The sequence below is a fragment of the Pelecanus crispus genome, chromosome 6 (genome assembly GCF_030463565.1).
Source record: "Pelecanus crispus isolate bPelCri1 chromosome 6, bPelCri1.pri, whole genome shotgun sequence".
NCBI classification, from domain to species: domain Eukaryota; kingdom Metazoa; phylum Chordata; class Aves; order Pelecaniformes; family Pelecanidae; genus Pelecanus; species Pelecanus crispus.
Genome location: NC_134648.1, coordinates 71,402,496 through 71,470,717, shown reverse-complemented (window position 1 = coordinate 71,470,717; position 68,222 = coordinate 71,402,496). Strand labels below are relative to the sequence as shown.

The 68,222-nt window shown below is 57.4% G+C and overlaps 3 protein-coding genes across 3 annotated transcripts; 2 read left to right on the top strand and 1 right to left on the bottom strand.

The window, feature by feature from the left end:
* Positions 1-7,940: 7,940 nt before the first annotated feature.
* On the top strand, positions 7,941-9,893 carry GNG2 (G protein subunit gamma 2). Its single transcript, XM_009492085.2, has 2 exons — positions 7,941-8,032; positions 9,743-9,893. Exons 1-2 carry the CDS (start codon positions 7,946-7,948, stop codon positions 9,869-9,871), a joined length of 216 nt encoding a protein of 71 aa, XP_009490360.1. The 5' UTR covers positions 7,941-7,945; the 3' UTR covers positions 9,872-9,893.
* Positions 9,894-25,193: 15,300 nt separating this feature from the next.
* Positions 25,194-37,603, top strand: RTRAF (RNA transcription, translation and transport factor). Its single transcript, XM_075712024.1, has 8 exons — positions 25,194-25,254; positions 27,118-27,242; positions 28,740-28,839; positions 30,063-30,149; positions 31,151-31,239; positions 32,758-32,826; positions 36,360-36,408; positions 37,123-37,603. The coding sequence occupies exons 1-8, from the start codon at positions 25,194-25,196 to the stop codon at positions 37,275-37,277; spliced, it is 735 nt and encodes a 244-aa protein (XP_075568139.1). The 3' UTR covers positions 37,278-37,603.
* Positions 37,604-37,709: 106 nt separating this feature from the next.
* NID2 (nidogen 2) lies at positions 37,710-54,152 on the bottom strand. The gene is made up of 22 exons (XM_075713069.1): positions 53,961-54,152; positions 52,898-53,206; positions 49,331-49,563; positions 48,217-48,647; positions 47,448-47,597; positions 47,125-47,370; positions 46,643-46,843; positions 46,253-46,471; positions 45,332-45,475; positions 44,821-44,949; positions 44,583-44,726; positions 44,372-44,491; positions 44,040-44,276; positions 43,204-43,440; positions 42,817-43,038; positions 42,510-42,679; positions 41,557-41,686; positions 41,187-41,358; positions 39,811-39,968; positions 39,415-39,538; positions 38,529-38,641; positions 37,710-37,726 (listed from the first exon to the last, which is right to left on the bottom strand). Exons 1-22 carry the CDS (start codon positions 54,150-54,152, stop codon positions 37,710-37,712), a joined length of 4,098 nt encoding a protein of 1,365 aa, XP_075569184.1.
* Positions 54,153-68,222: the final 14,070 nt, after the last annotated feature.

Genomic DNA, 68,222 nt, shown 5'->3' with positions numbered 1-68,222 from the left:
GCCTTTGAACAGCGACGGACCCAACCCGGTGCAAAACGTGCTTCCAGATACCCCTTCTGTAATGACAGCTGCCTGTTTAAGGTAATTGGACTCAATAATCACCCTTAAAACGCCATTTTTTTAAACATTCAGGAGAATTCTGGTCTCCACCCATGTGCAACTCGAGATAAAACCCAAGCAAAAGGGGGAGGAAAAAGCTAGGGGGGAGGCTGGGCTCGGATTTTGTGGGGTTTGGGTGGGCGATGGAGCTGGTGCAAGGCATGTGGGGGCCAGGGACCCTTCTGCCCAAGCGCCTGCTCTGCAGCCATGCGGCACGGCTCTGTGCAAAGCAGGCGGCAGCTTGTGCTGACGAGGAGCTGGCAAACGAAGGCTAATTACTCTTGCAAGCAGGGCTGGCAGCTACGGGATGCCAGAGCCCCATAGAAGCCCGGTTTGGGAAGGAGGAGTAGGATGGCAGCTTAGCAGGAGGGCTTGATTGCTCTGGCGTCAAGAAATGCTCTTTTCACAGCGGCTTTTTTGGGTTGTACACGGCATTTTGCCTCCTTCCTCGGTCGAGGTGGTGCCGTGGTGAAGCATCTTGTGCCTGGCCATGCCAAGAGGCAGTGCCGGCAGCTCACTGAGCCAGAGCTGGGTGAGGAGCACCAGGCGTTAGCAAATTTGCAGATGACACCAAGCTGAGGGGTGCGGTTGACACGCCTGAGGGATGGGACGCCATCCAGAGGGACTTGGCCAAGCTGGAGAGGTGTGTGAACCTCATGAGGTTCAACAAGGCCAAGTGCAAGGTCCTGCACCTGGGACGGGGCAACCCCCGGCATCAACACAGGCTGGGGGTGAAGGGGTGGAGAGCAGCCCTGCGGAGAAGGACTTGGGGGTCCTGGGGGGTGGAAAGCTGGACATGAGCCGGCAATGTGCGCTGGCAGCCCAGAAAGCCAACCCCATCCCGGGCTGCATCCCCACAGCGTGGGCAGCGGGGCGAGGGAGGGGATTCTGCCCCTCTGCTCCGCTCCGGTGAGACCCCACCTGCAGCCCCGCACCCAGCTCTGGGGCCCTCGGCACAAGGACATGGAGCTGCTGGAGCGGGGCCAGAGGAGGCCCCAAAAATGATCCGAGGGCTGGAGCCCCTCTGCTGCGGGGCCAGGCTGGGGGAGCTGGGGGTGCTCAGCCTGGAGAGGAGGGGGCTGCGGGGAGACCTGAGTGTGGCCTGGCAGTGCTGAGAGGGGCCCATAGGAAGGGTGGGGGCAAGCTTTTTAGCAAGGCCTGTTGTGACAGGACAAGGGGTGATGGATTTAAACTAAAGAAGAATAGATTTAGACTGGATACAAGGAAGGAATTTTCCACACCGAGGGTGGTGAGGCACTGGCACAGGTTGCCCAGAGAGGCGGTCGATGCCCCATCCCTGGAAACATTCCCGGCCAGGTTGGACGGGGCTCTGAGCACCCTGGGCTGGTTGGAGATGTCCCTGCTCACTGCAGGGGTTGGGCTGGGTGGGCTCTAAAGGTCCCTTCCCACCCAAACCACTCTGTGATTCGATTAAATTAGTTTACCGCTGACTTAAACGGGTGTCTAGCGGCTCGGGGCTGGAGCGAAAGCAGGCGCTGGGCTGCGCGCAGGCGTGAGGGATGGGGGTCAGCCCCTCCATGCCAGCTTGCTCGGGGACGGGGGGACGGGAGCAGCGCCAACGCTCTCCCCTGGATCAGAACAATATTTAAGGGAGGTGCAGGATCCGTAAATGTGCTGGGAGGACGAAATGCATCCAGAAAGCAAGGTAGATGTGATTAGCTCACTGGGATGGAGGAGGGCTGGTCGGCCCTTGGCCCAAAGCAATGGTGGCTTTTGACGCAGAGCAAATTAAAGCCGAACCTCATGCGGCTGGGCAGCAGCTCGCCGTGTGCAGGCTGAAACAGCGATGGTGGGCAGCTCACGGGCTGGCTTTTCATAGAATCATAGAATGGTTTAGGTTGGAAAAGACCTTTAAGATCATCCAGTCCAACCATTAACCTAACACTGCCAACTCCACCACTAAAACAATTAAGGGGAGAGGAGCAATTTCACGTTTCCTGGCTTGGTGGCTGCATTATTTTTTAATGAAAGTAAATCATTAAGGTTGGAAAGGACCTCTAAGATCATCAGCCCAACCATCAACCCAACACCCCCATGCCCACTAAACCATGTCCCAAAGTGCCACCTCTGCCCGTTTTTTGAACCCCTCCAGAGATGGGGACCCCACCACCTCTCTGGGCAGCCTGTTCCAATGCTTGACCACTCTTTCCGTGAAGAAATGTCTCCTAATATCCAATCTAAACCTCCCCTGACGCAGCTTGAGGCCATTTGCTTTCATCCTATCGCTTGTTACTTGGGAGAAGAGACCGACCCCCACCTCACTACACCCTCCTGTCAGGTAGTTGTAGAGATGTAGAGTTGTTGCTCCGCATCGTGGGTAAAAGCTGAAGATTTTGGCAAAGCCAGAGCGAGCAGACCAAGAGCAGACACAGCTGTAAATGCTGGATCCATGCCCCAACATCAAGGGCGTCCCTGTTTGCCCAACTAAATCCCAATTTTTGGTGCCTGTTTTGGCTGGGTATCGCTGGTGAAAGAAGAAAATGTCATTCAAATATGTCACTGGTTCTTCATTAAACAGACACAACAACAAATTAGGTGGTTTTTTTGAGCATAGGTACCAAAAATTAGTGGCAAAATTTCTGAGTCCAGACATTTATTGCAAGCACTTTTGCGTCCTTTTAAATTAATTCAACCTCTTGCCACATGCAGTAAATAACCCATGACCCCTCGGCACAACAGACAAGTATCAAAACAACCTGGCAAGATCCTGAATTGTAATTACGCTGCAGAACCCAAAAGAGACAGTATCCATGTACTGTACACGCTAAACATCATTAGCGTGAAAATAAAATAGCATCCTTACTCATTAACCTGTGGGCTCCAAGGCAGGAATCCTATTATCCAGGCACATGTGCCATTAAGCGGGTGAAATAAGATGCCCTCCATATTCCCTTGTGAGCACCATTAAACCCCTTCCTTTGCAGGCAAAAATTTATCATGACAGCATCAGGCACGAGAAGAGCCCTGTGACAATGGGAGGGGATCAGGAAATACTGGGAAGCACAGTGATTTTTAGCTTTAAGGTGGGGATTTATTATTATTCCACCAAGGCAGGAAACATGAAATTGCTACTCTGCCCTTAACTGGTTTAGTGGTGGAGTTGGTAGTGTTAGGTTAATGGTTGGACTGGATGATCTTAAAGGTCTTTTCCAACATAAACCATTCTATGATTCTATGATTTTGATGGCTAGGGTCAGGAGCCGAGCTCTGCCAGGCGGAGGGGACCTATAGGTAAATTTGGAGTAATGCAGCGTGTCCCTCCTGCATGAGGGATCCTTTTGTGCTCGCTCAGCCCCATCGGTCCCCGTACAAACCTGTTGTCCAAGGGCTGCTGTCACCCTGCGGTGCTGGGGATACCTGGATTCCCTTAATGGGGTCAGGCGGGCTTGCTGCATCTGCCGGCTCTCCAACCCCGGCTCTGAAAGCTCCCATCTCAGTGCCTGCCCATGGAGGGATGGCTCCGCTAGGGAATAAGCTGCCTGGAAAGATAATTTCATAGAATCATTGCATCATAGAATCGTTTAGGTTGGAAAAGACCTTGAAGATCATCCAGTCCAACCATTAACCTAACACTGCCAACTCCACCACTAAAACAATTAAGGGGAGAGGAATAATTAATTTCATGTTTCCTGGCTTGGTGGCTGGATTATTTTTTCATGAAAGTAAAAACTAGGAATCACTAAGGTTGGAAAGAACCTCTAAGATCATCAGCCCAACCATCAACCCAACACCCCCATGCCCACTAAACCATGTCCCAAAGTGCCACATCTGCCCATTTTTTGAACACTTTTGAACACATTTCCTTCTAACAGCCATCCTCAAATGTTTGGGCATTTTTTTCTTCAGTCTGAGGATTTATATACTTTCCATGGTGGTTTTATATTCTCTGAAGTCTGATGCTCTTGGCATCTACCCACTAACAAGTATTTTCTACTTCAGCATGGGGTCCAGTGGCAGGGAACCCCACACCTCGTTGGGTCTTGGGGAAGAGAAATAAATCACAAGTCAGCGTTTGAAATATTGCTCTCAAAAGCGGCCCCTGTCAACTGTCCCAACACGGGCTGACGGACAAGTCATAGAATCACAGAATCCCAGAATGCTTTGGGTGGGAAGGGACCTTTAGAGGCCACCCAGCCCAACCCCCTGCAGTGAGCAGGGACATCTCCAACCAGCCCAGGGTGCTCAGAGCCCCGTCCAACCTGGCCGGGAATGTTTCCAGGGATGGGGCATCGACCGCCTCTCTGGGCAACCTGTGCCAGTGCCTCACCACCCTCACTGTAAAAAATTTCTCCCTTACATCCAGTCTGAAATACACATATTGCTGTGGTTGGGACAGTGGCACCTGCCAGGGTGTAGTTTGGTTGGTTGCAATTAGTAGTAAAGAGACACTGGGCGTTAAAGGAGAGGAGGATGGTCTAGCAGCTTGGCTTGGCTTAAATCAAATCCAAATGAAATGGCATGGAGGCTTTGGGTTTACTCCTGATGGCTCCACGACCCCCCAGGGGTACGGTGGGGATAAAAACCGCTGCTTTGAACAGCTTTGCTGCTGCCCGAGCGGTGCCTGGGTTGTTTTTCGGTGGGGGATATTCATGAGCTCAATTCGAAGTGCCACCTGCTATTTTCTTTTTTTGTTATTCGCCTTGAAGGAAGCACGCCCAGTTGCTCGCAGCGTGGAAAGGCTGTAAAACCATCGCTGGCCCCAAACCGGTTCAAGGTCCTACACTGGGTTTCTGCAGAGGGGCCAAGGGTGGCCGGGGCACGTGTCTGGCTCCTGGCAAAGCCAGGGTCCTGCGAGCTGGCCGAACTGCCCCCGGGTCCCCGGTGTCATCCCGGCAGCCCGGTGGGCGGCGGGGTGCTCACACAGATGTCCCCTCCTCTGTCCCACCAGGCTCTCGGGCTTCTCAGGCTTTATTTTTGGGGATGTCTTCTACCTTAGTTCCTCTAGGGCTAGATGTAATAAGAGTATGGGAGGGTTTCCTTGCATGAAGGCAGGTGCAGGGTTAGATACATATATTTTCTTCAAAGAGGCTTCTCAGGCTTTATTTTTGGGGATGTCTTCTACCTTAGTTCCTCTAGGGCTAGATGTAATAAGAGTATGGGAGGGTTTCCTTGCATGAAGGCAGGTGCAGGGTTAGATACATATATTTTCTTCAAAGAGGCTTCTCAGGCTTTATTTTTGGGGATGTCTTCTACCTTAGTTCCTCTAGGGCTAGATGTAATAAGAGTATGGGAGGGTTTCCTTGCATGAAGGCAGTAGCAGCGTTGGCTACATATATTTTCTTAAAAGATTGGGGCTGCAGCAGCCGTACAGAAGCTCTCAGCAGTCCTCCCCGCTCCCGTGCCTCCTTCCACGACATTAAACTTCAGTCCCTGCCAGCCTGCAGCAGCAGACCCTGGTCCTCTGTATGAAATGGCACAAAATCACTGAGAATAACATTTGCTGCATTAGAAAAGTCTCTGCAGGATGCAAACCACGCAACGGTGCCTTGGGTGACGTACGACTTGGTGAACCTACGCGGCCGCCGGCTTCCCCACCAGCCCAGCGCCGGCTGCCGTGCCAGAAACGGGCTGGCCCCGCCACCGCCGTCCACTTCGTGGCTTTGCAGGGAGAACCAAAAGCAAAAGCAGGAGGGGGAGAGGCACACCCTGGTAGCCTGCTGCTCAAACGCCTCTCCAGCAAAGAAACCGGGGCGGGGAGGGAACTGAGAAAAACCAGCGCGGAAACAGCGCGAGTGCTTGAGCTAAAACTTCAAGCCACGGTGCAGAGCTTTGCCCGACGAAGGCAGACCCCGGGCAGGAGCTCGGGCTGTGGGGGATGCTCGGTGGGGAGCGGGGCTGCGGTGAAATGTTGGGGGGAGGATTTTGGCAGCCTTCCCTCGGCGGATGCTCTCCCCGCCCCGCCACGTGCTCTGCGCACCAGACGGTTGAATCGCACGCGGCGCTCGGCATCCCCTCTCGCCATGCATCCCACGGCGTGCTCGGATGTGCCGCGGGGCTCGCCGCAAGCCGGGGCAAGGAGCAGCATAAAAGCCCCGGCCGCCGACAGCCCTCGGATAGTTACCCGCTGACTCGAAACCTCTTCCTGTGCCGAAAACCTCGCCGCATGCAAACAAATAATGTCGCTGGGGGCCGTGTGCGGAGGGCACGGGAGGGAGGGGGGATACGGAAGGAAACCCACAGCCTTTCTGCCTCCCCGGCGGGGTACGGGACTTGGCATCTGTGAGGGCTCTGGCTTTCCTGGGGTCATAAATAATGTTCTCGGTGCATTGCCTGGCATCACACCAACCTAACCTGGCTCCTTTTTGTTTTTTTTTTTTTTAATATTCTCTTTATTTAAAGGTAGACGACGGCCAAGAGGAGCAGATCTTCCCCTAGAGGCACAAATCACCGGAGAGACCTGCTTCTGGTAAAAAATAACTCCTTCTCGTGCTCCCCGACGGGCAGGGGGGTGGTTGGGGAGGGGTCTCATCCCAAAACCCCGGCTGGCCCCAGCACAGCTCACTCTCCAGCCACCTCTGAGCACAAGCACCTTGCTCAGTGCCAGGTTGGGTTTTTTTCTGTGGGTCCTAGGATGAGCTTCTTTCCAAACACCCTTCTATCCCCCGACACGGGCTTGAGCTGAAGGTGCCCACAGCTTTTCGGTGTCCTCCCTAAAATGCCACGAGCCCCTCATTTTAGGGCTGTGCCACCCTTGTCCCATCACCCGAGGGGCTGGCGGGGGGCTCGCTGTGCCCTGCTATTGCAGAACATCCCCCCCCCCCCCCCCAAAAAAAAAAAAAAAAAACAATCCTTTTTCAAGCTCGCAGGCAGCCCTGGCTGGGCAGGGGCCAGCACAGCACGGCTGTGCCTCCGCTGTAAAATGCTCGCGGCTTGTGAAAGCATTGGCTGCCAGAGGAGCTGAACGCGGGGTTTGCCGCTGCCAGAGCTCGCGGCTGGTATACGGTAACAGAAAAACATCCGTGATCGAGACGGCGTGGACTTAATGAGCGTCCCCTGCCTGCCTGGGGTAGAAATCTCGAGAAACAGGAAACTCCAGCATCCTGTTTAGCATCTCGATGTTCACGTTGGCAGCAGGGACAAAGTGACGCCGGACGGACACGCGCTGGGCACCGGCCGTGGGGCTGGATGATGTGCCTGGCACGGCAGCGCGGGGCCACTTCGGAGGGAGCCCGTTCTCTGATTTTCTTTCGCCTTGCTGCCACCGCAGCCTTTCATCTAACAGCCAAAGCCCGAAGTACAGCTCAGCTGGCGTCCTGCTGCTGCAGGCTGTGCTCTAGAAGGTCCCAGTGTCCCCTAAGCATGGCTCAAGGGGCATCCCCTGCTCTGGGGACGGTGGGGAGGGCACAGAAGGGTAGCGCTGGCAGCCTGTGCCTACCCGCGTACCCACAAAGGCTGGCGGCTCGCTGCCCTTGTATGAACACAAGATTAAACGCTGGCTGAAACGCCCATAGAATCATTTAGGTTGGAAAAGACCTTTAAGATCACCCAGTCCAACCATTAACCTACATTACCAAGTCCACACTAAGCCAATCAAGGGTAGACTAGACTAAACCATGTCCCAAAGTGTCACATCTACCCGTTCTTTGAACGCTTCCAGGGATGGGGACTCCCCCACCTCTCTGGGCAGCCTGGTCAATGCCCAGGTCTGCATCTCCCATCCTCACGCCCTCATTCACCCAGCTCGGCTCCAACAGCTCCACGCACGCAACCCCAGCCCATCGTTTTGGGGATTTCAGGGTTGGGAGCAGCTCTCTGCCCCAGCCCAAGAGTTCACCCATGTGTGTTTGTGCCCGCAGCCCAGCCGGAGAGCGCGCCTGGCCTGCCCATGGCTAGCAACAACACTGCTAGCATAGCGCAAGCCCGCAAGCTGGTGGAGCAGCTGAAGATGGAGGCCAACATCGACAGGATAAAGGTAGCGTGGTTTGGGGGGGGGATTGGCTGTCGGCTCAGAGGGATGCTGCGAGGCGGTGCCTGCCGCTGAGCGGCTGCCAAAAGCACGTTGTGGGAGCCGGGACTCGGTGGCGGGTGGGGTTCATGGAGGATGCTCGGCTACGTGGTCCTGATGGCCGTGGCTGAAGGCAGCGGGAGATGCTCACCCGGAGAAGGCGGCTGGAAGCAGTGCCCGGAGTCCTGCTGGGGGGTGGGAAGGAGCGACTCTTCCCGAGGCGTCTCGCCCTTCTCAGGAACAGGTTGAACCCATGCTTTTTGTCACAGTTGCTGTTAAAACCGTCCTTTGGGCAGTGCTCGGTGCTCAGCCTTGAGGTTAGTGGGGAAACTCTGGAATCAACTTTGTTCTGAAGCCTCTTTCCTACGGAAAGCCCAGTCCTTTCTGGGAGGCTTTTGCTCTGACTGCTTCTGCTCCACCCCGGTGGAATTGCTGCTTCTGGGCACGTGAAAGCAAGCTCATCAGCTTCCAGCTTGAGATCCCGGGGGGTTTGTCTTCACCGAGGTGGTTTTGGATGACAGCCAGTCCCGGGAACAGAGGTGCTCCGGGGCCGGTTGCTGCCTGCAGCCACGTCTGGGTGCTTGCAAGCTAAACCTCACCTCTTGGGGCCAGGGTGAGCTCCGGCGGCTTGGGAGCTGCCGCCGTGTCCAGAATAAATAGCCAAGTCGATGGCTGTGGGCAGCAAACGTTGCTGTAGCAGCTGTGGATGTCCCTGCTGAGACATGGAGGGGAGAGACAGCGGGGATGCAGTGCCCGCTGAAGTCGGTCCTTGCTATGGTCAAGTCGGGTGAAGGACGTGAATGGGTTAAAGGTGTGAAGGATGTGAATGGGTTAAGGATGTGACGGATGGGCAACGCAGCTGGTGCAGGGTCTGGAGCACAGGGCTGGTGGGGAGCGGCTGAGGGAGCTGGGGGTGTTCAGCCTGGAGAAGAGGAGGCTGAGGGGAGACCTCATCGCTCTGCAGCTCCTGACAGGAGGGGGCAGGGAGGGGGGGTCGGGCTCTTCTCCCAAGTGACAAGCGATAGAACGAGAGGAAATGGCCTCAAGCTGTATCAGGGGAGGTTTAGATTGGATATTAGGAGAAATTTCTTTCACGGAAAGAGTGGTCAAGCATTGGAACAGGCTGCCCAGAGAGGTGGGGGAGTCCCCATCCCTGGAGGGGTTCAAAAAACGGGCAGAGGTGGCACTTTGGGACATGGTTTAGTGGGCATGGTGGTGTTGGGTTGATGGTTGGACTGATGACCTTAGAGGGCCTTTCTGACCTTAGTGATTCCTAGTTTTACTTTCATTAAAAAATGATCCAGCCAGCAAGCCAGGAAAGATGACTCTTAATTGGTTTAGTGGTGGAGTTGGCAGTGTTAGGTTAATGGTTGGACTGGATGATCTTAAAGGTCTTTTCCAACCTAAACAATGCTATGATTCTATGATGCAAATGGGTTAAGGTTGTGAAGGATGCTTGTGGGACCGCGTGTGCCAGGCGAGCTTAGAGCCCAGAGATGAAAAACTCAGCCCCACCAGGGACTTGCTGTCGATTCCACCGCTCAGGTCTTTGGCCGGGGTACGGTGTTGCGTGCCCCGGGTTGGGGATGCTGCGAGCCCAGCCCCACCGGCGAGGTCTCTCGGGGTGGGATGTCCCCAGGGCAGCCTGTCCCTAACGTGGGGCTCCTTCTTTTCCAGGTGTCAAAAGCGGCAGCAGACCTGATGGCGTACTGCGAAGCCCACGCCAAGGAAGACCCTCTATTGACCCCCGTCCCGGCCTCAGAAAACCCCTTTAGAGAGAAGAAGTTCTTCTGCGTGATCCTGTAAACCCTCGAGGAGCCTGACCGGCACTCAGGCCACCCTGAACACTGATGTAGAGTTTTTAGGAACGGGGACGACCTGCTAGTCCGCAGAATTTAAACAAAAATAAGTAAAATACACGGCCTGGAAGCTACAGAGATGTGCATGTTTAAAGAACCTGGCCACCTTTGGGGGAATAAGATGATCAGCATTGCGAGGCAAAAGATCTGAAGTCTGTAGAGTTGCCTAGAAAGAGAAAAAAAAAAAAAATGTAAAGAATAAATTTGTGTCACTTTTCTGCTCACAAAATTGTTTGATTGTTCCGTATTTAAAGCACCAGAGCTGTGCTGAGCAAGGTAACTGCTAAGGATGTGTATAACCTTCTTGGAATGATATTGTTGATTTCTTTCTGAAATATTATTTTTTATTTAAGTTGTCAGATATATAGCGACAGGTTAGATGGCTATGATGTTGCTCAATGTTTGGTCTTGTGCTTTTTAATTTCTGGCGGTAGCATAGCACAGGGGTCGAGCGGCCCCCGCGGCGGGTTAGCGAGGACGCCGGCAGCTCCTGCCCGCGCCCCACGTGCCAGCAGCTCCGTGTTTCTAGCGAACCCCACTTTCTCACATTTTGTATATGGTTAGCTTCGGCTCTGCAAGTAAAAGTGAATCATGTGTCGTGGTTGGTGCTTCATACTCCTGTGACGACGTTCGGTGGTAGTGCATGAGAGTTTATCTCTGTTCATCCGCTCCAGACTTTTCTTTTCTAGCGTTTGACACCACGTGCTGGTGGGAGAAGCTGTAGGGAGGAAACCGAGGCGGTTCCGAAAGCAAAGACAACTCCTGCGATGCCTTAGACGTGCCTGAAATACCTCCTGCGTTAGGGTAGGTGCCAGCCCCCGGGCGCGGGGGCTCGGGGTGACCCCTGCCCTGGGCGTCATGGGGTAGCTAGAAATCCGAAAATCAAAGTCGCCCACTTCTTTCCGGGTCTTTCCTGTTCTCCTACACCTCTGTGCCTCTGCCCTCCTCGCTTGGTCTGTGTCCTGCTCTTTTCGGCTTCCTGGCAGCATCTCCTCCCCTCGGGGCTGGGCTGGGATGCTGTCCCACGGTGGGATGCTGTCCCACGGTGGGATGCTGTCCCACGCTGGGATGCTGTCCCGCGGTGGGATGCTGTCCCGTGGCGGGATGCTGTCCCACGCTGGGATGCTGTCCCGTGGCGGGATGCTGTCCCACGCTGGGATGCTGTCCCACGCTGGGATGCTGTCCCACGCTGGGATGCTGTCCCACGCTGGGATGCTGTCCCATGGCGGGATGCTGTCCCACGCTGGGATGCTGTCCCGTGGCGGGATGCTCTCCCATGGTGGGATGCTGTCCCACGCTGGGATGCTGTCCCACAGTGGGATGCTGTCCCATGGCGGGATGCTGTCCCACGCTGGGATGCTCTCCCATGGTGGGATGCTGTCCCGTGGCGGGATGCTGTCCCATGCTGGGATGCTGTCCCGTGGTGGGATGCTCTCCCATGGTGGGATGCTGTCCCGCGGTGGGATGCTGTCCCGCGGTGGGATGCTGTCCCGCGGTGGGATGCTGTCCCGTGGCGGGATGCTGTCCCGTGGTGGGATGCTGTCCTGTGGCGGGATGCTTCTGCCCCTTCCCACACTCGCTGGCTCTCTTGTTCCGCCCCGCCGCGATGGGCAGGGGAGCAGCCTGGGGAGCCGCGGGGCCACCCCTTCACGGAGGTGCCTGATACCTTGTTTACACGCAGCCTGAGCTCCGTTGTCAGGCTGGGAAATTATTCCCAGGTCCGGTTCATCCGCCATCAGCGTTTCGGGGGACACCCGCCACCTTTTTTTTGGCTCCGCCTCGGGTTAATATTTTGCGGACGTGGCTTGCCTCTCCTTTCCGCTGCTAAACACCTCCTGGCTTTCCCTGCTCATCCACAGTCTTGGGAAACTTTGGGAATCATAACTTGGGGATCTGCGTACAAAATTAGGTGGGTGTCACACAGGCGGGGTCGGGGGTCTGCCGTGACCCTGCTAAACCGTATTTCTGAATCAGGTATCAGCTTAAAAATCCCTGTGGATTCAAGAGGGCAATAGTCTTTAGGTACCTTTCGGCAAACCTTTCTAGCCTGTTAACAAGTGCATTTTGGTTTTTCTACCTTTTCATACTCTTTTTCTAGTCTTCTACAGAGAAGACCCGTTGTTCTTACACTGGACTCAAAACTTTTGGCATCTGGGAACGTTTATACGACACGAGTAGCCTAGATGGTCCCAGCCCTCCCGCGGTGGCTTTTGGCCCCCCCCAACCTCTCTGTTCCGATCTTTTTACTGCAGCTCACGTAGCTTTAGGATGAAGGATGGATGAAGTTTGCTCTGCAGCTGGTTTCACTCTTGGTGTTACAAGGCAGACGTGTAAATACCCCAGCCCCGGTTTGTCTTTTCTTTTTAACGCTGATTTACCGTCACAGAGAGTGAAGCGCAGCCGGTCTGACCCCGGGGCTCACACCCCAACCCTTCTCAAACGCCGTCGTGAAATGGTTTGTAATAATTTTTTTAACAACTTGCGTATTTTACAACTCGAATTCTTAATAGAGAAACGAAGAAATAAAGCTGCACGGGGAGCGGGGTGGAGTTTTGACTTAGCCTAAACTACTCATCGAAGGTGTTTTACGTTGCTGATCTTTATTTTATGTTGGTAGTGGTGTTGACATTGGTGCGCTGCCAGGTATTTCACCCCAGTACTTATATTTACACAGATACGCCTTTGTTAGCCAAGTCGAGATCGCCTGCCAAGATCGGTTCCCCCTGCTCCTCTCGCAACAAAAATACCAGTCGTCTCTCCATCCCGATGCTGTATTTCCAGCGTGGTATCAAATGATATTCAACTCTACCCCCAGGCTTTTAAAGAAAAATATCTGGAGTACTGGAAAAGGACTTTTTTTTTTTTTTTTTTCCGCCAAGGTTGCTGGTGGCGGGGGCGAGCCCGTCCCTCGGGTGCCAGCCTGCCGCTGCCAGCGTTTTGGGGAGGGGGCGGTCGTAAGCGAAAGCCAGCGCGGGGAGGTCGGCGTTGTGATGTAGCGCATCCCCAGCCCACGTGGTCTGTGTACTCGTTGGAAATAAAATTTTGGATTTGTTTCAAGCCTTTGGAGACGATGCTCTGTGCTTGCCAGCCCCTGGGGAGGCGGGGGTTCCCACCCTGGTTGCGGCTGGGTCCCGTTTCCAGCGGGATCAGGGGGTCTTCCCGCCGGGATGTGGGGTTTAGCAGGAGCTTTTATGCCCATCGGCGAGGGAAAGCGAAGCCTCTTGGGGCTTCAGCCCCCACCGAGCTTTCTGTTCCCGCAGGATGAGCCAGCACCAGGGGGAATCAGGCTTGTTCAGGGTGGGACATTGCTCCTTGCTCAAAAATCACCATCGCTCAGGAATTGAGAGACACCTGAAAGCTCTAGTTTTGATGGCCATCCCTTCTCCCACGCTTTCCTCCTTCTCCCAGCCCCGGCAGTGAGCACGCTCTCCCCGGTGCCATCTCCAGCCCGCCCAGCACAGGATCTGGCCCGCTGCACTCCCGTCCATAGCCCAGAGCGGAATGGCCCCATTTGGGGCTGTTTTGGGGAGCCTCTGAGGGTCTGAGCCCCGTCCTTGCTGCGGTGGGAGGCTGGGGAAGGGGTGACGGAGAGCAGGACAGCAAGGCTCTCTATGCCCAGCTTGCATTTGGGCTGCAGCAAAGCGTCCCCCCGTGTCCCCCCTCACACCCACCTCTCCCCCCCGGTGCTTAGAAAGATGCCCTGCTCCTACCAAATTCACCGTGCCCTAAATTTTGTCTCTGGTTTTGCAGGGCCCATGCAGGCGAGTGATTTCCTGGATAAGTGGACGGCTGCGTTTTGCGGCTGCTTAGCCTCAGGCCATCTCTGGGGCCAGGAGCACGGCGGCAGCGTGGGTTTTGCAATGAAACCCATCAATGCAAATGCAAATTTGCGTTTGCAAACCCATCGGCCCCCGAGCCTGAGCCCGGCGCAGACGCCGCGTAGGTATTTCAGCCTTCTGCGCATTAAGAGCATCTCAGCGAGCGGCAAACGTTGCCCGCTCCTGGGGAGACTTCAGCACCGGTGGGCTCAGCCCCCAGCTCCCCATCCCTTGCCGCAACCACCGGGCCAGCTTAAAAGAAAAAAAGCATTGGCGTCACGGCGAAGGAGCGAGCCAACTATTGCTGCCGCGATGCCTCGCCTGCTCGGCATGCCAAGCCAGGCGACGCTCAGCTGCTGCCGTACCTCGCTGGCTCGCCTCCATTTCCAAGCCTTGCTCTGTTTCATCCGCACTTCCCCGGGCTTCAGCTCCCGAGCGGCAGCGGCACCGCCGAGCCGGCAGCATCTGCCGAACCGGAGGAGGTGTGGGGAAAAGGGCGGGCGAGATGTTCCCCGCACGCCACACTGCTGCCCGCCCCGCGCGCCCTGACACCCAGCCCCGTGCGGCTGGCTAACGAGAATAAACCTGTTTGCACTAATTGCATTCATTAGATGCAAGCCCATTAGCTTTCCAGCATGCAGTGGGAAGAGGAGAAGCACAGCTCCTGTTTCGCAGCTCCTGGGGATGGCTTTGCCCTGGGAGGGTTGCAGCGTGATGCTGCAGGAGGGGTCGGACCCAGGAGGGAAGGGGGAGATCCCCAAATCCAGGGTGAAATGGGATGGGTTAGGGGAAGATCCCCAGGATGGGTTAGGGGAAGATCCCCAAACCCAGGGTGAAACGGGATGGGTTAGGGGAAGATCCCCAAATCCAGGGTGAAACGGGACGGGTTAGGGGAAGATCCCCAAACCCAGGGTGAAACGGGATGGGTTAGGGGAAGATCCCCAAACGCAGGGTGAAACGGGATGGGTTAGGGGAAGAACCCCAGGATGGGTTAGGGGAAGATCTCCAAACGCAGGGTGAAACGGGATGGGTTAGGGGAAGATCCCCAAATCCAGGGTGAAACGGGATGGGTTAGGGGAAGATCCCCAAATCCAGGGTGAAACGGGATGGGTTAGGGGAAGATCCCCAGGATGGGTTAGGGGAAGATCTCCAAACCCAGGGTGAAACAGGATGGGTTAGGGGAAGATCCCCAAACCCAGGGTGAAACGGGATGGGTTAGGGGAAGATCCCCAGGATGGGTTAGGGGAAGATCCCCAAACGCAGGATGAAACGGGATGGGTTAGGGGAAGATCTCCAAACGCAGGGTGAAACGGGATGGGTTAGGGGGAGATCCCCAAATCCAGGGTGAAACGGGATGGGTTAGGGGAAGATCCCCAAATCCAGGGTGAAACGGGATGGGTTAGGGGAAGATCCCCAGGATGGCTTAGGGGAAGATCCCCAAACGCAGGGTGAAACGGGATGGGTTAGGGGAAGATCCCCAAATCCAGGGTGAAACGGGATGGGTTAGGGGAAGATCCCCAAATCCAGGGTGAAACGGGATGGGTTAGGGGAAGATCCCCAAACCCAGGGTGAAACGGGATGGGTTAGGGGAAGATCCCCAAACGCAGGGTGAAACGGGATGGGTTAGGGGAAGATCCCCAAACGCAGGGTGAAACGGGATGGGTTAGGGGAAGATCCCCAAATCCAGGGTGAAACGGGATGGGTTAGGGGAAGATCCCCAAACCCAGGGTGAAACGGGATGGGTTAGGGGAAGATCCCCAGGATGGCTTAGGGGAAGATCTCCAAACGCAGGGTGAAACGGGATGGGTTAGGGGAAGATCCCCAGGATGGGTTAGGGGAAGATCTCCAAATGCAGGGTGAAACGGGATGGGTTAGGGGAAGATCCCCAGGATGGGTTAGGGGAAGATCTCCAAACGCAGGGTGAAACGGGATGGGTTAGGGGGAGATCTCCAAACCCAGGGTGAAACGGGATGGGTTAGGGGGAGATCCCCAAATCCAGGGTGAAACGGGATGGGTTAGGGGAAGATCCCCAAATCCAGGGTGAAACGGGATGGGTTAGGGGAAGATCCCCAAACCCAGGGTGAAACGGGATGGGTTAGGGGAAGATCCCCAAATCCAGGGTGAAACGGGATGGGTTAGGGGAAGATCCCCAAACCCAGGGTGAAACGGGATGGGTTAGGGGAAGAACCCCAGGATGGGTTAGGGGAAGATCCCCAAACGCAGGGTGAAACGGGATGGGTTAGGGGAAGATCTCCAAACGCAGGGTGAAACGGGATGGGTTAGGGGGAGATCCCCAAATCCAGGGTGAAACGGGATGGGTTAGGGGAAGATCCCCAAACCCAGGGTGAAACGGGATGGGTTAGGGGGAGATCCCCAAATCCAGGGTGAAACGGGATGGGTTAGGGGAAGATCCCCAAATCCAGGGTGAAACGGGATGGGTTAGGGGGAGATCCCCAGGATGGGTTAGGGGAAGATCTCCAAACGCAGGGTGAAACGGGATGGGTTAGGGGAAGATCTCCAAACGCAGGGTGAAACGGGATGGGTTAGGGGAAGATCCCCAGGATGGGTTAGGGGAAGATCTCCAAATGCAGGGTGAAACGGGATGGGTTAGGGGAAGATCCCCAGGATGGCTTAGGGGAAGATCTCCAAACGCAGGGTGAAACGGGATGGGTTAGGGGAAGATCTCCAAACCCAGGGTGAAACGGGATGGGTTAGGGGAAGATCCCCAAATCCAGGGTGAAACGGGATGGGTTAGGGGAAGATCCCCAAATCCAGGGTGAAACGGGATGGGTTAGGGGAAGATCCCCAAACCCAGGGTGAAACGGGATGGGTTAGGGGAAGATCCCCAAACCCAGGGTGAAACGGGACGGGTTAGGGGAAGATCCCCACGATGGGTTAGGGGAAGATCTCCAAACGCAGGATGAAATGGGATGGGTTAGGGGAAGATCTCCAAACGCAGGGTGAAACGGGATGGGTTAGGGGGAGATCCCCAAATCCAGGGTGAAACGGGATGGGTTAGGGGAAGATCCCCAAACCCAGGGTGAAACGGGATGGGTTAGGGGGAGATCCCCAAATCCAGGGTGAAACGGGATGGGTTAGGGGAAGATCCCCAAATCCAGGGTGAAACGGGATGGGTTAGGGGGAGATCCCCAGGATGGGTTAGGGGAAGATCTCCAAACGCAGGGTGAAACGGGATGGGTTAGGGGAAGATCTCCAAACGCAGGGTGAAACGGGATGGGTTAGGGGAAGATCCCCAAACCCAGGGTGAAACGGGATGGGTTAGGGGAAGATCCCCAAACGCAGGGTGAAACGGGATGGGTTAGGGGAAGATCTCCAAACGCAGGGTGAAACGGGATGGGTTAGGGGGAGATCCCCAAATCCAGGGTGAAACGGGATGGGTTAGGGGAAGATCCCCAAACCCAGGGTGAAACGGGATGGGTTAGGGGGAGATCCCCAAATCCAGGGTGAAACGGGATGGGTTAGGGGAAGATCCCCAAATCCAGGGTGAAACGGGATGGGTTAGGGGGAGATCCCCAGGATGGGTTAGGGGAAGATCTCCAAACGCAGGGTGAAACGGGATGGGTTAGGGGAAGATCTCCAAACGCAGGGTGAAACGGGATGGGTTAGGGGAAGATCCCCAAACCCAGGGTGAAACGGGATGGGTTAGGGGAAGATCCCCAAACGCAGGGTGAAACGGGATGGGTTAGGGGAAGATCCCCAAACCCAGGGTGAAACGGGATGGGTTAGGGGAAGATCCCCAAACCCAGGGTGAAACGGGATGGGTTAGGGGAAGATCCCCAAATCCAGGGTGAAACGGGATGGGTTAGGGGAAGATCCCCAGGATGGCTTAGGGGAAGATCTCCAAATGCAGGGTGAAACGGGATGGGTTAGGGGAAGATCTCCAAACGCAGGGTGAAACGGGATGGCTTAGGGGAAGATCTCCAAACGCAGGGTGAAACGGGATGGGTTAGGGGAAGATCTCCAAACCCAGGGTGAAACGGGATGGGTTAGGGGAAGATCCCCAAATCCAGTGTGAAATGGGATGGGTTAGGAAGGGCAAGGGCTGTCCTGAGGGTGATGAAGGCAGGAGAGGCGGAGGAAGAATGGAGAGCCCCATCCTGCTGCAGCTAGTACGGGACTGTGCCGGCCACCAGCTGCATCTTCACCCCCCCCCCAAAACCCGCGCAGAGGTTTCAGCATCTCCATCGCCGGTCACCCTTGCTGGGACGGACAACGCGTGACACTCGCGCGGCTGAGGGCTGATGGTCACGCACCCCGGGGACGGTCCCAAACCAAAAAAAGGTCTCGGCGCCTTTACCGCTCGCTCGCACGTCGCCGCTCGCGCACGTGTCGGCGACACACTGAAGCGCTCGTGGGTTCCGGCTGCGAAAGCCGAAGGAGGCAGAGCTGGCTCCCTGCCTGCTGCAGACCTCGGTTAAATCACTCCGGGAATGAGCCGGAGGAGATCCGGTGAATGGGAGAGGAACGATCCTAAAGGGGAAGGGAGGCAGAAGCCCCCCCCCCCAGGTTTTTCCCTTGGGTTTCGGGGCGGCCGCGGCGGGGTTTGGCTCGGCCCCGTGCCGCCCTGCCATGGCAGCGTGGCCGTCAGTGGCTGCGCCGGCTGCCAGCTGGAGCGCCGGGAAGGGCTGGCGCGGAGAGAAATGTCAGGATGAATATTGCATCGGCTCGGCGCGCTGTCAGCACCGCGTCTGCACAGAGCCGCACAAGCCGGGGAGGGGAGGGGGGAACGGGGGTGGTCTTGCTCCCCACCTGGGCTCATTGCCTCTCCAGGAAAAAAAAAAAAATCACCCAAAAAAACCCCCTTATCCAGGCACCCTTCACCTGCCGCTGGCACTGTGCAGAGCCCTTTTGCAAGATGCCACCAGAGCAGAAACTTTTCCTGCCCATAAACTACATAAACCCCATGGGGATGACCAAAATATATCCGGGAATGCCACCAGAGCAGAAATTTTTCCTGCCCATAAACTACATAAACCCTGTGGGGATGACCAAAATATATCCGGGAATGCCACCAGAGCAGAAACTTTTCCTGCCCATAAACCCCATGGGGATGACCAAAATATATCTGGGAGCAAGAACCTGATGAGGAACGGCGGCGGCAGCAGCATTTGCATGGAAAATGGTTTAATTGGAAGCTGCACGTGGCATGGAGAGGAGAGGGGCTCAGGCTCCATGTCCCCTCCCCAAAAACCCCTTTGCTGCTTTGCAGGAGGATGGAGAGCTGCTGAGCCAGCTCCGGGCCGGGGTGGATCTGTGCAAAGTCGGGATGATTCTCGTGTGGTTCGAAGGCTGTAGAAACTCTAAACTCTGGAAAGCAAACGTCACGCGTGCGCCGAGAAGGAAAATCGGCTGCCCCTTCTCTGGCGGGTTGGGTTTTTTCCCCCCTCCGGAAAGGTCGGTTCTGCTCGCGCCTCATTTCATGAGGGACTTCTTGGCCTCTGCACTGCCACGCTGCAGCGGTGTTAAAAATAGAGGGAATAGGGGTGGAATGACACACCCCAGCCCCCCGAAGCCGACAGCAAAGCCCCCCCTTGCTCGCCAGGCTGTGACCCCTCATCCCTGCGGCCCTCGCTGCAGTCCCAGGGCAGGGCCCATGTCCTGGTTTGGGCTGGGATAGGGTTAATTTTCTTCCCAGTAGCAGGCACAGTGCTGTTTTGGATTTAGGATGAGAAGAATGCTGATAACACGCTGATGTTTAGTTGTTGCTCAGTGCTGCTTATGCCAGTCAAGGGCTTTTCAGCTTCCCATGCTCTGCCAGGGGCACAAAAAGCTGGGAGGGGGCACAGCCAGAACAGTTGATCCCAACTGCCCCAAGGGCCATTCCATACCATACGGCGCCATGGGCAGTATAGAAACTGGGGGGGTTGGCCGGGGAGCAGCGATCGCTGCTCGGGAACTGGCTGGGCATCGGTCGGCCGGTGGTGAGCAATTGCATTGGGCATCACTTGCTCTGTATATTATTATTATTATAGTGTCATTATTATCATTACTATTTTACTTTATTTCAATTATTAACCTGTTCTTATCTCAGCCCAGGAGTGTTTCTCACTCTCACTCCCCCGATTCTCCCCCCCATCCCAGCGGGGCAGGGGGCTGAGCGAGCGGCTGCCTGGTGCTGAGCCGCGGGCTGGGGCTAACCCACGACAGCCCAGCGCGGCGGCTGGGGACAAGCGCCCTCAGAAAGGTCCCCAGGAGCACCAGGCCCCACGGCGCTGCTTGTGGGGGGCACGGTGGGCCCCAGGGCCAGCCCCCCGCCCCCAGGAGCTGGGGGTGCCCGCCCCGTCCCAGCGCCTGGGGCACCCGGCTGGGCCCCCCCAGGCCCCTCTGCCCCGCCGGTGCTGGCTGTGGGGCAGATATGGGGTGCAGAGGGCATTGGGGGGCCTGCGCCCCCGCCAGATGTGCAGCGCTGGGCAGTGCTGTGGGGCTGCCACGGTACTCCCCAGTACAGCCCAGTGTTCCCAGCACTGCCCAATACAGCTCCATGCTGCCCAGTGCTCCCCAGTACAGCGCAGTGCTCCCCAGTGCTGCCCAGTGCCCCCCAGTACAGAGCAGTGCTCCACAGTACAGGTCAATGCTCCCTAGCGCTGCCCAGTACAGCCCAGTGCTCCCCAGTGCTGCCCAGTGCTCTCCACTGCAGCCCAGTGCTCGCCAGTACAGCTCAATGCTCCCCAGTACAGCCCAGTGCAGCCCAGTGCTGCCCAGTACAGCTCAGTGCTGCCCAGTGCTCCCCAGCACTCCCCAGTGCAGCCCTGTACAGCCCACTGCTCCCCAGTACAGCCCAGTGCAGCCCGGTGCTCCCCAGTACAGCTCAGTGCTGCCCAGTGCACCCCAGCGCTGCCCAGTGCTCCCCAGTACAGCACAGTGCAGCCCTGTACAGCCCACTGCTCCCCAGTACAGCCCAGTGCAGCCCGGTGCTCCCCAGTACAGCTCAGTGCTGCCAGTGCTCCCCAGTACAGCACAGTGCAGCCCTGTACAGCCCACTGCTCCCCAGTACAGCCCAGTGCAGCCCGGTGCTCCCCAGTGCTCCCCAGTACAGCTCAGTGCTGCCCAGTGCACCCCAGCGCTGCCCAGTGCTCCCCAGTACAGCACAGTGCAGCCCTGTACAGCCCACTGCTCCCCAGTACAGCCCAGTGCAGCCCACTGCTCCCCAGTACAGCCCAGTGCTCCCCAGTGCTCCCCAGCACTCCCCAGCACTCCCCAGTGCAGCCCTGTACAGCCCACTGCTCCCCAGTACAGCCCAGCGCTGCCCAGTGCTCCCAAGTACAGCCCAGTGCTCCCCAGTACAGCTCAGTGCTGCCCAGTGCTCCCCAGTACAGCTCAGTGCTGCCCAGTGCACCCCAGCGCTGCCCAGTGCTCCCCAGTACAGCACAGTGCAGCCCTGTACAGCCCACTGCTCCCCAGTACAGCCCAGTGCAGCCCAGTGCTGCCCAGTACAGCACAGTGCTCCCCAGTACAGCTCAGTGCTGCCCAGTGCTCGCCAGTGCTGCCCAGTACAGCCCTGTACAGCCCACTGCTCCCCAGTGCAGCCCTGTACAGCCCAGTGCTCCCCAGTACAGCACAGTGCAGCCCTGTACAGCCCACTGCTCCCCAGTGCAGCCCTGTACAGCCCAGTGCTCCCCAGTACAGCTCAGTGCTGCCCAGTGCTCCCCAGTACAGCCCACTGCTCCCCAGTACAGCCCAGTGCTCCCCAGTACAGCTCAGTGCTCCCCAGTGCACCCCAGCGCTGCCCAGTGCTCCCCAGTACAGCACAGTGCAGCCCTGTACAGCCCACTGCTCCCCAGTACAGCCCGGTGCTCCCCAGTACAGCCCACTGCTCCCCAGTGCTCCCCAGCACTCCCCAGTGCAGCCCTGTACAGCCCACTGCTCCCCAGTACAGCCCAGCGCTGCCCAGTGCTCCCCAGTACAGCCCACTGCTCCCCAGTGCACCCCAGCGCTGCCCAGTGCTCCCCAGTACAGCCCAGTGCTCCCCAGTACAGCACAGTGCAGCCCAGTGCTCCCCAGTACAGCTCAGCGCTGCCCAGTGCTCCCCAGTACAGCCCACTGCTCCCCAGTACAGCCCAGTGCTCCCCATGGCTCCCCAGTACAGCTCAGTGCTGCCCAGTGCACCCCAGCGCTGCCCAGTGCTCCCCAGTACAGCACAGTGCAGCCCTGTACAGCCCACTGCTCCCCAGTGCAGCCCACTGCTCCCCAGTACAGCCCAGTGCTCCCCAGTGCTCCCCAGCACTCCCCAGTGCAGCCCTATACAGCCCACTGCTCCCCAGTACAGCCCAGCGCTGCCCAGTGCTCCCCAGTACAGCCCACTGCTCCCCAGTACAGCACAGTGCAGCCCAGTGCTCCCCAGTACAGCTCAGCGCTTGCCAGTGCTCCCCAGTACAGCCCAGTGCTCCCCAGTACAGCCCAGTACAGCTCAGTGCTGCCCAGTGCACCCCAGCGCTGCCCAGTGCTCCCCAGTACAGCACAGTGCAGCCCTGTACAGCCCACTGCTCCCCAGTACAGCCCGGTGCTCCCCAGTACAGCCCAGTGCTCCCCAGCACTCCCCAGTGCAGCCCTGTACAGCCCAGTGCTCCCCAGTGCACCCCAGCGCTGCCCAGTGCTCCCCAGTACAGCCCAGTGCTCCCCAGTACAGCACAGTGCAGCCCAGTGCTCCCCAGTACAGCTCAGCGCTGCCCAGTGCTCCCCAGTACAGCTCAGTGCTGACCAGTGCACCCCAGCGCTGCCCAGTGCTCCCCAGTACAGCCCAGTGCTCCCCAGTACAGCACAGTGCTCCCCAGTACAGCTCAGCGCTTGCCAGTGCTCCCCAGTACAGCCCAGTGCTCCCCAGTACAGCCCAGTGCTCCCCAGTGCTGCCCAGTACAGCTCAGTGCTCCCCAGTGCACCCCAGCGCTGCCCAGTGCTCCCCAGTACAGCACAGTGCAGCCCTGTACAGCCCACTGCTCCCCAGTACAGCCCGGTGCTCCCCAGTACAGCCCAGTGCTCCCCAGTGCTCCCCAGCACTCCCCAGTGCAGCCCTGTACAGCCCACTGCTCCCCAGTACAGCCCAGCGCTGCCCAGTGCTCCCCAGTACAGCCCACTGCTCCCCAGTGCACCCCAGCGCTGCCCAGTGCTCCCCAGTACAGCCCAGTGCTCCCCAGTACAGCACAGTGCAGCCCAGTGCTCCCCAGTACAGCTCAGCGCTGCCCAGTGCTCCCCAGTACAGCCCACTGCTCCCCAGTACAGCCCAGTGCTCCCCATGGCTCCCCAGTACAGCTCAGTGCTGCCCAGTGCACCCCAGCGCTGCCCAGTGCTCCCCAGTACAGCACAGTGCAGCCCTGTACAGCCCACTGCTCCCCAGTGCAGCCCACTGCTCCCCAGTACAGCCCAGTGCTCCCCAGTGCTCCCCAGCACTCCCCAGTGCAGCCCTATACAGCCCACTGCTCCCCAGTACAGCCCAGCGCTGCCCAGTGCTCCCCAGTACAGCCCACTGCTCCCCAGTACAGCCCAGTGCAGCCCAGTGCTCCCCAGTACAGCTCAGCGCTTGCCAGTGCTCCCCAGTACAGCCCAGTGCTCCCCAGTACAGCCCACTGCTCCCCAGTACAGCCCAGTACAGCTCAGTGCTGCCCAGTGCACCCCAGCGCTGCCCAGTGCTCCCCAGTACAGCACAGTGCAGCCCTGTACAGCCCACTGCTCCCCAGTGCAGCCCACTGCTCCCCAGTACAGCCCAGTGCTCCCCAGTGCTCCCCAGCACTCCCCAGTGCAGCCCTATACAGCCCACTGCTCCCCAGTACAGCCCAGCGCTGCCCAGTGCTCCCCAGTACAGCCCAGTGCTCCCCAGTACAGCACAGTGCAGCCCAGTGCTCCCCAGTACAGCTCAGCGCTTGCCAGTGCTCCCCAGTACAGCCCAGTGCTCCCCAGTACAGCCCACTGCTCCCCAGTACAGCCCAGTACAGCTCAGTGCTGCCCAGTGCACCCCAGCGCTGCCCAGTGCTCCCCAGTACAGCACAGTGCAGCCCTGTACAGCCCACTGCTCCCCAGTACAGCCCGGTGCTCCCCAGTACAGCCCAGTGCTCCCCAGTGCTCCCCAGCACTCCCCAGTGCAGCCCTGTACAGCCCACTGCTCCCCAGTACAGCCCAGCGCTGCCCAGTGCTCCCCAGTACAGCCCACTGCTCCCCAGTGCACCCCAGCGCTGCCCAGTGCTCCCCAGTACAGCCCAGTGCTCCCCAGTACAGCACAGTGCAGCCCAGTGCTCCCCAGTACAGCTCAGCGCTGCCCAGTGCTCCCCAGTACAGCCCACTGCTCCCCAGTACAGCCCAGTGCTCCCCATGGCTCCCCAGTACAGCTCAGTGCTGCCCAGTGCACCCCAGCGCTGCCCAGTGCTCCCCAGTACAGCACAGTGCAGCCCTGTACAGCCCACTGCTCCCCAGTGCAGCCCACTGCTCCCCAGTACAGCCCAGTGCTCCCCAGTGCTCCCCAGCACTCCCCAGTGCAGCCCTATACAGCCCACTGCTCCCCAGTACAGCCCAGCGCTGCCCAGTGCTCCCCAGTACAGCCCACTGCTCCCCAGTACAGCACAGTGCAGCCCAGTGCTCCCCAGTACAGCTCAGCGCTTGCCAGTGCTCCCCAGTACAGCCCAGTGCTCCCCAGTACAGCTCAGTGCTGCCCAGTGCACCCCAGCGCTGCCCAGTGCTCCCCAGTACAGCACAGTGCAGCCCTGTACAGCCCACTGCTCCCCAGTACAGCCCGGTGCTCCCCAGTACAGCCCAGTGCTCCCCAGCACTCCCCAGTGCAGCCCTGTACAGCCCAGTGCTCCCCAGTACAGCCCAGCGCTGCCCAGTGCTCCCCAGTACAGCCCAGTGCTGCCCAGTGCACCCCAGCGCTGCCCAGTGCTCCCCAGTACAGCCCAGTGCTCCCCAGTACAGCACAGTGCAGCCCAGTGCTCCCCAGTACAGCTCAGCGCTGCCCAGTGCTCCCCAGTACAGCTCAGTGCTGACCAGTGCACCCCAGCGCTGCCCAGTGCTCCCCAGTACATCCCAGTGCTCCCCAGTACAGCACGTGCAGCCCAGTGCTCCGCAGTGCCGCCCAGTATAGCTCAATGCTCCCCAGTGCTCCCCAGTACAGCCCAGTGCCCCCCAGTGCCCGCCCCACAGCTCCCCAGCCTGCCCTAGGCCCCGCCCCCAGCCTGCCCTAGGCCCCGCCCCGGACCTGGCCCCGCCCCTGTCCTGTCCGCCCGCCGCCGTGTCAATAAAGCTGGCCGAAGGGCCGCTTCCCTTCCCGGCAGTCCACTCCGCCCTCTGATTGGTAGCGGGAGCTGCCGTTCGGCGTGCGCTGGCCAATGGGCGAGCAGAGAGCGGGGCAGGGGGTGGTCCTTCCCGTCCGGCGCGTCGGCTCGGCCTGAGCAGGGCGAGCGGCTGGGCCCGGCCGTCAGCGGAGGCGCCGCCGGCGGCACCGGCGCCATGTTCCGCCGCAAGCTCTCGGCGCTCGACTACCACAACCCGGCCGGCTTCAACTGCAGGGGTGAGGGGCTGCGGTGGGGCCGCGGCACGGCCGCTTTCCCCTCCCGTCGGCCTTCCCGCCGCTCTCCTCAGGCGCCGCCGGCCTTGCCCCCGCCCCGCCTCAGGGCCTCTCTCCGAAGCCGGGGCGGCTCGGCCTTCCCATTGCCATCCCCTCGCCTCAGCGCTTCGGAAAGATCCCGCCTTCACCCCCGCGGTGTTCCCGTGTCTCCCGGGCGAGGAGGGAAGGCCAGGAAGGTTGTGCTGGGCTCTGAGCGTTAGTGCAGCTCTCTGGCCTCGCAGTTTTAGCTCCAGCACAGTATCGAGGGGAAAATCCTGAGTTTCCACCAGGAAAACCGGGACCCCCCCAGGCATTGCAGTGGTTGTGCGTGGTTCGCTGGGTTTGGGGGGGCTTTTTGAGCGTTGGTTAGGAACAGGGTGAAGGCAGAGGCGCGATCCAGGGGTAGACAGTGTTGCTGCTGTTCTCGGCCTCCTCCCGTGAAGAGTTTTGGCTTCGGTGCTGCGAGGGACAGGAGCCACGCGTGCCACGGAAAACACCCTCAGCTGCTGTGTGAGCCCGGAGCCTGGCGTGTCCTGTACACGGAGCAAGGCAGAGACAGCGTGGTGAACAAGAGTGATCTGTGGTGATTAAGAGCAGGCTAGTGACATGACTAGACCTATTCTGTAATACACAGCGACATGACTAGACCTATTCTGTAACACACCAACACATACCAATGCTTCGATGCTTGATTTTTGCAACGCTTCGCTTTTTTTCTTGCTTGAAAGGGTGCTGTAACAAATGTATTTATCCAGGGCGATCAATTCTGATCTTCAGGTCATCTGTTTAATAGGTTGTCTTCCCTTCAGTGCTTCTGGTAGACTTGCTTCTCTTTCAAGAGACGTGTACTGGCATTTTCTTTTGTTGTGGGTCTTAAGTTCCTTATGGTTAACATTTCTTTTTCCCGCCCCCCCCTTTCAGGTTCCTTTTGTCACTGTAGAAGTTTTAAAAGGTCTTACTGAAAGCTTTCCTTTGCATGTCTTGTGACCATGTCTCTGTTTCTTACATTCAATAGAAGTAAGGCACTTATATCGCTTAGAAGACACTTTTGAGAAGCAGAAGTATCATTCTTGTCCCTGACGGGGGAAAAAGGGTGTGCTTACCCCACTCTGAGATGCAGGAGGATGTTAAATTCATTAACTCGGGATATTAAAGCTCATCCAATGCCAGAATATCACAGCTGTTCTTTGAGGGGCTGGTGATACCCCAGAGCTGTGCTCTGCTCTGTCCAGAAGTGAATTCTGTCACTGAAGCGCAGGTGCAGGCTAATTGCTTTGTCCAGTACAAATATCTGTGTTTGGACCACAGTCTTTTATTGTGGAATTCCAGCTCCCAAATAATGAGATGTTGGGTCAACAACCAAGAAAAGTTGAGTCAACAGTGAAGGAAAAAATGTCTCTACACAGTCACGAGTTGTGTGCGTTGCTCTTTGGAAGAGACGGGGGTTACTGCTACATGTAATGCGTTTGTCCGGATAACAGGGTTAGGAACTGAATTTCTCTATTGTTGGTTCACTTTGCCTTTTTTGCTGAATAAGTTATAACTATATTCCAAATAAAAACAACCTGTTGTTTAGTGCCTTTCAGTGTAGTCAGTCAAGCAAGGCCAATTTGAAGTGATGTGAAAAATGAAAAGCACTCAGTGTTGAGTTTTGGTGAGAGGTTATCCTGGAACTCATGACTTTAGTGCTAGAAGTGTCTGTATTTATGGTAAAATATGAAAGTGCATGGGGGCACCGGTATTTGTATGAATTAGGTCAAAACTTAAGGGCTTGTTTTTGCCCTTAAGATACTGGTTAATTCTTGCTTTGTTTCCTTCTCCCAACAGATGAAACAGAATTCAGAAATTTTATTGTCTGGCTTGAAGACCAGAAAATCAGACATTACAAGATTGAAGACCGAGGGAATTTAAGAAACATACACAGCGATGACTGGCCCAAATCTTTTGAAAAGGTATTTTGTTGTTTCAAACCGTTTTAAATAATAAAGATGTCTTATTGTAAATGACGATTAATAGCTGCTGTAGTTGTTGAATGTAAATTACTCTGAATATTTGTCCTGTCTCTGAATACATTTCTAGGAATTTAAATGTATTGTTGAAGCTGAACTGTAGGAGTTTTTAAGATGGTAGAAGTTTTTGTACACGATTTCCACTCAGCTGTGTTGTTGCAATAGGTGGTGTCCATCCTAATCTGTTTCTTGCCTGATGTCATTCAGCTTTTGAAGGAGAAAGAAAACGGACTACAAATAAACAGCTTTTTCTGCATTAACGATTCTTATGTAGCAAAAGGAAAATGGATTAGGCTAATGCACTCATAGGCTTTGCAAGCGTGTGGAAGGAAGCTGCTGCAGCTCTTGTTATGTCAGAGAGATGATTTTCCACTGCTGGCGCAAAGCATGGCAAGCAGCCATCGTTTTGTGAGTGATCTCCTGTGTGCTTGTGAGCATTTTGAGCCACCATGGGGCTGCTGAGCTTTCCCGCTTGGTTACTATGTCCTTTCTCTCAAAACAACCCTGTGAGGAGCTGAAAATGCTGCTCCGTAATGCTCAGTGCCCATTCATCTCACTTTTTCTCCCCACCTGGAGCCGCTTGCCTTGCTCGATGCTGAGGAGGATTGGAGTTGCAGTGCTCGTGCTTTGCAGGAGGCAGCCTAAAGCATTCTAATATCATGTACATAAATGTATGTGATATTAGAACTGCTGGCAGCTGGTGCTGTTGTGGTATCGGTGCTGTCTTTCTTGGCTTGGCCAGACTCTCCTTCCCTGCATGCCTGCTGGGGAGCCCTGCCTGCTGGTGCTCTCCAGCCCCGGTGCCCTTTCCCTCCTTGCTGCTGCGGCCGGCGTAGAGGCTGCGTGGCACTTCTCTCCCTCCAGCAAAGGGGAACAGCAGAATGACACTGTGGTCTGGGCTTTGGGAGTCTGGGCAGCAGGTTGGGCTTGGTCCTGTGTTCTGGCTTCAGAAGAGCAGAGACGGTGTCCCAGCCACGTTTTATCCTCTCTTGTACGCAATCCCTAAGGAAGAGAAAATTACTTCTGCTGCCCCTTGGAATCTTCTGATATCAGTATTGTGAAAGCCTCAGGTAGTATCATTCTTCCTCCCTGCTTTAGGTGGGAAGTTTTTGCTGCTGTACAATATGAACAGAGAGCAAAGAAAGGGGTATTTTGGTTGCTTTGGTTGCAGTCTGACAGTGAATAACAAGAATAACGTTCATTAAAAAGCAGGTGCTGTTACTAAATGGCAGACTCGAGTTAGCAGTGGATTGGAGTGCTCTAAAACGTCTCGAATGGATCAGGTGCCGTGGCAGGACAATGATGCTGCTTGTTAATAACTATTTTCTAACAACTGTAGGGTCTGTGGGAAAGTGACTGTTTACAAAACAGTTCTGTGCTCCTAGCTAATTCATACAGGTCAATAACATCTATTTGTGTTCTCCTCTGTCTGCTCCGCAGTATATGAAAGATGTAAACTGTCCTTTCAAAATGCAAGAGCGACAAGAAACGGTGGACTGGCTTCTCGGCTTAGCGGTTAGGCTTGAGTACGGAGATAACGGTATGGGTGAATATATTTAATACTTCAAAATGGTAGGGAAATGTGGTTTTCCATTTAATTTTATGAAGTATTCATCAAATTAAGACTATGTCAAAAGTACGTATTGGTTTTTTAAAAAAAAGAAATTTCATCTGCTTGGTTTTGCCCCATATTCAGATGTGAACTGTTTCTCTTCAGCTCCCATGGGACAGTGCAGTGGCATACTTGCATTTATTACTTCATTTCTGGATATAGCAAAACCCATTGTATATATTTATACCCTTCTCCCTGTGGGATTGCCTTTGTGAGAACTTACTCTAAAGTGTATTAAATGCATTTTCTTTAGTACTGCATTTATTCAAATAAGTTATTCTTAGACTCTTGTTTCACAGGGAGTAGATCCCGAACCCTTGGGAACTGGGGCAGGGTTATGAAAAAGTTAAGTTAAATCTCAACAGTCAGCAGCAGTTTCATTTCCTTGTAGTGAGAGTGCAGATCCAAGTGTAATTACGGGTAGCAAACATAATAATAGCCAAAGTACTGTTTTCCATTACCTTTAAGTCCTGCAGGGCTGAGCTCTGCCCAAGACAAGGATGGGATATAAATACTTGCAATCTGTAGAGCTGGTTCTCAGTCCCTCACGCTGGAGAAAGCAAGCTGCCTGTGACTCGGGGGTACATGAAGATGGAGGAACCAGGAGGTCCCATCCTCAAAAGGCTTGAAAACCCCCTGTGTGCGTTGCAGATGAACGCTGCAGCAAGGCCTTCACTGGAAACGTTGCACTCGCTGATCAGAACCAACTTCAATCTGTAGTTCTTGAGCCCTACCTGTGCTGCTGATTGAGGCAAAGGGCCAGCACTAGTTGAATGGATGGATTTTTAAAAGTAGAACTGTAAGGTGCGGCTTGTTCAGCCTTCTGAGGTGAAGGCTGGAGGAAGAGCCTTCAGAGCCTTCATCAGGAGCGTAATACCCTACGTGAGTGTGCAGCATGCTCTGATGCTGCTCTCGGAGAGCACATACGCTCTCTGCAGATGGGAGCTGTTAGGGTAGCTGGCTAGAACGGCAGCCTTTGGGGACCTTAACAGGGAGCTCCAAAACATCGGCGTGTAAATCCAGAGGCTCTTGAACAATTACCACACCCCAAAAGCACAGCTATCGCAAACTGCAGCTTGGTGCTAAACTTGTAACTAGTTATTTTTGTCAGTAGCTCTAATGTTGTTCGTATTTGCTTCTTAATTTAACAGCTGATAAGTACAAGGATTCTACCCCCGATGGTGCTAAAAATACTGACAATACAGCAAAAAATGCAGAACCGCTGATTAACTTGGATGGTAAGTGGGCAGCAACCTCCTGTACAGATGCATCGTACGTGAATGAATGGGTTCCATGGCCTGCGTGATGTGCTTTGGATTTTGAGTTGTTAGAGTCCTGTGATACATTTAACATTTTAAAGCCCTGTTTTGAAGTTTTAGAAATGCAGGGTTCATATATTCTTTTACTGCTGGCTCAAACTGCCTCTCTGTGAACAGCGTATTGAGAGTTACTTTGAGTTGTTTGCACTTATCTGCCTTCCTACTAGAGGAAAGAGGAACTGCTCCACGTGAATCCCAGGTGTCTGGGTGTGCACCGATGCAGAGCTTTTCCTGTTGGGGAAAAAGGGGAAGGGCAGAGGGGAGTACTTGCTGTGGGTTAGGGTGAAATAGCAAGATACGTTTTGACTACAGACTCTTAACATATCTTTAAAGAAAAAAAAAAAGGCTAAGGAAACATGGTGGCAGACTGTTTACTTCAATGCTGGCTCAGTCTTCCCCAGCTGTACCTCTCTCATCATTGTAATTTTTCTGAGCTGCTAGGCACGTTCACAATAAATGGAAGTGGTGGAAAATAGCTACTAAAATTAGCCCTAAATCCCCCAAGTCACTCCCATTGCTCCTTCTACAAACAGACAGCTAGGAATTGGTCCTACCAATTTGAAAAGGCACAGTTCTGCTCTGCAGTGGTAGAAAAGATTTATGAAAGAGAATACCTTCATGTAATTGGCTTTATTTTCAAAGACTTAACGCTGGTTTCCTGTGCGGTAGGACATATGCAATGCATTTGGCATTGACAACAATGCTGTTTGTGCTTGGATGATGTTCTGCAACCTAGTTACGAAGCCTAGCGTGCGCTTTGATTGCTTTGTAGCCGGGCTCAGTGGTTGCTCACTGCTGTGTGTCCGTGGCCTTGCCCATCCTTGAGAGCAATCCGATACCGTGGAGTCAGGAAGCCAGTTCTGTCTTCTGGAGCTAGTTAAACCAGCATATGTTTCTAATGATGATGATTATTTTTACAGTGAATAATCCTGATTTCAAGGCTGGAGTGATGGCTTTAGCTAATCTGCTTCAAATTCAACGACATGATGATTACTTGGTAATGCTTAAGGTGGGTTTCACAGTTTTCAGACCTCCTTTCTTCCTTCTTTTCCCCAGTGGCTGGTACGTCTCTGATAGCTTCTGGTGCACAGGTACTTTTTAGGCACAAACAGAAAATAAAACTCATCCTGTATGTGCATTTTAAAGCGGATAAGACCACGGAATATAAGTTGTGGAAATGAATGCAAGGATAATTATCTTGGTAAATAGTTCAGTTGTAGCTGAGTTCCTGGAATTTCAACACTGAGAACTGTTGTTCAGAGTTTGAAGTTCTCTAGGTTAGCTGAAGTACTGTTTTATGTGGGGTTTTTAATGAACCTCAGAAATATTGAGGAACATACTCAAAAGGAGAAGATTGTGTTCTGGTGCTAGAAATTAAAAGAGAAATGTCAAAAACATAGAGGCTGAGCGATGCAAAGGAGTCTCATTTTATTAATTTAAATCTGGCAAGTTGATCAGAACGCATCTATGGAACACAGTTGGATGTCCTTTTTCTAATGCAAAAGGCATTCAAAATTGTCTTATACAAGGTCTGGTTTCACTGCTGGAATGTAAAGTTCAACTCCTCATCAAATCACTCTTTTTTTTGTTCTAATTTTTTGTTCTAAGGCTAATCTAAGGCTAATCCCTTCAGTTAGAAAGATTTCTAGAAGTATTCAGTGGCAACTTTCTAGTATGATCTCAACTTTAATCATGACCAAAACCAGAAGAAATCTTGGGGGAGAAACATGAAGCAGTAAGACTGCTTCTGTCACATTTGGCTAATCATCAGGGAAAGTCTGAGGAATGTGTTTGACAGACCCAGTTCTTTCTGGTGGAAGTCTGCCTGCATGGTATTCCTTCAGTTATTTTTAGAGGCATTTACAGCTGTAGGTATCGGTAACTGATAGCTCTGATACGATTTCGTGCTGTGTACTGGAGCCAGTAAAAACAGATGAGCAGCAGGATTGTTAAAATCAAGGCTGTTCTTGTTCCTGTGTCTAAAAATAATTCCTTTCTGCTCTCAGTCCTTTTTAAAACCTGGGTGGGTAGCCTCGCTCCAGGTTTCTCTGCATACGGAAGATGGTTCAGCACCTACTAAAAGATGCTGGTAGCAGGATTTCCTTCCTGAAGAAGCTGTATTGCTGCAGCATTAAAGGTGTGTGATCTCAAAAAAAGAAAAATGGTGCTGCTGCTTTGGGATTGCCATCAGCTCGTTCTGGAAACAGCAAGCTTTCTTGACTCTTCCTAGTACTGTGCAGTTTCTGGCCCAGTAGTGGCTGAAATTAATGGTGTAATGTCCTTGTTTCTTCTGGTTAAGCTGCCTTCCCACAGCCAAAGAGACTACACCTGCGTAAGGCACTACTTGCAAAGAATAGTGCTATTTGAAGAGGTTTAAGGTCTGAAAGAGTTTTCCAAAACGTCTTTTGCGTAACGGTGGGTTTGAGGTTCTGCTAGGTTACAACGTTGGCTCCTTTTCCCTTGGAATCGCTGAGAAATGCATCAAGACATAAATTAATTACTCTCGCCTTTAAATGTTTTTTCCTAGGCAATTCGCATTTTGGTTCAAGAGCGCTTGACACAGGACGCCATAGCAAAGGCCAATCAGTCCAAGGAGGTTTGTATAGATGGTGCATGAGTCGAGTGTTAATTATTATTATAAGTGCAGGTGTAAATGTCTGCCATCTCGGTCAAAACCCGTTCTGTTTAAATACTTCAATTAGGCGGGTGGTAGAAACTTGCTTTATCTTTGCCATCCTAATTCTGAAAGACCCAGGGGATTATGGAGAGTGTACTAAGCTGGTTTTGTTTCGGTTGACTACCAATATATGTACCTGCATGATATATCATGTAAAGAGCTGTTCTGTCTTCATATTTGCTAGGGGATTACCCTTACTGTTCAGCGCAGCAGGCCTACAGTATGAGAAGAAATGCATGCCCTGGCTTTTCCTTGGAATCGGCAGTGTTGGCTGCGTAAACGGGTTGAAACATTCCTTGTATGGAGTGTTTTGCTTCGTACGTACACCTCGTGTGCTTAAGGAATGGGATGTTGGACATCCAACTCCTCCCTCCCGCCCTTCCCCAAAAAGAGAAATGGCGAAGGAAACTTCTGCACTTAAACCTCAGATTTTGCAGAATTATTTTCTAACTGCAAGCTGTCTGTTTGTAAGATGTTCCAGGGGATGGCTGCGGTTTTTCAGATTGGCATTTCTTAAACATCCCAGTTCCCCAGCTCTTCTCTCCGGCATTTGGCGCAGCAGCTGCTGGCATTGGGTCTTGGGCGCAGCCAGGGAAGGCAGCCTCTCTTGCCCTGCAGCTGCACATTTAGAAGTGTCCCTGCTAAAGTGACTGGGTCTGCTCAAAGAGCACGAGTCCATTCATCTTTTCTGGCAGCTGCTCAGAACAGTCCATGCTTTATTTATTATCATAACACTGCTTATTGTGTTTACAAAGTGGCAATTGCAGGTGCTCGGAGTTGCAGTGCAGTAATTGCCAGAAGCGTTGGAACAGCAAATCAAAGCTTTGGTCTTGTAGAGCCATAAAACTGTAAAAAGAGCAGAAAAATACGAAAGCAGCTGAGACCGCTGTAGTCATTTTAGGTTCTATAACTAATGTTAATAAAAAGCTGCTTTTAGTTGTTTACATAGCTGCACAGCTGACATGCAGGGATCAAAATGGGATTTTCTGTGTGTTTGGCAGAACTAGCTGCTTTGAGGAACGGTGAATTTTTTTTTCATGACAAAGAATCGTTCGTATTCGATAGGTCTTCAAAGCGTCCTCAGGTCTTAGGTCGAAATGTCGCTGTGTCACTGAATGTGATGTGTGTCGCTGGGAGCGTATTCTCATGAGGAATGCTAAATTTCAAGTGGGGCAGAGAAAAGGCAGGGGGTTGGAGGCAGGAAAACTGCTTTATCTGTGCCAGCAGTCATCAACGTCGTGATGTACCAGATGAATGAAGAAAATATCTTAAAAGCAGAGGGGATAGCTGGGTTGTAGGGTAGGAAGGGTGGGGGGGGAACCCTTCTGATTTTGGCTGGCTTGTTAATGGCCAAAATACTAGCCAGTGACACTGTATATTGAGCCTTGTTCCTGGAAACAGGTTATAAATGTCTGACTGCTGCATGGCAGACGACTTAATATACAAAATGTCATGAGCTGCGTTCTTGACAATATCAAGATAGAATGGGAAAAGATAAAATACAGAAATGTTCTCTGACTGAAGGATATACAGAGGACTATGCCGAGGACACTTGCACTGTTGCGGTTGTGGTTTAAATGTACTACATAAAATGAGATTTCTCCTGTTGGGTTGTCCCGGTACGGTTTTCGAGATAAGACATGACAGTTTTTAGATTATATTTTGAATGGCTGGGAATTGAATGTACTCAGTGTCTAGACAGAATTCAGATTTATACTGACAGACTCGTAGGCTGTCCTTCTGGGCTTTCCTTGCCTGATGAATGTGTCCTAGGTAGGATCAAGTACAACAAATGCCCTTCAGGGTCACTTTAAGGACATTACCGAAGGCTCATACCTGGCTTAAAGCACAACAGAGTGGGTACATTTTCCCCCTACTCTGAAATCTGGAATTTTTTTTTTTCCTCCCACTCCCAGGGAATCTAGTTTTACTGTTGACACTTCCAGTTACAGGGGAGATGGCTGCGGTGGTCAGGCCTGTTACAAGTGTTTTGTGCAGCATTTTTAAATGAAATTTTTTGGGCAGTGAGGCTGTGAAATGAAGTAGTCTGTGTAGTTGTTCTAGATTTAAAGGTGCTCTTCCTTTCTCTGTTTGAAGCTGCTGTGCAAATGAGTGTCTGCTTGTTGTAGCAGCAGTGGGTGCCTGCACAGCCCCGTGGGTGCCACGAGACCACTGCTACAGGCTATGGGGCTTGGGAAAGCCAGCCAAAAAGAATCAACGTTTTGCTGCTTGCGTGGCTCTGAGTGGCACTGAAGTGGCAATGAAGTCTTTGCAGCCTTCAGTATAAACCTGATTTCTTAAAAAACGTATACGTATGAAATCGGATATTGCTAGAATCTGTTTGAAGTGGCATTAGCGGCATTCCTGTCGACAAGCAGGTTAGATTTTAACAATGGAGAAGTATTTTTAAGATTGCAATTGAACATCCATTTTATTGTGAAGGCTGTGGAAAAGAACCACTTTTTGAAAATGGGATAACTCTTAATGAGTCACAGTCACCATTTTGTATTTAGTGTGTGTTTTGATCAACTCAGAATCCTTTTGCATGTATATAAAAGCCTTTAAAAGAAATCCTCACTGTTTAGAAGGCTCACAACCCCATCATTGTAGAAATGAATGGTATTGAACTCGAATGTTTTTGTTGTGCCAAATGCAAGGCATTTGGCAAATGTGCCCAGGCAGATCTTGAAAAAAGTTAGAGGTAGTAAAAGCAAATTCTAAGATTTGCCTTGTTTAAATCTAATTTTCTGTGCATGATGAAACATGGTAGTGATTGTTTAGCATGACCACTCCTCTGCAGCTGGAGAGGGTAAAGGAAAGCGAGCAATGCTTACAAATGGCCACTAATAAAACTTTTCCTTGTGCTCTCTTAATAGAGCAAGTGTTTAGAAAATGGAATGTCTAGCTTTATTCCTAAGCTTAACACTTGAGAAAATGCTTCTGGGGATGTTGATGGAGGTTGCAAGCTCAGTGCTTGAGAAACTCGCTTGATTACAGAAAATTTTTACAACTCTTGCAAATCAGCCAGTGCTTTGAAAACGGGCAGCTGCTTAGCGGCAATAGTTTCGAAGCAAGCCCGGTTTGTGCGTGCTTTTTGTTTGTCGGGGTAGCGATGTTGCTGGGTTGGGTGTTCTCTCGCAGTACTGTTGTTAGCCTTTTAAGGATTGAATGTGGGCAGCGTGTATCCAATGGGGTTCGCTTGATAAGTAGGGGGGGATTATTAAGCATGAAGATTTTTCTTTATTAATACTCTGGGTTTGATGCTTTGGGACACAAAGGCACTCGTGTGTAATCGGGCACGATGACTTTTTGAAGTTGTCACGCACGCCTGTATAAGCCAAACTCAAGTGTCCTCTCCTCCAGAGTTGCCTGCTGTGGTACTTGATTTTATTTTCCAAACACGTAAAATGACATTTCTAATTATATTTGAACATGCTTTTTTCTTTTTAAAGGGTTTGCCCGTTGCTTTAGAAAAGCACATTCTTGGTTTTGACACCGGAGGTAAGCAGGTCTCTTAATGTTACTTTTAAATGGTGATGTTTGCCTCTGATTAAGTATATTACTGTCAAGTATGTAGTTAATGTGTACAGTAAAAAAGCCTGTGGTGGAAAGAATTGCTCCCTCCCAGCTTGTTATTTATGAGCACTCCTAAGCATTTTGTTTTGGAACAGAAAAGCATAAATCTTAGCTGTGGAATATGTTGTTTCAGAGTAATGTTTAAATAACAGCTTTTAATTGGCAGCCACGCTCGCAAGCGGGAGGAATGCATCTCGTTACTGTTGTAAATCTTGCCTCTACCAGTAGAGGACCTCTGTGCTGCTTCCCTCTGTTTTAGCTGCATCATTTACCTCAAATCTAATCCGAGGCGGTGCAAGTTGGCATGATCCGATAGATTATCCTGTAAACGATAGCCAGATGACCTGGGACTCTGCTAGTCTGGCTTCGCTTTTGCCCCGTGTACACCTAAATTACTGCTTGGAATGCTTCGCACTGACCCGCCTTGGCTGTGGATTACTGCGAGGGCTGCAGGAAAGCTGAGCGAGGTTTTGCGGAGCACCCTGTCCTTCCCTAGCAGCAGGGAAAGTTGTTTCCTATTTCAAGTATGAAAACCGCAAGCATGAATGAAGTGCAGAGCGTTGACATTAGGCTTTTCTTAAGACCTTTGTGTCAGATGAAAATGCTTGATAACGATTTCTCTTTCTGCATCTCACCCAGATGCTGTTCTCAATGAAGCTGCCCAAATTCTCCGCCTGCTGCATATAGAGGAGCTCCGAGAGCTGCAAACAAAAATTAACGAAGCGATTGTAGCAGTTCAGGCAATTATTGCTGATCCCAAGACGGACCACAGACTGGGGAAAGTCGGGAGATGAACAGATAAAAGCTTTTAGTCTCTTGTGTACTTAGTACGATTAGGAACTACGTACAACTCTGTACAACTCTGGCATGCAGTTTGACATGGTATTATTTTACTGTTTTGAAAGAAAACAGGAAATTGAATTCTGACTTCTAATGAATTATCATTTTTCTTTAAATAAATGAAGCTGGGGAAAATAGACAAATTGTTCTGATTAGCTCGGAGTTGGCAAATATGACTCTTTTTCATTGTGTTTGGCTTTGTGTTGAGAAGGGAGTGTTACATAAAGGCCCTGCAGATTCCTCTTTTGCTGAGGTCCTGCCCTATGAACAGCTCGCTCCTGCCTTGCTTGCTGCTTTTCCACAGTCTACCCTGCAACTGAAATATTTAAAAACAAAACAAAAAAAATAACCTAAATCCAGAGGGAAACTTAAACCAACCATTTTATTCAATTATTGAAGTAACCTAGAAAAAGTGAAGCGTTACAACGTAAATGGCATTTCTGAACATGTATTGGTTTACTCTGGGTAGGTCTATGAAGGCACTTAGAAGAACCAACAAGCATGAACAAATCAATTCTAGCATATTCTTCTAATATAAATACTAAAAGACATGCATTGAGGCAGTGGTGAAAATACAGAATTGTCTTCTGGAAAAAAACTTCAATGCCTTTGCCGTATCACATAACTCTTCTGCACACTTCTGGAGCACACGCAGGCTCTGTCTTCAGGGCTGTAGATTACTTAGACCCAGCAAGATACTGCATCCAAAGCTTCCTGTATGCACTTATTTTTTTTTTGATAAAAGGACCTGTTGGTCAGATTGTCAAAACTATTCAAAATTAATCCGTTCTTCTTCCAATAAAATAAAACATTTGAATAAGAAAGCTACATTTTAAATTTGCTTGCATAAGCAAGAGTTAGATTAATGGCCAAAGAGTCACAGGACCATTGTTTTTTACTATATCAACGTTTTTCACTTTTTAAAAAATACAGTAGTAAAGACTTGAGGTATAACTTCAAAAAAATACTGGATAATCTTTTGCAGGAAAGTAGGTCGCTTCATTGGCTTCGGTTAAGGGTTTGCCCCATCGGTTGTATGCAGTGACGGTTTTCTGGGTCTGAAGTTCTTTTGGGTGCAAAGATGGTTGTTTCTCAAAATAGCGGTTACTATTTCCTTGCTGCGGAGAGAAACGGACATCTTTAGTGTGCCAAGCGCACGGCAGCCGTCAGACAGTCAAGAGGGGGTGGGTTTTGATGTGTTTTACCTCCGGGGCAGTAGGGATAAACTGCAGTTATTCCATAGAGATGGGATCGCTGCTCTGGAAGATACTCATCGGTAAAGGAGCCGGTTTCTTTATCGACAGCTATCACACCATCCCTGGTGATAAAAGGGGGAGAAGTGCTTTGCTCATCTGTGAAACTTGTGGGGTTTTTCCCCACCCCCCCACCCCATTTACATGCATTTAAGAACAGAGGCAGCTAAAAAGATTGGTGGGAACACCTGCAGAACAAGTGGAAAGAAATTTGCCCCGTAAAATCTACATCCAGCTCATTCAGCGCATTTCTCTTTGGTGACGCAGAGTCACAGAGACAGCCTTCCAAGGAGAGATTATCTCCCCGAGAGTCTCCTCCAAGCGTGGTGAGCGTTTAAGTGTTGGTTGTAATCTGCTAAGATTTGATTGAAGTTTTGAGAGCTTCCAGCTGGAGTGGGGATAGAGACGAGTTCCTGATGCCGAGGGCCTTGGGTGGCAGGGGAGAGGGAACAACTGAGGACAGAATCTTTCCTTTGACTCAATCTAGATGCAGAAACTTGTGCCAAGTTGTCATTTTATAACAAAACAACCGCTATTTCTGTCCCTCCCAGGAAGCTGGGTCTAAACAACCGTGCTGCATCGAGATTTACAAGTGGCTGTTGCTGAACGTGGCACTGCAGGAGACCCAAGAGAGTGCTCCGGTGAGGTTCCGGGACTCGGGAGCAGGCTGGGGACAGCATTTGTTTTCCCCTCTCTGGCTCAAAGCCCCTCCAAGCTAGCACGACTCGGGTAGGGAGTGGTAGAGGCTGGCTCCCGGCTGCTTAGGGGAGCGGAGCCCTAGGAATTGCTGTAGCTCAGCGCTCCTGGCCATGGGAGGGAGCAGGTTTTCTTTCCTTACCGTCTCCAGTCCGTGTGGTAGAAGTGATTGGCGTAACTAACGATGCTGAAGGGGTAGTTGAGGTTGTTCTGTATGACGCGCCGGCCCGTGCCGTCGGGGAATGTGCACTCCAGGTGCTTCGTTCCTTTTCAAACACAAGACAGTTACCAGGCCACAAAAAACCCCCACCGAACGTGTTCTTTGCATTCACTAATTTTTGAAACAGCTTCTCAGCCTAAGGATGGAGAAGCAACTCGCGCTGCGAGTCCCCCAACCCCATCACACCAAGTCCTTTGGGGCTGGGCAGTGGAAGGGGGTAGAGAGGATCACAGGCAGCAATGGGCTAAAGATATTTATAGCTGGTTTTCCCCTCGAGGCTTAGTGTGTCGCAGTCTGATCCGTCCTCGGTGACGTTACCTGCGTCTGCCCAACAGAGCAGCTTGGCGAAGGGGTCGAACGTCAGGCCGTTGGGCAACCCGATGTCCTTGTTCACCAGGACCCTCCTGTTGGCTCCATTGACAGTGGAAGTTTCGATTTTGGGTGCTTCGCGATTCCAGTCCGTCCAGTAAAGGTTGCTTGGGAGATAATTGTATAATGAACAAACAGGACACGCAACAGTAAGGAGTGGTAGGAGATTAGAGAACAAGGCTGATGGGGAGCGGCTGAGGGAGCTGGGGGTGTTCAGCCTGGAGAAGAGGAGGCTGAGGGGAGACCTCATCGCTCTCTGCAGCTCCTGACAGGAGGGGGCAGGGAGGGGGGGTCGGGCTCTTCTCCCAAGTGACAAGCGAGAGGACGAGAGGAAATGGGCTCAAGCTGCATCAGGGGAGGTTTAGATTGGATATTAGGAGAAATTTCTTGACGGAAAGAGTGGTCAAGCACTGGACCAGGCTGCCCAGAGAGGTGGTGGGGTCCCCATCTCTGGAGGGGTTCAAAAAACGGGCAGAGGTGGCACTTTGGGACATGGTTTAGTGGGCATGGGGGTGTTGGGTTGATGGTTGGGCTGATGATCTTAGAGGTCCTTTCCAACCTTAATGATTTACTTTCATTAAAAAATAATGCAGCCACCAAGCCAGGAAACGTGAAATTAATTACGACTCTGCCCTTAATTGTTTTAGTGGTGGAGTTGGCAGTGTTAGGTTAATGGTTGGACTGGATGATCTTCAAGGTCTTTTCCAACCTAAACCATTCTATGATTCTATGATTATTGGCTTTCTCTTTGTTACTGGTTCTTGTCAGGAGAGAGGCCTGGTTTTCCCTTTAACAGGGCCTGAAATAAATCTTTATTTGATTTGAAAAAAACCTCTAAAAGAAAACCAGAACGATGTCAAACATGTTTACGACCCAAACTGTAGCTCCTAGACAAGGGAGAGTCTTAGGAGTAGCACATTTTGTATTGCAACAGCACCCTAGAGGCACAGCTTGTGTTTTCAAACGCCAGGCGTGTTTCAAAGCTTTTAAAAATAATGTACATCCTGACACTGAAACAGCAGGTTTAGCCAAATCCCGAATTATTAAATAAAAGAAGAGGTGGGGAACAGAGCCAAGCCCTCCTACGGGGTGTGCAACGTAGGAGAGCTGCTCCCAGGGTCAGGACGGGGCCTTGGCACCACTGCGTGTGCTTGACCCTCCTCTGAGGGTCCTGCCTTGTCCCACCGCCAACACCTGGCCGGAGGCAAACAGCCCCCCTCGTTTTTCCCCCAAATACGGCTCCTACCGCAAATCCAGCAAGTGCCGTCCTGCCGGCACCTTGCAAAGCCCTGCGTGCAAATCCCTCCCGAAACGCTGCCGCTCACCCTCGGACGGGGTCCACTGCGATGGCCCGGGGGTTGACGAGCTCTGTGTCGAAGAGCACCCGCCGCTCGGAGCCGTCCAGCCGGGCTCTCTCGATCTTATCCAGGCCGCTGTCGGTCCAGAACATGTCTCGGCGCAAGTGGTCCACCGCCAGCCCCTCGGGGCTGATGAGCCCTGCGGAGGGATGGACACGGTCAGCGGCTGGGGACGTGCGGCTCCCGGCCCCGTCACGGTGTCCCGACCCACAGCCAAGGGACGTGAGCGCAGCTGGAGGACCCCAAAGCAGGATGGCCCCAGAGCCGCCATGGGCACGAAGCGGCGAGGACCTGCTGATGCGGATTTGGGCGGATGTCGCCGGCGATGGGAGCGCACCTGAGCTGATAATGGTCTCCGGCTCCGCGCCCGGCTCCAGGCTCGCCCGGCTGATGGTCCGGCCGGCTACATCAGTCCAATAGATCGTCTTCTCCCGGCAGTCATAGTCGATCCCCACCACGATGGAGCCCTGCCAGGGTTGGGAGAGGGACACGGGGTGAAATCCTGCTTGGGCCACGGCCGGGAGGCTCAGTGAGCACCCTCATCCCAGCAGCCGGCATTGGGAGCTGCCCGGGGCGCTCTGCAAGATGCAGCAATGGGGAATGACGCTGAAAATTCCTTTTCCCCAGCAAAACCCAATGCCGACGGGCTCCTACTGCACACCCCCGGCTGCATCCTGCCGCAGAGGTTTTTAGGCCAGCTGTCGCACACACCCACGTCCAGATGGGTTTGAAACCCTTGGGCTCAAGGAGAGCCTGCTCCGACAGCGAAGCCAGCCCGAGGAATGACCTTCAGGATGGGGAAAGGGAATACTTGGCAAGGTGTTTCATTTCCCTGGGGTGCAGGGAAGGCCGTGGCCCAGCTTTCAGCGTTCCTCTCCCTCGGTCTGGCCTGGCTGGAGATGCCACGTGGCCACGGAGGAGCTCGAGGAAGGGAAAAAGCAAGTTTTGCAGTAGAGAGGTGCAGCTGGCAGCCCGGGGCCCGCGAGCGATGGCCAGGGGAGTTCTGCGAGCACCCGTGCTCCTTCCCTTCGCAGGCAGCCCCAGGTTGCGACCTGCCCTTCTGCGGGGGGGCGGCCGGAGCGCTCCTCCACCTCAGCACCAAGGCAGCCGGCACAGCCGATGTCCCCACAAACCACCTTCAAGAGGTGACCCCCCCCCCCCAGCTCAAACCATCACATCTCAGACAAGGGCGATCCCAGGAGAGGCAAAACCCAGAGCTGCAGCCATCAGCTTGCCCCTAACTCCCTCCGCTGCTCCTGCCCCCCGACCCCAGCGCTGGGGATACTGTACATGCAGGGAGAGCAGGGTTTTCGCCGCCTCCTTCTGCAGCCGCGTGCCGTTGAGCGGGAGGTAGCCGATTTGCTGTCCCTGAGCGTAGAGCAGAAAGGTCCCCGTGGCCGGTGGGGACACGTCGGGCCGAGGCGAGGGCCTGACGCTGGGCGGTGCGACGCTGGGGAGACCTGGCACGTAAACGGGGCCGGGATGGCGGCGGGGGGGGACACGTCAGAGAGAGAAAGATGGCTCGGGTGCCGCTCCGGGAGCCTGCGCCGTGCTAGATTAGGGGAGGGGGGTCATGCTTGGGGTGCTGAGCTCTTACATGGCGGGGTGCTGCCGGGCTCCGAGCGCGTGCCGTGGATCTCCCTGCCGCTCTCGTCCACGCACCAGCAGTACCCGCTGTCCCCGTGGCACTGCAGCGGGGCGAAGCCCCCCGCCGCCTCGCACTGCGGCACATACTGGTCGCTGCGGGGGCTGCCCCCGTAGTGCTCCAGCAAGCTCTGCCGCCAGCGCTCGCACATGGTGCGGGGCCGCTCTGTGGGCTCTGGCACAGGGAAGGGGACGGTCACCCCCCCCCCCCCCCGTGCAAGTTTGGGGGGGACTCAGGGCTCTGCCGGAACCCTGGGTCCCCCTCTCCTTGCTGGGTGCCCCTCCGTGCTAAGGGTGCTGGGGTGCTGGAGGGAAGGGAGGGCATCCCCCGGGCACCCACCTGGGCTCCCGCAGCGCGGCGGCGTGCTGCCCGGCGCCGTCCGTGTGCCGGCGATCTCCTGCCCCGCGGCGTCCACGCACCAGCAGTAGCCGGTGCTGCCGTGGCACTGCAAGGGCCGGTACCGACCCTCCTCGTCGCACTGGGGCACGTGCCCGTCGCCCACGGGCGAGGGTCCCGGCGGCACCGCCCGTGGGTACAGCCGCTCGTGTTCGCAGGGGGTCAGCTGCTGGATGGACTCTGCCGGCAGCAAACACCCCCGCCCCGGGCTCAGGGGGTGCCACGCAGCTCCTGCTTGGCACCCGGGTTTGGCCCCGCTTCACCCAGGGCTGCAGGTGCTGGGTCATGTTGTGCCGGCACCGTTTGGCCTCCCCGGTGGGGCCAGGGCTGCCCCTCTCCAGCCCCCTCAGCGCACCGTGGCCATCCCGTCCGTCGCAAGATGACACAGAAGGCGCCCCAATGGCCGCTGCTGCTATAACCCCGTGGGCCAGGGCTCCTAAAGACCCAGGAGCCCCCCCCCCCCAAAGTGTCCAACCACCCGTTTGGCAGCACCCCGCACCCAGGCCATGGCAGTAAAGTCCCCACTTGGGCGGTCGGGTCCCCTCCGCTCGCCGCAGCCCCGCTGTCCCCGCGGCTGGGGCCAAAGTGCTGCAGCCGTGCGGGATGGGCAGGGACAGGCAGGGCTCTGCCTGCTCCAGCCCCGCCTCAACACCTTCTGCCACCCAGCACAACCCGCACGGCCGGCCAGGACACCTCCCGGGCGCCCGCCGATCCCGTCGGGATACCGGCGAGATGCCAAAGAACCCGACCCACCTCCCCTCGCCCCCTCGAGCACCCACCTGGGCTCCCGCAGCGCGGCGGCGTGCTGCCCGGCGCCGTCCGCGTGCCGGCAATCTCCTGCCCCGCGGCGTCCACGCACCAGCAGTGCCCGGTGCTGCCGTGGCACTGCAAGGGCCGGTACCGACCCTCCTCGTCGCACTGGGGCACGTGCCCGTCGCCCACGGGCGAGGGTCCCGGCGGCACCGCCCGTGGGTACAGCTGCTCGTGCTGGCAGGGCGTCAGCCGCTGCATGCTCCCTTCCGCCGCCGGGAAAGCCAAAATAGCGGCACAGTGAGGATGGGGGAAGCTGTCCCGGGCAAAGCCGGCGCAGGGACGAGTCGGGCAGCCTTACCGTGCACGCACTGGAAGCCATCACCTTCGTAACCAGGCTGGCACCGGCAGAAGAAGGAGCCCAGCGTGTTGTAGCAGCTGGCAGCCGGGTGGCACGGGTTTTCGGCGCACTCGTCCACGTCTGCGCACGGGGAAGACGAGGATCAGCCGGGCAGGGCACGCCGGCGGCTGCGTGGTGCCAGCCCGGCAGGTCCCTCCCGTGCCCCCTGTACCGGAGCACTCGATGCCATCGCCGGTGTAGCCGGGGAGGCACTCGCAGGCGGGGCGGCCGCCGGCGCGGGGCAGGCAGCGTGCCCGGTCCGCCGGCGCGCAGGGATGGCTCCCGTCTTCGCAGGGGTCAGTCGTTGGTGCCAGCGCTGCGGGGATGGAGGGGTAAGGGGGTGGTTGGGGCGAGTCCCGTGGGGCACAGAGGTTCGGGGGGGGACCCCTTACCGTGGGGCCGGCACTTACGCACGCACGCCTGCCCGTCCTCCGCCAGCCGGTAGCCGCTGCGGCACTCGCACCGGTAGCTGCCCGGCACGTTCAGGCAGATGGTGAAGGGGCCGCACTGGCTCAGGCCCTCCGTGCACTCGTCCACTTCTGGAGCAAGGGGGAGACAGCGGGTGTCCCGGCGGTGGTGGGACACCCCCATTTTTGGGGGTCCAACTGCTCCTGGCCTGGGGGGGACGTCCTGCCCCAAGCTGCCTGTCCTATGTCTGCCACTTCCTCTGTCCCCGCGATGCTCCTGGGACGCTTCCCCCGGTACCCCCAGACCCCAGCAGCCCCCCAGCACCCCGTTTCCCCCTCCCGTAATTCACCCAAATCCTTGGTGCAGCTCCAGGAGCTCTTGACACCGTGGGTGCCGCGACGCTGTGGCACGTCCCAGCACCCCAAATGGCAGCAGCCACCACGGTGCCCTGTGAGGGACGGGGTGCACCGGACCCCCCCCTCCCCCCTGCACCCTCCCGCAGCCCCCGCTCACCTCGGCAGCCCCGTCCGTCCCTGCGGTACCCAGCCGCGCACTCGCACGTGTACTCCACCCCCGCGCCGGGCTGGCAGCGCGCCGTCGCCCCGCATGCGTGCGTGTTGTCGTGGCACGGGTTCACCGGGGGTTTCTCAGCATCGTCTGCGGGCGAGGGGGGGGCGTTAGTGGGGGGAAAGGCTTGGGAGAGACGGGGGCGAGGAACGGCCATTCCCACATATCTGACATAGGCATCTCCGCCGCGCCGCAGCACGCTCGTCCCACGCGGGGACCCACGGCCGTGCCACCCCGTGCCACCCCATGCCACCCTGTGCCACCCCCGCTGCAGCCCCTCATGCCAGGAGCACTTCGGCTCAAGCTGCTTGGGGAAAAAAAAAAAAAACCCACATAGAATCATAGAATCATAGAATCGTTCAAGTTGGAAAAGACCTTTAAGATCATCCAGTCCAACCATTAACCTAACACTGCCAAGTCCACCACTAAACCAGTTAAGGGGAGAGGAGCAATTTCATGTTTCCTGGCTTGGTGGCTGCATTATTTTTAATGAAAGTAAAAACCAGGAATCATTAAGGTTGGAAAGGACCTCTAAGATCATCCGTCCAACCATCAACCCAACACCCCCATGCCCACTAAACCATGTCCCAAAGTGCCACCTCTGCCCGTTTTTTGAACCCCTCCAGGGATGGGGACTCCACCGCCTCTCTGGGCAGCCTGTTCCAGTGCTTGACCACTCTTTCCGTGAAGAAATTTCGCCTAATATCCAATCTAAACCTCCCCTGACACAGCTTCAGGCCTCTCTTTTGGCTGTTTTGGGGCAAAAAAGCAAGCACGCCGCAGCTTTGGGAGCGGGCAGGAGACATCATCCCCCGCTGGGAGCTGGCACCCTGGGGTGGGCACCCCGGGGTGGGTGCTGGAGCTCACCTTGTGCCGAGCCGACACGGGCGGCGAGGGCGTAGCGCAGGGCGTGCTCCTGGCCGTCGTAGAGGGCGAAGGCGCGCACCACGCTCAGCCGCTGCCGGGCGGGCAGGCGGGTGTGCGGGCAGCCGGCGAAGGTGATGTTCTGGCGCAGGCGGTAGGACAAGGTCTGGTTGGCGGTCCCCGCGGCCAGGACGTATTCCCGGTGAGCAGAGGACGTCACGGCTGCCGGACAGCGAGAAAAACCCCACGGGACGTGGGAGAACCGGCTTCAGCACTGATGTCTCTCCGGTGTTGGGAACCGCAGCGGGGACGGGGTGTTTTGGGCTGCTCCGAGCGGGGCACGCGGGGATGGCGTGCGAGAAACCGAAGCTGGGGATGAGTGCGGGTTCTTACCTGAGCTGGAGTAGTGGTAGAGCTCCTTGTAGGGAGCGATGTGGACGGTGACGTTCTCCGGGAGAAACGGCACCTGGCCCTGGATGTGTGTCTTAAGGCTTAAGTAATTGTCCGGCCCCAGGCCCTCGGCCATCTGAGTGACGTGGACCGTCTCATCCCCGGGGTAGAAGGTCACCTCCAGGCTCTGAGTGAATTCGGCGCCTGGGCAGGAAAAGGGAACCGGCGGCGTTTGGTTGCAGGATTTTTAGGGAATACATCCCCAAAGCAGCCTTCCCCGCTCCTCCGGCACAGCCGCCAAGGCTCGCGGCAGGGAGGTGACGGCCAGCTGAATGTGGGGCGGTGATCGGAGCAGCCATGGGGCTGCCCTGGACCCCCAGCCCGCACCCTGCCCCAAGCCACACGTCACCCCACCTCTGAGCCAGCCCACCCCACAGCAGCCGCGTCCCTCGGAGCGATGGGGCACGTCCCGGGTCCCCACTCACCGGTGATGCTGAAGCCGTTCTCAGAGCCGGGCTCTTCCAGGGCGAAGAGCCAGGCGAAGAGCCCGCCGACGGGCAGGAGGGGCAGGAGGGCACGGGCGGCGGGCTGGGGCACCCCGCTGATGGCCGTGTAGGCTCGGCCGTCGCTGCCCACGATGTAGGTGTGCAAGTCAACGTCCTGGAAGCGGACGGACGCCCGTCCCACCGTCAGGCTCCCGCTCACCTTCCCGTTGAGGCGATGCACGGCTCCTGGGCGGACAGACGGGCACCCCTGGCAGTGGCCGCCCAGGCACGGGGTGCCCGTCCCCGCCGCCCGCCCCACGTACCTTCGGGCAGGCACTGCCGCCCGTTGCCGTAGTAGGTGGCCCGGCAATGGCAGCAGATGCCGGTGGCGTAGTCGGTGCAGAAGGCGTGCGGGGAGCAGCGCCCGTGGTGCCGGGCGCACGTCTCCTTGCTGGCTGCGCTGTAGGTGAACACTGGGGACAAGGGGAGAGGGTCGGGGACGCGGTGACAAATCCACCCCTCCTTGGGAGGGTGGGCATCCCGCCCCCCCACCCCACCCCGGTCCCAAAAACACCATGGGGAGATGGGACAGCCGGCAGCGGCGCTTCCCAAGAAAGCCACACGTGGGAGGATCAGGGTTTCAAACCTGTTGCCTGATTTCAGGCCGATCTGACAGAGGGCGAGAGATCGAGTTCCTGCATATTTTTGGGAGACAGCCGGCCGGTGACGGGGCTTTGCTCGCCCGGGCATGTGCCACGGCGGCTCGCCAGCCAGCTCAGCAGTGGGGGGGGCAGCAGGGACCTGTTCCCCGAGCTTTCTGTCCCCCGAGCTTCCCTCCTTGCCACGCAAGGCAGAGCGGCAGCAAACCCGGCAGGCAGGGACGGATGGCTCCAGCAGCCCCTTGGCAGCAGGATTTGGCTGGGAGGAGAGGAGCTGGAAAAGCAGCAGCTTTGCAGGAGCAATGCCAGCCCATGCTAGCTCCAGCCCCGGCTGCTTGGGAAGAGATGAGCTTGCAGCGAAGAGGCCTTTTTTAGGGAGCCACCCACCACGAGACGTCCCCGCTCGCTCATCGGAGGGGCTGCGGCCACTCACCGTCGGGGTTAAAATGCACGTCTTCCTCCACGCCGACGCCGTGATGCCCAGAGCTGTAGGAAGAGTGGTTGGGGGAGTAGCTCTGCCCGGTGCTACCGTCCCCATTGGGGTGCAGCCGGCGGCTCCGCTCCTGCCCCGGGGACGCGGGCAGCCCCTCGGGGACGATGCCCAGCAGTGCCGGGGCGCGGGGTCCGTGGTGGGGATGCGGTGACATGGCCTCCGAGCTGTCCTGCGCCGGCAGCTCCGTGGACGCGCGGTCGGCGTGGCTGTAGAGTGCGCGGGCGTAGTCGGCGGTGCCGGGGGCACGGGGTTCGGGGCTCTGCGGCACAACGGGGCTGGTTGCCCCACCGCTCCCCGGCTCCACGTGCTCCAGGGGGGCTGTGCTGCCAACGTGGAAGACCCACACGCCGGGCAGCCCCGCGTTGCTCTCCCTGCAGGACAGCAGACACGTCCGTTGCAGCCGTGGTTGGAACCCCCCCAAAAGTACCCACCCCGCTCCGTACCACCCCTCCCAGGACCTCAAATGCAGCTCCCAAAATCATAGAAACATGGAATCATTTTGGTTGGAAAAGACCTTTAAGATCATCCAGTCCAACCATTAACCTAACACTGCCAACTCCACCACTAAACCAATTAAGGGGAGAGTAGTAATTTCATGTTTCCTAGCTTGGTAGCTGGATTATTTTTAATGAAAGTAAAACTAGGAATCACTAAGGTTGGAAAGCAGCTCCAAGATCATCAGCCCAACCATCAACCCAACACCCCCATGCCCACTAAACCATGTCCCAAAGTGCCACCTCTGCCCGTTTTTTGAACCCCTCCAGGGATGGGGACTCCACCACCTCTCTGGGCAGCCTGCTCCAATGCTTGGCCACTCTTTCCGTGAAGAAATTTCGCCTAATATCCAATCTAAACCTCCCCTGGTGCAGCTTGAGCCCATTTCCTCTTGTCCTATCATTATCTCCTGTGCATGGAAGGGGTGAGCCCCCCAACGCAGCCCATCAGCCCCAGCTCGCTCCCCTCCTTCTTCCAGCCTTTAAAAGGCTCCGGGAGCTGGAAGAAGGTGCCCCTGCTCCCCCTGCCCGCCCCACATGGCCCCCCGGGCACCACGCACCGCTCCAGCTGCCTCAGAGCCTGCTCGCTGCTGGCCAGGCTGTGGAAGAGCCCGTCCCTCTTCGGGTCGTCGCCGTCCCCCCAGCTGAAGCCCACCCTGGCCGGCAGCTCCAGCTGGACGTTGTAGGACTCCTTGGGCCGTGTCCCCAGGAACTGGAGGCCACCATCGGGGTAGAGGAATATGGCATAGGTGTCCTCATCGTTGTAGGCTATGACCACCTGGAAGGTGTTGAGCTGCCAAAGGGAGAACGGGACAGACGGACGTCATGGAAGGGCAGGACCCCAGCGGAGGACTGAGACAGGGAAGGGACTGGGGACACAGCAGCTGCCTCAGTGCATGTAAGCACCCAAAAAGAATCATAGAATCACAGAGCAGTTTGGGTGGGAAGGGACCTTTAGAGGCCACCCAGCCCAACCCCTGCAGCGAGCAGGGACATCTCCAACCAGCCCAGGGTGCTCAGAGCCCCGTCCAACCTGGCCGGGAATGTTTCCAGGGATGGGGCATCGACCGCCTCTCTGGGCAACCTGTGCCAGCTCACCACCCTCACTGTAAAAAATTCCTTCCTTATATCCAGTCTAATTCTATTCTTCTTTAGTTTAAATCCATTACTCCTTGTCCTGTCACAACAGGCCTTGCTAAAAAGCTTGTCCCCACCCTTCCTATGGGCCCCCTCTCAGCACTGCCAGGCCGCACTCAGGTCTCCCCGCAGCCCCCTCCTCTCCAGGCTGAGCACCCCCAGCTCCCCCAGCCTGGCCTTGCCAGAGAACCCTCCATCAGCCTGCAGACACCTCCCGGGGAAGAGCAGGAGCAGGGGCTGCTCGTGCATGGCCGAACCCCAGCGCGACGTCCTGGGAAGATGCTCAGCACCCTCCACGGGAGCCCACGACGCAGCCAGGCCACCCCCTCTCAGCTGCATTGGTGCAGGGGTGTCCCTTGGAGCTGTGGCACAGGGAGGTGACAGCCCTGTACCGTGCCCGGGAGCATCCCTGGCCACGTAAGCCATGCACGGGGTTGGCACGCTGCAGCCCGGGAGCCCCTCACTCCCATCCTCCTCCTCCCATCCTGCCCCTGACACCAGCAGCCCCCCTCCATCCCATCAGCGCCGGCGGAAAACCTGCACACGCACACCCCCCCTCCCCGCCCCGCGAACAATTTTAGCTTGGTTTCCTCAGGAAAAAACATGCGCGCCCTCCCGCCTTCCCCGCACCCATACGTCCCGCTATAGGCACGCTGGCTGCCGGCCGTGCCAGCCCTGCGAGCCTTGGGGCCGCGCCAGCCCCGAGCAAAGCTGCGTCGGGGTAGCGGGACGGCAGCGAGAACCCACGGGCGGGCAGGCTGGGGAGCGAGCGCAACCCTTACGAGCCACCCGAGAATCCCCACGCGTAGCTCGCCGTCTCCCCGAATGCGGAGAAACCCAACGCTTGCCGAATTTGGGCCAGCGCCCCGCATGGGTTCTGCTCCCTGAATAAATAAATCTAAACCCGCAGCAGCAGCCCTTCCCCAGGAGCTGCCGGCAGCAGCAAGCGGGGAACGGCGCCCGAGCGAAGGAAAAATGATGAAACTCAAGCAGGAGGGGTGAGGGCTCCCCCCCCTTCCAGCCCAGCCCTGCCCGTCCCGGCAGCGCCAACCCCAATTTTGGGGCGCAGGGCCCCCGGGGCATCGCAGGGTTTCCCGGCGTCCCGGCGGGATATAAAGAGCCTTGTTGTGTGCGTCGCACACTCGGGCATTCAGAGACCCCGCGCAAAGGCGGCCAAAAAGCCATAACCCCCCCCGCCGCCGGGGCCGGATTCCTCCCCCACGCAGCCAAATCGGGGCGGCAGCTGCAGGGACCCATTTTGCCTTGCAGTGGGGGGGCGAGGGGGGGGGACCCGGTGGGTGACACCAACGCGCTGGCACCGCGGGACGCAGGGCAGAGAGCGAGGCGGGGAGAGGCGGCGGGGCGGGGGCGGGGGGGAAGCCCCCCGGCTCGCTGCTCCTGCCAAAGAGCCGCAAAGGGCAAATTCCAGCCCAAAGGGCAATTTTTGCTCCCGCAGAAGCGGGGTCAGCTCTGGCCCCCACCTCCGCAGGCCTGGAAAGCGTCGCCGCAGGGGGTAGGAGCGTGTCCCCAAGGAGCTGGAGGGGACAGGGCGCTGCCGGCAGCGCTGCCAGACCTCCCGGCCGCGCAGGACCCCCGAGGCAGGGGAGCGGGGAGCCTCTAACCCCCCCGGCCTTAACCCAACTTTCCGCTTTCGAGGCTCAAAAAGGACGAGCCGCGATTTTCCAAAGCGGGGGGGAGGTTAAAGGCTTCGAGGTAAATCCCGGTTCAGAGCAGCAGGAGGGTGGCGGTTCAATGAACGGCACGTTTGGTAACAAAAAAGTGGTGTTGGTAAGAAAAAAGGGAGGTTTTTTTAGCAGTTTTGGCTAAGCGCAGGCACGAGCTGCGTTTCAGCGCGTCTCAAATGAAGCTTTCCCTGGAGCTGCTCGTTTCCAAGCAAGACCGGTTTCATTTTAAAACCCGATCCAGCTTCTCAGAGAGGGGAAAAAAAAAAAAAAAAACAAAAAACCAATTGGGAAGCGAAGAGGCGGCTGCATTTTTGATGGCTGCGAGGTCGCTGCAAGGCCCCTGATGGCATCCCTTCAGCTGCTTTCCCAAGTTTTAAATTAGAGGAAAAAATGTGGGTTGTTTCCTTCCAAACCTCGGTTTCTTCCCTCGCTTGGCCACCGCTCTCAGCAACCCGCTACCGAAGGGCCCAGGAGCGGGGGAACGGCCGGCGGGGACGGCTCCTGGTGGCCCGTGGGGACCCGGTGGCCACTGATGGGCTTTGGGTTCAGCCCACCCCACCCCGGCGAGAGCCCATCACCCATCGCACGGCTCTGGGTATTCATCACGAGAGTTCTCCTCTTGCAGCTCTTCATATCCAGCTCATTTCAAGAAGCCCGGCAGAGCGTCACCCTCACCTCCTCGGCGTGGCATCAGCCTAACGTGACGGCTCCCGCCCCAGCAGCGGATCCAGCGTTTTCGGGGAAAGGTCCACCCATGCAGGAGCCTTATCAGCCCGTGGGTGGAGAGCACAGGTCACCTCCCCGACCCGGCGGACCACCTACGAGCTTGTTTTCCAGACAGAAAAATCAACCCATGGTGGAAACTCTGAAGCCGGTTCCTCGCCGGCAGCGTCAATCAGCGCGCCGGCAGAAGGAAGGACCAGCCCGAAGCCACCGGCAACAAAAGGTCAGGAGCACGATGGGTGACCTGGGCTGCCCTGGCCCAACTCCGCCCTGCAAATCCAGAGCCGCCGGCACCGTAAAGCTTTGCCTGAAAAGCATGGAAAAGCCCGAGCACCTCCAACCATGGAGTTGAAGGCAACCTCTAAACCTCTTCTGCCCATCAGCAAAGCCAAGAGACCCACCACCGCCGCAGCTCCGAGCAGAGAGGAGAAGCTCCATGTCTCCCCCGGTGCTCATCCGAGGCTGGACCTACCATCCAGCCGCCCGGAAAGAAGAGCCTGAGCGTTTCGGGTGCTACGCAAGGAATGCTCATCCTCTGACGACACGTAGGATGGGCGTCCAACCTCAGCCCATGGGCCTCACCTTCTTGGAGGGTTTGGTGTCCTGCGAGAGCTCCTGGTAGGCACCCACGTCCTCCCAAGTGGCGATGAACGTGTTGGTGGGCACGAAGGAGCCGGCGGTGCGGGGGAACCCAGCCTGGATGTAGCCCGCAGCCTGGTCCAGCACATCCGGAGAGTCGTCTTGCCGGTAGTAGATGTTCCCTCTGTCACCGGAGGTGTCGAGGTCGGCCAGGAAGGGAGCGATGACGGGGAAGTCTGTGGGGAAATCGTCATCCACGTACTGGGTCTCCCTGGGGAAATCCTGGGTGGAGATGACCCCGTTGGTCCCCACCTGCAGGGAGAGCGGCGCAGGGTGCTCAGGAGCTGCAGCGGTGCCTCCACCGCCGCTCCCCCCGCCACGTCCCCCCGCCTTGCCGGTGGCGTGGGGCGCAGGGCTGAGAGCCCGGAGACCGCGTGGCCCCATCCGGCCAGGGAGAAAACAAAGACCTCGGGCTTCTCCATCCCCCAGAGAGCTGCAGCTCAGGGGCCGTCCCAGCTGCAGCCGCTGCTGGCGGGGAAACAGCTGCGGAGGAGAAAGCCCGCTTGTTCCTCCGCAGCCGGAGACACCGGGCAGGGGACAGCGGGAGCGTGATGGAGGCGGGGGGGGGGGGGAAATGGATGGAGAAAAAGGATGGATGGAGAAAGGCCACGTGCGGTGGTGCAGGCAGCAAAGACGCATATGGAGGGGTGGGGAGAGGGATTGGGGGGAGATGGGTGTCAAGGGGGAATGGGTGGGGAGGAAGGGGGTGAGCGGGAGGAGGGACAGGGTGGAAAGATGGAAGGAAGGAGGGATGGCGGGATGGAGAGGAGGCGGGTGGGGAGACGGAGAGACGGGGAAGGATGGAAGGTGGAGAGACGGGGAAGGAGGGATGGAGGGATGGAAGGAGGGAGGGATGGAAGGAGGGAGGGATGGAAGGAGGGAGGGATGGAAGGGTGGAGGAGGGATGGGAAGATGGAGGGGCAGAGGGAGGTGATGGGGAGGAGGAAGGGGGCTGGAAGGAAGGGCGGGCAGGGCAGGCAGGAGGGCCAGGGCCAGCCGGACTCACGTAGAGGCGACGGGCAGCGCGGCCGTAGAGGTGCAGGGCTGGGTGCAGGGGCACCCCGGGCGAGCTCTCGTCGTCGCCGGGCCGTAGCCGGGCATCGCCGTGGGGTGGCCCGTGGGGCAGCAAGCCCCGCGGGGGTAGGGCTGTCCCCAAAGCCAGCAGGGCCACCAGCACCGCTGCCACCGTCGCCTGCATCCCGCTATACGGGGGACGCCCCCCACCACCGCCGGTAACCCCGCTTCGACGGCGTCGGGGTGAAGCGGAGCGGAGACGGTGGGGCAGCCCCGGGCCGGTGCAGGGAACCGGAGCCCCGGAGCCGGTGGGACGGGGACGGGGAGCGCCGCTGGCGGGGCGGGTCCATGCCTGGACCCGCCCCGCCAGCGGCGCGCCCCGTCCCCGTCCCCAACCAATCCGGTTTTACCCCAAAATCCACCCTGGGGCTCTGCAGCCCCCCCCCCCGCTCCCCGCGCCCCCCTCCCCTTAGCTGGGGACCGCGGGGGCATCCCGGGTGCAGGGCGGGGATCCCCCCCTTCGTGCCCCAGCGCTCTGCACCCCCCCCAAAACCTCTGCAACCCCCCCCCCCTCAATCTGGGCCAGGGGCCGTGGGGTGGGCGAGAGGCCCTGGTTGCTCCCCACCCGTATCCCTCCTTTCCCTTAAAGCGGGTAGAAACGTGCTTCCTTATCCCGCCGGGAATAGGAATGGAAAGCTGGAACGGCCACCCGGCCAAAATATGTCGTGCAGCTCAACTGGCGGGATGTCAGCGAGCGGAGCCGGGTGCGGGGTCACCGCTGTTTATCCTTTCTCAAACCCATCTTCCGCCATCTCCGTCCGGAGAGCTCGAGGAGGGGCCGGCGCTTCGAGGACGGGCAGCTGGAGGGGTTCGATTTGGGGTGTTGGCGTGGCGGAGGGAAGGACACCCCTAAATCCGGGCAGCCGGGCTCACTCAGCGCTCCTTGGAAATCCAGGCTGGCAGCAGCCGAAAGCTCCGCTCCATCTTCCTGAAGCGCTTCCCGCTTCCCTGGCCCCGGGCCAGCGTTCGTATCGCATCTGTCCCGAAACGTATACATACCCCAGGAATGTCAGATAACAAGGAGAGAAGTGTCAAACCCCGTAGGCTGGCGAGAGAAAGAAATCAGGGATGCATTCGTAGCATTCCCGGCAGGAATCCTCGCAGGGGAAGCAGCTGGATGCCCTCCGCCCTGTCCCTGTTGCGGGGATGGGAACGTGTCGCTGCGGCCCCTCGTCCCCAACGTCCTGGGCAGTGTGCGAGCCGCCGCATCCCGGATATCCTGGGAAGCAGCTCCCACCCGTGCCGGGGCTGGGGACGAGTTGTCCCCGGCGAGCGTGACGGCAGGGGCCGCATCCGGATGGGCCACCGTCCCCTCGGCTGCGGTCGGCTGGCCGGCTCCGGCCCTGGGAGGGAGACTCCTCGCCTGGCCACGGAAAACCATTAGGGCTTCAAGCGGGGTGCAGGCCAGCTGGACGCGGTCCACGGCCTTCGAGGAGTTCCCTGGGCCAAAAAAAAGTGGCTTTGCTTTGAAACTCAAACACCCCTCCCGGGGGCTCTCTGGGGAAATCGGGCACCGGGAAGGACTGGCAGCCCCTCTGCCCGGTGAGACGCCTGCCGGGACATCCCTCCCACCGGGAACGCTGGTGTTGGGTGGCACCGAGGAGGTGGCGATGGGCAGAGGGGGCAGGACAGCCTTGCTGCCCCATGGCACGTTCGAGGGCTCTTGAAAATGCAAACGCAGCCATCCGCAGCGGGGTGGAAATGTTACCCTTCTAAAATAACTCAGCTGCTGCAAGGGAAACATTCGGAGGGGGTGATTTGCAAGCTGCCGTCGCTGCTGTCCTCAGACATTTCATGAAGACACCTATCTTCTAATATATTTTTTTTAAGGGGTAAATTAACTTGGGTTTTCAAGGGAGGAGCTGCTAACTCCACAAATTCCTCGCGCCGAGTCCAGCCCATGCCCAGGAGAAAGGGGCCCCGCAGGCCCTGAGGACCCTCTGCCACGTGGAAGGGGCAGCTGCCAGGCTTTTTGCACAATCTTTAAAAAAATGCTTTTTCGCACCCTTCCTTTCAGCAAAACCGGCAGCAGGCAGCTGACAGAGCAGCAGCTGGGAAGAGCTGGAGTCAGGCCCTGGCCTTGGGAACAGGGTCCCGCCGGCACGGGCATCCCTGTGGCTTCGGGAGCAGCTGGGAGCCTCCCTGGGGGCGAGGACAGAGACGGGGATGGGATGGGGACGGGGATGGGGATGGGGACAGGAATGGGGATGAGTATAGGGATGGGGACCAGCATGGGGATGGGAATGGGTATAGGGATGTGGATGGGGACAGGGATGGGGACGAGAATGGGGACAAGGATGGGGTGGAAATGGGTATAGGGATGTGGATGGGGACAGGGACAGGGACAAAGGTGCAGATGAGGATGGGGATGGGGACAAGGATGGGAATGGGGATGGGAATGGGTGTAGGGATGTGGATGTGGATGGGGATGGGAATGGGGACAAGGATGGGGATGGGAATGGGTATAGGGATGGGGACAGGGACAGGGACAGGGACAGGGATGGGGACAGGGACAGGGACAGGAATAGGGATGAGGATGGGGACAAGGACGGGATGGGAATGGGTGTAGGGACATGGATGTGGATGAGATGGGGATGGGGATGAGGATGGGGATGGGGATGAGGATAGGGACAAGGATGGGGATGGTAATGGGTAAAGGGATGTGGATGAGGACAGGGATGGGGATGGGGATGATGATGGGGATGGGGACAGGGATGAGCCTGAGGATGGGGACAAGGATGGGGATGGGAATGGGTATAGGGATGGGGATGGGAATGGGGACAGGGATGGGGATGAGGATGAAGACGGAGATGGGGACAAGGACAGGGATGGGGATGTGCATGGGGACAGGGACAGGCTCTGCACACACCATGAGCTGGGAAAGGAGATGCTCGTGGGGACTGATCCCTGTAATCACTTCCATGTGCCTCAGCAGAGCCTGTGCCTGCAGGGGGTTGGTTCTTCTCATAGCTTGGGCATAAAAAAAAAAATCAATAGGCATTTACTCGGCGGCGTTTTGTGCAGAAACAGATGTGCTGAAGCTGGAGGAGGTGGAGGATGCTCTGCGGGACGGGGCTTGGGAGGGCTCCTGCCAGACCCAGACACCCCCCCCCCCGCCCCGGACACTTGCAACTCCCTCTGCTAAACTGGGCAAACCAGGACAAACCGCTCAGTGCCCGGCAAACGCCCGGCCGTGCTCCTGCCAGATGTGGCTGCCGGGGCGGAGGCGGCAACCCCCTGCCCTGCCGAAGGCTCGCCTTCGCCCTGGGCTCCCAGCGAGGAGGAGGAAGGGCAGGCGAATCCCAGGCGCGGAGGCCGTTTCGGGCAGGAAATCCCGGCAGCCTCTTCCCCAAGGCCTGGCAGCACCGGGAAGATTTGCTGAAGCTGCTGCAGCCGGCGGAGATAAGGGAAGCAGCAGGAAACGTGCATCTCTCCTGGGGCGGCCCAGAAAGGAAACTTGATTCCCGGTGACCAGAGCGGGGCTGGGGGGCTGCAGCAGAAAGCGAGGGCTGGCGGGATGCACCGGAGCCGTTCGGTGCTTTGGGATGTCTGGCAGGAGCAGGGGTGGTGTGGGGCTAGGGTAAGAGCGGGGCTTCAGCCAGCTCCGGCGCGGGCTCTGCCGGCAGCGTCCCATTGCCAGCCGGGTTAGTGGGTCACTATACTAATGCCCTGGGAGCGTTCCTCCTCCTGGTTATCGGAAACCAGTCCTGCTCGAGGTTGAGATATTTGGCAGGAAGGGCAACAAATTAGGGTGCCTATAAACATCCTTCTGGTTCTGGGAGGAAAGGGCTCTTGCAGGGAAGGGGTTGTGCACATCTTGGCTCCCTGAATCAGCACGCACAAGATTTTTTGGCCTCGTGTCCTAGGAAAAAGAGATGTCTATGTTTTGGGTTTTTTTTCCCTCTCCTTAATAACTGGAATCTGCTGGCTGAGTTCAGCCAAATCTGACAGTAGCATCTCTGCGGGTCTGTAAAACCAGAGAGAAGAAAGAGAAACCCCGTTAGCTGCTCCCTTGCCTGCGCAGGTGGGCACAGCCTTGGCTTGGAGCTCAGCCCCTACAAGCCATCTGAGAATCCACACCAGGTGCACGGCTGGCGTGAGCCCAGCTCACCGTCCTGCCGCCGCAGGAGCAGCCTCCGCGTTGCGCCGATGGCAAAGCGGGGATCGCTGGCTGGCCATGTCCCTCCCATGGGGTGGCTCTGCTTTCCCTTCGGCCGTGTCAAGGTACCTGTGCCGGTGGCTCCGTCCATGGGACCCTGTGCCGGTGGCTCCGTCCATGGGACCGTAGCTCCTGGCTGGGCTCGCTGCCTTCCCTGTGGCTGTTTCCTTTCCCGGGGGCATCCCGCCAGGTGCTGACAGCGGGGAAGCCGCAGCAGATTCCCACCAGCGCAGGACCCAGCTCTCGACATTTCCATTTTTGGGAACGGTTCTCATTGACTTTGGTCTCGCTTCTTTGAATCAGCTTCGCCTCATGACTCACCACCTTCTCACCCTGGCCCACCGCTCCCATGCACAGGGACACCCTTCCCCAGCAAACCTGGACCAGGAGGTGGATCGGGACTTGCCCATCCTTGAGGATGCACGTGCCCAGGTGGGTCTGGAGGCCACCAGCTCCCAGCAGCAAGAGCACCCACCAGAGACACCCAGTGATCCCAAGCCACCCACCCGCACCCAGGATTTCTGGCCCGGACACGGCAGTCTGCAGCGCCTGGAGGGTGTCCACCCACGCTGCAGATGATTTCCATACGCAGGGTCCGTCCCACACGCTCCAGCTGTGATCTTTCCACAGATCCGGCACAGAGCTTTCTGCTCAGGGCATCAAATGTGTTCTGGGGGAGAGGTTGTCCTTACGGACGGCTGGGAAGACGGGCTTCTAGGTCACGGGCGGGTCCATAATATGGAAAAGCAAGGTTTTGTAGAAAGAGAGGTGGGCTTCTTGGCCCTGGGTAACTCGGCTGGAACAGAAGTGTGGGAAAGTGGCTCGGTGCAGGGAGAGGAGAAATAATTAATTAAGGCACTACTCTAAAAGGAGAGATAGCAAGTGCTGAGCCCTCCTGGCGGAAAAGGTAGCGGAGCTCGGATCTCCCAGCACCCTGGGGAACCTGGAGATTCGTGGCATGAATACGCTGCTCCCACGTGGAAAAGCTTCCCAAGGCATCCCAGCCCAAAGGATTGCTCCAGATTTTAGAATGTATTTTAAGACATAAAGGTAAAGAAAAGTGTTTGTTTTTTTTTTTTTAAAAAAACCTCTGGGGATCTCCTTCCTTCCCCCCTCTAAATATGGCCGCAAAGCTGTGTTGGGTACCACGGCTGCCGGACGAGCGCGCCGAGCCCCGCGAGCCCCCTGCGCTGCCAGCGTGCCGGGAGCTGGGCGCAGAGCTCGCAGGGAGCTCGCGAGCGCGCCTGACACTGACTGATTCCTGCGCACCGATCCCCCAAGATTAGCCACAAGTTCCTTATTTGGTCCGGCAAACTCCCGGGCAGAGGGGATTTCATCTGCCAGGGAGAGCAGCCCGGAGGGGTTTGTCCTCCATACGTGGCTGGGGCTGGGAGCATCCCCTGGAGCGGCAGGGAGGGAATATGTTAAGAGCAAGGATAAAATCAGCCCATCAGTGTAGCTGTGCCCTGTGCCTTGTATTCCCAGGGGGGATCTCGTGTTTTTTTTCCTGCAGCGCAAAATACAGCAGGCACAGATCACTTCTCCCCATCACCCCCCCGCAGCAGGTCCGGTCCTGCCCCATCCCCATCCCAGGGCTCTGGGCCCGGACACGCAGCGGGCTGAGCTGATGCAGCTTTGAGACACTTGCCTGGGTGTTTATATCCCAAAGGAAGAGTCCTCTGCAGAATTAGGCTTTAGTTACTGTATGAATTTGGTATCCCTAGGACCTGTCCACCCCAGCTGGGGGTGAGCAGCGAGTCCCAGGGCAGCCGGGACCCCGTGCCTTGCCCTGGGAGCATCATCAGAGACAGAGTCTGGGTCCTGGTCACCCCTTGCTCTTCACCCAAACAGCCCTTCCTATGGATCTAACAAATCCAAGGCTCTCCCCAAAACCTCTCTCCAGCTCATCTCTCCTCGCCTGACCTCCTTGGGCCTCCAGCCCTGACCCCTGCAGCACCCGAACGCTCCCGGGGTGACTAATCCCAGCAATTAGCCTCGTTCCCTGCCCTTATCTGCTTCCTGCCTTTGTCTCCCCCTGACAGCCTCTCCGAGCAAATATGCTTTTAGCCACATTTTCCTGGCTCCGGCTCTCCCACCAGCCTTTGTCCCGCGGAGCCTCTCCGAGCTGGGTGAAGAGGTTATTCTCCCCTGACATGTGGCCCTTCCATCTGCTGCGATCAAACCGGTGACCAAAAAAAAAAGCACCCAGCAGCGTTGAGGTCACCCCGGCCCCCGGCAGCGGATGGGCCAGCTCGAACTGGAGGCAAAAGGATTTGTTCTTTAAATTGAAGACTGCTGCGAACCCCGGGGCGTTTTATGCTGAAAGGGATTTTTAGGGCTGAGCAACGCAGCTAAATGGGGACAGAGTGCTTGGGCTAGTGTAAAATTCAATGGGAAATAGCAAAACACATGGGCAGCACATTTGGGAGCCGCCTTCTCCCGTTCCTCGGGACAGGCTGCGCATCCACAGGGGATCTCCGTGGACCGACCAAGTTTCAGCGGGATGTACGCTCTCACATGTAGGCTTGACCAGCCTCCCATGCCTCAAGAAGCAAGCCAGGCTGCTTTAATATAACTTTTTTTTTTTTTCCCCTTCTATTTTCTTTTTTTTTTTGCACTTCAGGATCCATCTCCCCTTAAAGTGAGCTTCAAAGCCTACCAGGATATTTCTCCATGGAGGTATAGAATCATAGAATGGTTTAGGGTGGAAAAGACCTTTAAGATCATCCAGTCCAACCATTAACCTAACACTGCCAAGTCCACCACTAAACCAGTTAAGGGGAGAATAATAATTTCATGTTTCCTGGCTTGGTGGCTGGATTATTTTTTAATGAAAGTAAAAACCAGGAATCACTAAGGTTGGAAAGGACTTCTAAGATCATCAGTCCAACCATCAACCCAACACCCCCATGCCCACTAAACCATGTCCCCAAGTGCCACGTCTGCCCGAAATGTGCTGCTCTGCAGCAGGTCTAACCCTGCTGAGGGCTGTCTCACTTTGCTTGGGCTTCTTGGGTGCTTTCGCCCCGGCGTGGGTCCCTTTTCGCCCAGGACGTGGGTCCCTTCCCCGCCTCAGCTGGGGTGCTCCGACGGGTGAGCCCCGGGGGTGCTGGCCTCTGGCCTGGGGGCTCCATGGAGAGTGGGGACACGAGGAGGGGAGGGAAGGAGAGGGTGGCCGGTGCCATTCCGGGCCCCCGTCGGCACAGCGTGTCCCTGGCCCCACGGCACGGTGAGCCCCGCTGAGCCTCGCCGCCAGCGGCTGCCACGCATGGGCCTGCATGCCCCAGGGCACGCGCCCGCGGCACGTCACGCGTGTGCACGCGCTAGCACAGGGCAGGACCAAACCCCCCCCCCCCCCCCCCTTCATGTCCACCCCTGCTCACAGACAGGCGCCGGGACCCCCCCCCACAAGGGGTGGCACAGGCACATGCGCGATGAGCGGCCCCGCACGCGTCCAACCCCCTGCGCACCGCAGACGCGCGCGGACCCACAGCCTCACGCACGCAGGCACACGCTGAGGACTCGCCTGCCTTCCTCCCTGCCTCCCTGCCTCCCTGACTGCCATCCTGCCTGCCTGCCTCCCTGCCTGCTTGCCTCCCTCCCTGCCTGCCTGCCATCCTGCCTGCCATCCTGCCTGCCTGCCTCCCTCCCTGCCTGCCTCCCTGCCTGCCTTCCTCCCTGCCTGCCATCCTGCCTGCCTCCCTCCCTGACTGCCATCCTGCCTGCCTCCCTGCCTGCCTGCCTCCCTCCCTGCCTGCCTGCCTCCCTGCCTGCCTGCCATCCTGCCTGCCTGCCTTCCTCCCTGCCTGCCTGCCTCCCTGCCTGCCTGCCATCCTGCCTGCCTGCCTGCCTCCCTGCCTTCCTCCCTGCCTCCCTCCCTGCCTTCCTCCCTGCCTGCCTTCCTCCCTGCCTGCCTGCCTCCCTGCCTTCCTCCCTGCCTGCCTGCCTGCCTGCCTTCCTCCCTGCCTTCCTCCCTGCCTGCCTCCCTGCCTGCCTTCCTCCCTGCCTGCCTCCCTGCCTTCCTCCCTGCCTGCCTCCCTGCCTGCCTTCCTCCCTGCCTGCCTGCCTGCCTTCCTCCCTGCCTCCCTCCCTGCCTGCCTTCCTCCCTGCCTCCCTGCCTGCCTCCCTGCCTTCCTCCCTGCCTGCCTCCCTGCCTGCCTTCCTCCCTGCCTGCCTCCCTGCCTTCCTCCCTGCCTGCCTCCCTGCCTGCCTTCCTCCCTGCCTGCCTCCCTGCCTTTCTCCCTGCCTGCCTCCCTGCCTGCCTTCCTCCCTGCCTGCCTCCCTGCCTTCCTCCCTGCCTGCCTCCCTGCCTGCCTCCCTGCCTTCCTCCCTGCCTGCCTGCCTCCCTGCCTGCCTTCCTCCCTGCCTCCCTGCCTTCCTCCCTGCCTGCCTCCCTGCCTTCCTCCCTGCCTGCCTCCCTGCCTTCCTCCCTGCCTGCCTGCCTCCCTGCCTGCCTTCCTCCCTGCCTCCCTGCCTTCCTCCCTGCCTGCCTGCCTCCCTGCCTGCCTTCCTCCCTTCCTCCCTGCCTGCCTGCCTCCCTGCCTGCCTTCCTCCCTGCCTGCCTGCCTTCCTCCCTGCCTGCCTGCCTCCCTGCCTGCCTTCCTCCCTGCCTCCCTGCCTTCCTCCCTGCCTGCCTGCCTCCCTGCCTGCCTTCCTCCCTGCCTGCCTTCCTGCCTGCCTGCCATCCTGCCTCCCTGCCTGCTTTCCTCCCTCCCTTTCTCCATCCCTCCCTTCCTTTCTCCATCCCTCCCTTCCTCCCTCCTTTCCTTCCTTCCCTCTTCCCTTCCTCCCTCCCTTTCTTCCTCCTTCCCTCCCTTCCTCCCTCCCTCCCTTCATTTCTTTCCCTCCCTCCCTCCTTTCCTTCCTTCCTCCCCCCCCTTTTCCTTCCTTCCTTTCTTCCTCCCTCTTTTCCTTCCTCCCTCTCTCCCTCCCTTTCTTCCTCCCTCCTTTCCTTCCTTCCCTCCCCCTCTCCTTCCTTTCTTCCTTGCTTCCTCCCTCCCTCCTTTCCTTCCTTCCTTCCTCTTTTCCTCCCTCCCTCCCTCCTCTTCCTCCTCCCTCCTGGAGCAGACGCCCCGTCACTCTCCCCGGCTTGCGCTGTAAACGCCACCGAGCCCAAACCACTTTCCTCGCTCGTTCCGGTCATGCCACGGCTGGGCCAAACCCTGCCCCGGGTTTTCGGGGCTTGTGCAATTGGGGAAACATTGCTCCACTGGCCCCTCCTTGCCCAACGCCTTCCCACCCTGCAGCTGCTCTCTTTCTCCCCCCTTTTTTTCCTCCCTTGGGCAGCCCTGGCAGGATCCGGCTCCCCAAAATGCAGCAGGAGGAGGTGGCCGCAGCGCTCAGCCCCGCTGCCCCCCACAGCCTGAGCCGGTGGCTTCCAGATTTCCCGGCTGGCCAGGGCTATTTTCTCCTCCGGCTGAGCGCTCTGGGATGAGCAGCGCTGCAATAACACAGCTGGAAATGATCAGCAGGGTTTCTCCCGCCTGGGTCACCCGATGATTCAGAACGGGTCCGTGTTCCTAGCTCGGAGGGACCCTGCACCCGAGCAGCCCCCCACCGCCCCCCCAAAACTCCGTGTCCCGGGGACGCCGTCACGATCAGGACGAGGGGACGCGGGGACCGGCCCCGCGAGCTGCTGGGCTGCAGGAGGGAGCTCTATCACCCAGTTTAAATCGGGGCGCTTGGGCACATTTAAGGTGCTCGGTGCATCTTCCCAGCAAACTCAGCATCCCAGGAGGAAAAGCGCTGGGTTGTCACCCGCTGGGGTGCGGGGGGTGCTCCCCACCCCTGCGCCCCGACCCCCCGGCTGCCTCCCCAACCTGCTGCTAGGTCATTTGGGCCATGGGAGGACGCACCTGCCCACGCCGGGGAGCTGTGAATCCCAAAATCCCGCTGCCTGGAAAGAGTGAAAGGCTGAAAGCCTGGTGGGTGTTTAGTCTGGAGAAACCGGAGCTGGGGAAGATGTGGGAACAGCCGCCGGGAAATGACAGTAAGGAGGGGACTGCGACACTCCACTCCCGTCCCCTGGGGTCCGGGGTCCCCGGGGAGGGGACCAGGGACGGGTGAGGAAGCACCAGCCGGCGGTGATGGAGCGCTCCGGAGGTTGGCTTTTCTCCCTGGGACCCTCCCAGCCTTGTTTTCTCGACATGCGAATATCCCGCAAGAGCTGCCAAAGCCGTGTTCCCGGCCAGCCGCATCCCTCTGTCCGGCGCCCCGGCACGGCACCGCCTGCCAAAACCCTCCCCATCCAACGGGCTCTAAATTAGGTTATTCAGACACCGCTACAAACACTTCCAAAGTGAGCGCCGAGTTGGAGGAAGGCGAGAAAATCGCGGTACGGCCGGCCAGAGCCGTGCTGCTGACAAAGAGCAGACGGACACGGCTCCTCCGGGCAGCGGCGGTTCTTTGGGAAAAGCCAGGCTTGGCAATAACACGGCACGGCGGCGGAGCAGGCACCCGCTCGCCACTACCCAGATGGCGAGGAGAAGCCACGCGGGGTCAGCAAGAGTTTTGGAAAAAAAAAAAAAAAACAAACCAACCCTGAAATTCCTTGCAGATGCTTCAAGTTTTTCCAGCTCCTCATTTGTCTTCTGGGTTTTGCGGTGCGCTGCTTTTTCTTCCGCTTTGGGTTGGTTTTCTTCTGGGGATTTTTCTTCCCCCCCCCCACCCCTCTCCACCAGGAATGTGACCGGCAAGAAGAGGGTCATGTCGGAAGCGTGACAAACAGGAGAGATTCGTCATACGCGGTGACGAGACTTTCTCAAAATTGTGTGCCCGCCCCCCCCCCCCCAAATCACTGCAATTTATGCAAATGCACAAAAAGAAGAGCTAAACAGGCATGGGTGCATCTGGCTGCCCACGCTGCTTTCTCTCCCAGGGGACACGAAGGAGGGAGATAAAGTCTGCGGTTACGCTCCTGGCCGCACACCTACCCCAGCCTGGCTCGATGGCGCTGGGGGCCGGATCCCCCTCCGCAGAGGATGGCCACCGTGCCCAGCGGCAGAGCTTCCAGCAGCCGGGAAGCATCGTCCCCTCACCCGGCTGCTCTGCTGCCCGCAGCCACGGCCGTGCTGGGCGGCTGCCTCCCACGCCGGCACCCAGCTCCTCGGAGGCATGGCCGGACCGGGAGATAGTCCCAAAAAGCCTTCTCCATCCCAAGCTTTCCCCATCGCCCCGGCACCGAGCAGCGCGAGGACAGGAACGGCAGCGTCCCCGTGTCCTTCGGGGTTTCCAGCTAGCTGGCGCATCCCGTGGCAGCACCCACCCCCCAATAAGGGCTGGATTTTGTCACCGTTCCTCCTCTTCCTCTCCCCAAGCGACCCATTTCTTGCTGAATTTGGCCTCCTGGCTTTATCCGGCAGGTTGGTGTCTGTCGAGGAATTCCCAGCGGCGGTGGGGAAGCCCAGCGCTTCGCTCTCCCCTCTATCAGAGCAGATCAGCGTCGACGGGCACGTCGACATGCCCTTTGTGGGAGCCGTGTGGTGCCATCGCTGAGCCGGCACCACGACCCGGGGACCCGCCGTGCCCGGGCGATGGGGAACAGCGTCGCCTCACGCCCTCGGCGCAGGAAGGAAAGTGAAGCCCAGGCGTTTCGCTTGAAGAGGTGGCTCCTGCGGATGGAGGCAGCTTGCCTGGGGTGGGTTTTCGGTTCAAGACGGCATGTTTCTGCTCTCGGCGAGAAGAAGAAGGAGCGGAGATGCTCTGCCCACGCACGAGCCCCAGCCTGGGGCGAGGACCATCCTCCCCGGTGTTTGCAGCATTGCAGCAGGGCTGGCACCAATTGCTCCAGGGCCTGGGACGGACACTGCCCTCCCAACCCCTTGGGAAGGGGTAAATCAGCATTCCCGAGCTGCTGGGCTCTTCTTCCCAAACCTCCTCCTGGGGAAAAACTTGAAGGATCCCACCCAGCTTTCCCTCTGCCGGGATCACCCCAAAAGGAGGATCCCAGACCTGGAAAGAGGCACGGCGTGCTCCGCAGGAGTACACTCACTGGGGCGCTGGCAAGCCGCCTGCTTGCCCTCCACGGCAACCTCGCCGGCTCGTCACCCGCAGCGAGCTGACAACAGCTGGGCCAGGGTGCTGGGCCTGCTAAAGGTGTCGGCGAGTTGCGTTTTCGAGGCGCCGGCTGGGAGGGTATCGCTGGGATTGCTTCCCTGGGCAGGCTGGATTTCTTCTCTCCCGGGCTGCGGGAAGGAAGCAGGGGCTGGGTTCGCATTCAGCCCTAGCGAGGGCAGCACTTCAACGCCGCACGCCTGCAAGCGCCCAGCTGCAACGCGTTTTTATCTCGATTTTTTTTTTTTCCAGAACCGGGGCTCTCACCGACACAGAGCACCAGCTGTAAACCCTCCCCGTCCTCTCTGCCGGAGAAAGCTTGAACTCCCCCGACTCCTTTCGTGCAGGATGAGAAATGCAGTCCACCACTAAAACACGCCAGGGCTGATGTCTGGCCCCTTAGACCACCTTTCCCACCCCTCCTGTCCTCCTGGTACTTTCCCGTGCGTTGTGCACGCTCATCCAGAGTAGCAAAAAGGGTCCCGAAAGCCGACAACTACAGTTTCACGCTTACTCAACATCACATCCTGCGAGCTGCGGCGCGCATGATGCAGCGGGGTTTCTGCAGCTAAAGAAGGGCCACTTCTTTTCCTGGAAGCAGCTTTGGGGGCTTCTCCCGGAGTTTGCTTCTGGGATAGCAGAGCGCCGGCACGGGCACGGAGGGGCTGGGAGCCCCGTAATGGGGGACCGGGGGGTGGTACCGCCGCACGGCGGGTGGGCGGGATGGGGTGCAGGTGGAAGGGATGCCTGGCCAGGTTGAAGGCTCGAGCGTGGGATGTCTCCCGAGATGTACGGAGGCACGGGTGCCCCGAGGAGCGAGGGCACGTGGCACGGGCGCCCCGAGGGAGCACGGGGTGCTGGGCAGCAGATGGGGCCCAGCAGCAAAATGTCCCTGGGGTAACTCTGTTCCCTGCCCTACCTACCCCAGGGGAGCAGCTGGGCTTGGCCCCAGCCCTTCACCCCGTAACACCCCCAGGGACCCCCCTTCCCTGCAACCCCGCTGAGGGCTCAGCCCCGACCCCCTCCCCTGTAACCCCCCCAGGGGTTTGGCCCCAGCTCCCTTACCTGTAACCCCCCCCAAGGGGCTCAGCTGTGCCCCCCCTTACCCATACTCCGTCGTCTACCCCATAACCCCCTGCACTCCGAGGAATTCAGCCGTGCCCCCCTTACCTGTAAGCCCCCCCAGGGACTCAGCCCCTGTCCTCTACCCTGTACCCCCTCCCCTTCAAGACACTCAGCCCTGGCCCCTTACCTGCAACCCCCCCAAGGGGCTCAGCTCCACCTCCCCACCCTGTACCCCCCCCCCAGGGTCCCAGCCGTGCCCCCCTAACCCGTAACCCCCCCGCCGGGACTCACCCTCCGTCCTCTACCCCATAAAACCCCATGCCCAGGAACCCAGCCATGCCCCCCTTACCTGTGACCCCCCCCGCGACTCACCCCCCATCCTCTACCCCCTACCCCCCCCACCCAAGGCCCCAGCCATGCCCCTGTAACGCCCCCCCCGGGCCCCAGCCGTGCCTCCCTCACCCGTAACCTCCCCCGGGACTCCCCCCCGTCCTCTACCCCATAAGTCCCCACCCCCCTGGGCCCCAGCAGTGCCCCCCTCATCCGTAACCCCCCCAGGGACTCACCCCCTGTCCTGTACCCCATAAGTCCCCCTCCCAGGGCCCCAGCCGTGCCCCCCCTTACCCGTAATCCCCCCCCAGCACTCACCCCCTGTCCTCTACCCCAAATCCCCCCATGCCCAGGGCCCCAGCCATGCCCCCCTTACCCGCATCCCCCCCCGAGACTCCCCCCCTGGTTCTGTACCCCATAACGCCCCCCGGGTCCCAGCCGCGCCCCCCTCACCCGTAACCCCCCCGGGGACTCCCCCCCCCGTCCCCTACCCCATAACCAGTCCCCACCTGCCCCCCCCTCACCCGTAACCCCCCCAGGGACTCACCCCCTGTCCTGTACCCCATAAGTCCCCCCCCCAGGGCCCCA

Coding starts and splice junctions, on each gene's coding strand:
- NID2 (XM_075713069.1), bottom strand. CDS start 54,152: ATGCAGGCGACGGTGGCAGCGGTGCTGGTGGCCCTGCTGGCTTTGGGG. Junction 44,727..44,820: donor GGACGGGCAGGCGTGCGTGC/GTAAGTGCCGGC, acceptor CCATCCCCGCAG/CGCTGGCACCAACGACTGAC. Junction 38,642..39,414: donor TACCACACGGACTGGAGACG/GTAAGGAAAGAA, acceptor TTTTATCACCAG/GGATGGTGTGATAGCTGTCG.
- GNG2 (XM_009492085.2), top strand. CDS start 7,946: ATGGCTAGCAACAACACTGCTAGCATAGCGCAAGCCCGCAAGCTGGTG. Junction 8,033..9,742: donor CCAACATCGACAGGATAAAG/GTAGCGTGGTTT, acceptor CTTCTTTTCCAG/GTGTCAAAAGCGGCAGCAGA.
- RTRAF (XM_075712024.1), top strand. CDS start 25,194: ATGTTCCGCCGCAAGCTCTCGGCGCTCGACTACCACAACCCGGCCGGC. Junction 28,840..30,062: donor GCTTGAGTACGGAGATAACG/GTATGGGTGAAT, acceptor TTAATTTAACAG/CTGATAAGTACAAGGATTCT. Junction 31,240..32,757: donor ATTACTTGGTAATGCTTAAG/GTGGGTTTCACA, acceptor GTTTTTTCCTAG/GCAATTCGCATTTTGGTTCA.